Source organism: Orbicella franksi, chromosome 9 (genome assembly GCF_964199315.1).
Source record: "Orbicella franksi chromosome 9, jaOrbFran1.1, whole genome shotgun sequence".
In the NCBI taxonomy this organism is placed as follows: Eukaryota; Metazoa; Cnidaria; class Anthozoa; order Scleractinia; family Merulinidae; genus Orbicella; species Orbicella franksi.
The window spans coordinates 3,071,631-3,141,295 of record NC_138153.1 but is presented as its reverse complement, the minus strand read 5'-3'; the positions used below and the strand labels follow the sequence as shown (position 1 = coordinate 3,141,295).

At 39.4% G+C, this 69,665-nt stretch overlaps 9 protein-coding genes and 1 pseudogene across 11 annotated transcripts in view; 9 read left to right on the top strand and 1 right to left on the bottom strand.

The window, feature by feature from the left end:
* Positions 1 to 2,717, top strand: part of LOC145496603 (97 kDa heat shock protein-like) — a 13,132-nt gene extending 10,415 nt beyond the window's left edge. The window contains exons 17-19 of the mRNA XM_081476307.1: positions 459 to 578; positions 1,177 to 1,338; positions 2,092 to 2,717. Coding sequence (XP_081332433.1) covers positions 459 to 578; positions 1,177 to 1,338; positions 2,092 to 2,319 — 510 coding nt within the window. The 3' untranslated portion in view covers positions 2,320 to 2,717. The remainder of the gene's footprint in view (positions 1 to 458; positions 579 to 1,176; positions 1,339 to 2,091) is intronic.
* The window catches only part of LOC145496604 (uncharacterized), an 82,016-nt gene extending 74,842 nt beyond the window's left edge, over positions 1 to 7,174 (top strand). The window contains exon 4 of the mRNA XM_081476308.1: positions 7,160 to 7,174. The gene's annotated coding sequence lies outside the window, so the exon portion shown is untranslated. The remainder of the gene's footprint in view (positions 1 to 7,159) is intronic.
* On the top strand, positions 2,815 to 8,017 carry LOC145496605 (trace amine-associated receptor 6-like). Its single transcript, XM_081476309.1, has one exon. It carries the CDS (start codon positions 4,323 to 4,325, stop codon positions 5,427 to 5,429), a length of 1,107 nt encoding a protein of 368 aa, XP_081332435.1. The 5' UTR covers positions 2,815 to 4,322; the 3' UTR covers positions 5,430 to 8,017.
* Positions 8,018 to 8,265: 248 nt separating this feature from the next.
* LOC145497562 (trace amine-associated receptor 1-like) lies at positions 8,266 to 10,016 on the bottom strand. Its single transcript, XM_081477381.1, has one exon. It carries the CDS (start codon positions 9,866 to 9,868, stop codon positions 8,771 to 8,773), a length of 1,098 nt encoding a protein of 365 aa, XP_081333507.1. The 5' UTR covers positions 9,869 to 10,016; the 3' UTR covers positions 8,266 to 8,770.
* Positions 10,017 to 16,989: 6,973 nt separating this feature from the next.
* Positions 16,990 to 23,374, top strand: LOC145497397 (uncharacterized). The gene is made up of 4 exons (XM_081477209.1): positions 16,990 to 17,494; positions 18,942 to 19,235; positions 20,667 to 20,892; positions 21,775 to 23,374. Coding segments are annotated over exons 1-4 (624 nt in total). The 5' UTR covers positions 16,990 to 17,391; the 3' UTR covers positions 21,776 to 23,374.
* Positions 23,375 to 24,705: 1,331 nt separating this feature from the next.
* Positions 24,706 to 27,606, top strand: LOC145497472 (uncharacterized). The gene is made up of 5 exons (XM_081477273.1): positions 24,706 to 24,760; positions 25,094 to 25,135; positions 26,174 to 26,480; positions 26,571 to 26,644; positions 27,127 to 27,606. Exons 1-5 carry the CDS (start codon positions 24,706 to 24,708, stop codon positions 27,183 to 27,185), a joined length of 537 nt encoding a protein of 178 aa, XP_081333399.1. The 3' UTR covers positions 27,186 to 27,606.
* Positions 27,607 to 30,438: 2,832 nt separating this feature from the next.
* LOC145496925 (uncharacterized) lies at positions 30,439 to 38,545 on the top strand. Of its 2 annotated transcripts, XM_081476692.1 has the most exons (13): positions 30,440 to 30,566; positions 31,781 to 31,851; positions 33,027 to 33,083; positions 33,183 to 33,206; positions 33,437 to 33,484; positions 34,217 to 34,261; positions 34,342 to 34,365; positions 34,730 to 34,783; positions 35,545 to 35,607; positions 36,842 to 36,874; positions 37,677 to 37,709; positions 37,904 to 37,978; positions 38,387 to 38,541. In XM_081476692.1, exons 2-12 carry the CDS (start codon positions 31,794 to 31,796, stop codon positions 37,960 to 37,962), a joined length of 498 nt encoding a protein of 165 aa, XP_081332818.1. In that variant the 5' UTR covers positions 30,440 to 30,566; positions 31,781 to 31,793; the 3' UTR covers positions 37,963 to 37,978; positions 38,387 to 38,541. The 2 variants fall into 2 exon arrangements, with proteins under 2 accessions (XP_081332819.1, XP_081332818.1); XM_081476693.1 differs by lacking the exon at positions 35,545 to 35,607 and having other exon boundaries at positions 30,439 to 30,566; positions 38,387 to 38,545.
* Positions 38,546 to 38,666: 121 nt separating this feature from the next.
* Positions 38,667 to 49,238, top strand: LOC145496924 (adenosine receptor A2a-like). The gene is made up of 2 exons (XM_081476691.1): positions 38,667 to 40,408; positions 45,809 to 49,238. The coding sequence occupies exon 2, from the start codon at positions 45,861 to 45,863 to the stop codon at positions 46,770 to 46,772; it is 912 nt and encodes a 303-aa protein (XP_081332817.1). The 5' UTR covers positions 38,667 to 40,408; positions 45,809 to 45,860; the 3' UTR covers positions 46,773 to 49,238.
* Positions 49,239 to 55,687: 6,449 nt separating this feature from the next.
* Positions 55,688 to 56,642, top strand: LOC145497454 (uncharacterized). The gene is made up of 2 exons (XM_081477257.1): positions 55,688 to 56,024; positions 56,119 to 56,642. The coding sequence occupies exons 1-2, from the start codon at positions 55,688 to 55,690 to the stop codon at positions 56,616 to 56,618; spliced, it is 837 nt and encodes a 278-aa protein (XP_081333383.1). The 3' UTR covers positions 56,619 to 56,642.
* A 4,049-nt stretch (positions 56,643 to 60,691) lies between these two features.
* On the top strand, positions 60,692 to 66,783 carry LOC145496727 (uncharacterized; annotated as a pseudogene). The gene is made up of 2 exons (XR_014050590.1): positions 60,692 to 65,508; positions 66,660 to 66,783. The product of XR_014050590.1 is annotated as an uncharacterized LOC145496727 (transcript).
* The last annotated feature ends 2,882 nt before the right edge of the window (positions 66,784 to 69,665 follow it).

The following is a 69,665-nucleotide window of genomic DNA, read 5'->3' as shown; positions in this document are numbered from 1 at the left end:
GCGGGAGGCAGACCAGTTGGCTGTTTAAAAGCGTGACTTAACGAGTTAAACTAGGGTCTACCGAGAAACAACTCCAGCTTAGTGGTCAGAGCGGGACTTGAACCCGCCACCTTCGGATTTTAATTCCGGCTCCCTAACCATTCGGCCACGCTGCCTCCATACAGCAGAATGAAGGTCAGTTGATGATCGTGCTATAGCCCTGTTTTCACTAACCTCCCCTGCGATGATCAACTGCAGTGTGACTGGAGAACCCTCTTGAAACAGTTAGCCTGCATCACAAGAGAAATGTTCTGGGAAACTTGCTTTTGGTATATGAAGGAGAGTTATCCCAAAATCATACTACCGCCATTTTCTTATTCTACTGTTTACATTGGACACATTTAGTACAATAAAATATTTCAAATTTTCAAGCCACTGATTTATGCTTTAACTTTCTCAAAATTGTTTTTCTCATGTAGAAAGTAGGAGATCCAGTGGAGACAAGATGCACAGAATCTGTGAAAAGACCAGCAGCATTCGAAGAGCTTGGAAAGAGTCTACAGCAGATCAGAAAAATTCTTGAGCTCTGCGAACAGAAGGTAAGTTCTGTTAACGTAGAATGAATTGTAGGCTTTGTGGTTCGCTAGAACTTAAGTTTGGTCTGCAATTCATCCATGCCTTTACTGCACAGCGCAGCACTGGATTGCGCTGCGCTGTACTGCGCTGTACTGCACTTCACTGCACTGTATCAAACTGTAATAGGCCACTCAACTCGATTAAACAAACCGCGGCAAAAGTGGCGCAAACCAAACGCTTGTTGATTTTGGTCTCACACGTGACTTGAAAACGACTTCTTGATTGGTCAGAGTATATATTTATGTAAAGATCGTTTGTTTGAAGCAGTGAAATGGCGTAGCAAACACAGTAGTTCTGTCTAGCGCGGGAAACCATGGTCAAGGGCGGGAAAACAGGCAACCTTTGCCAAGCGCGGAAAAACATGTAACCTGTGCCAAGCGCAGGAAAACGTGCAACCTGTGCCAAGCGCGGGAAAACATGCAACTGTTGTCAAGCACGGGACAACGCGCTTAAACCAAGTAGTTTTGCTCCTTGGATGGAGGCTGGCAAGAAAACCTAGCATATTTCTCAGAAGAGAAACTCAAAATTTCGTTTTACTTAAATTTTCATTTTACCTAACAGGATGAAAAATACGATCATATTGAAGCAGAGGAAATCAAAAAGGTCGTGGAAGCTGTGAAAGCTAAGGACGAGTGGCTTAATAGTAAATGGAGCGCACAGAACAAGCTTGCTGATCATCAAGATCCTGCTGTCTACGCGTCTGTTATCCTCTCAGAGAAAAAGGTAAATGCTTGCCGACATATTCGTGCTTTGGTTCTTCCAGAGCGATTTTCAATATGCAATATTCGTGTTCTCGGTATTGGCCTGGAACTAGCTTGCAGTTGAGGCTAATGCGGGGAGTCTTTTCAAATGCAAATGACATTAATCTCTTTTTAATGATATTCACCCGCACGAGCCTCCATTGCAAGCTAGTTCCAGTCCAATACCGAGAACACGAATATGGTCAATTGCGTGTCGAAAGTAATCAGGCAGTTCCTTTGGGTTTGGTTTTACTACGGCTCGAGATTGACTGTGTAGTCTAATTGGTAAGTAATTGGGACATGGTTAGTTTTGGTTTTACGACAATCAATTGAAAGCCGCTCTATTTGGTTTCACCCTCTGTCGTTAAACAAAATCGAAACAGTTCAGTTAGGTCAGATGGTGGCCATCACAACAAGGCCTTGGTGTGGATGGGTGAGAGGTGGGGGAGGGTGGGGGAGGTGAGGGCGCAGTCAATTGATTACGTCACACGCCCAAAATTTACCTCCAAGCGTCGTTTGCAAGAAATTTTCTAAAACCTCCACCACCTTCGTGTTGTTTTCACGAGGGTGTTATTTTCATCTTTGCTGCCTCGGAAATTTTTGCACGGTTAAATTGGCAAGTTGTATTTTCAGAGCGAAGCTTGCTGGTGGCATCATGTATAAGAACTGAAAACATAAGCATTCGAGAGTTTGCAGAGTCACCATTAATTCTGATGTCGATTCTTTGTTTTTACAGCTATTGGAAGACACTTGTTATACGATTTTAAACACACCGAAACCAAAACCAAAAGTCGAACCACCACCACCCCCAAAGGAGGAAGAGAAGAAGCAAGATGGCGCCGAAGAGTCGACCAACGAAGAAAAAATGGAACAAGATGGAGGCAATGCAGAGAAAACTACTGAACAACAAGGAGAGCAAGACGACGAGGGAAAGAAATTTGATCCCGATATGGATATTGATTGACGCTAGAGAACCGCTATAGAGATTATAACAAAGAAAAGAGAAAGGGATTTCACAGTCCACGTTATTGCCCGGGTTCTTCAGCAATTTTGTTCCCTTCACGTTTAGAAGGCTTAAGGAGAATTGATAGTCAAGAATGGGACTTTAGTTCTGAGCACTTTGCCTCGGATATGCGCATTTTACGGTTTTCGTTACCGCAAGCAGCTCAAAGTATGAATTCTCCTTGACGGTTACCTTGTGATTCTTTCGGTCATTGTTGGGAGAATTTGATGATAATGCGCAAAGTTGATGTGCAATGTCCGAGGCAATTTAGGTCACATGTTCACAATATCGAAAACGGTTTATTAGTCTGAATTGTCACTACACTTTGTAGTTTTGAAGTAATAAATTATTGTTTAATTGTTTGCCACTTGTCAGTGCAAGGTTAGTTACCGTAATGATTCGATTTAGCGCCCTCCTTCCAATAAGCGCCCCCTTTCGAATAAGCGCCGCCCCTCAAATGTGTTTTTATTAATAAGCGCCCCTATTCTAATATTGAAATAATACAGCGTCCTCTCAGTACTTATCAACGGAGGTTCATTTTACTCAATTGTTCGCATACTTAATGGTGCATTACAAACACAGTGGCCTTCGTCTGAGTTTCTCAACTATTATGCCCATGTGAGTGCATAATTCCTTCAAACGAACGATCTCGTCTTCAAGTTTAGTTTTGAACATTTGGTTGTTTCTCAGAAAAGAAGTAACCTGAGCGCCCTGTCTCGAATAAGCGCCCTCCCTTGAGGTACCAAAAGTAAATAAGCGCCCCGGGCGCTAAATCGAATCATTACGGTACATGCATTTGCAGCTGAAACTTTCCTTTCTCGGCATATTTTTCTTTCAAGGTGAACACTTATTTTATCTCCCCATTAAAAAAGAAGAGTTAGATGGAAATGAGCTAGATTACAAAAGCAGGAAAAAGCAAAAGTGAAAGCGTGACTGAGTTTTAGTGCATTTTTGACCTTGACGCGCAAACATTTTGTGTTTTGAACGCTTAGAAGGCTTGAAATAAATAAAGTTAGTGGCTGAGCTACGCCTAAACACCAGAGTGTCCCTCTCTTGTTGTCTTGTTTAGTTACTGTTATCGGAGAGAATCTTGAAGGTTGTTAATGGCACATTTCGTTAGTAAAGTTATTAGAAAACGAAATATTTAAGACCTACTAAAGTCCATTCAAATGGGAGGGAACTTCAAAATAATCTCGGCCAATGTGTAAAAACACCAATAAAGTAATTAACAACAATGAATTTACAATCGATGATTATGGCCTATCAAGATTAAGGCGGATTACAAACTTGTAAAAATTGGTCGGTTTTCGAAGACGTGTCTTCGCGACGAGCTCAGATTGTGAAGATAGAGACCCTGTTCTTTCTCTTAGTAGGTCACGGGATAAATTCGCAACTTGTCCAAGATATCTTGATAACTTGGAACATAGGAGCTGACAAAACCGTGACGGAAATTCTACCGCGTTTGACCTCAGTAAGCCAACATTGAGCCATTCCTCGTAAGATCTGAATCTCAATTAAAAAGAGCAACTCCCATAAACATCACTGACATAGGACATAAAATTGGTGTTTGTACTTTTCATGCTACTTCCCGTTCTCTCTCAGTGATTCTCCCACGGAAGAATTTCGTGAAATGGCGCCAGGATAACGAAAAAATTTCACCCGGTCATTTCAAGGGCGAGTGGATTGGATTTCGTCAGATTAGAAGCAATATCGAATGTCGCACGGTTCAAAATTTAGATTTGCTCAACAAACGTTGAATCACGCACGGTTAAACGATTTGTTATTACGTTCCAGTTGTTCGTCTGTTTTTATTCCTCTCGGCCCATCGTAATTCATTAGAATTCTCTGAATCGAAAGCACAGCAGGATACCGTATAAGGTGCAAGATCTTAAGAGTTTTAAAACTGAAGGGGCAACATGGAAAGGAAACTCGAATAAGATAAACACAAACCAAAGGCACATCGCATGGATTTGAACACGACGGACTCGATTTCAATAAACGCTACAAAAGCTTCTTCGCTTTTGAAAGGCGGCGGGCAACGTGAGCTCATTTACAAAATATACTTGACAAGAGGTATACTCGCTATTCCAATGGCGTTGATCACAGCTTTCTCCAACGGTCTCGTGATTTTTCTGTTTCTGAAAGATCCAAAAAAATGTCTTCGCTCATCCCCAACAAGCCTTCTTGTCGCTAGCCTGGCTCTGGTGGATTTCCTGGTGGGAAGTGCCCTGGAGCCCATAGATGCTTACTTCCATCTTTCCGTGGCTTTTGGAAGGAAGCAACAATCTATCCAAAAAAAAGACTTGCAGAGTGCCGCAGCATATCTCCTTCTCTGCTCCATGCTTCTCTTCATGCTGATAACGTTCGACCGACATACAGCAGTGTCGCGACCTATCCAGTACTCTCTAAGAATCACCAAGAAAAGAGTTTACATATGTGTGACCTGTGTGTGGATTTACTGTGCCTTGCTCATCTTTGCAATACGACAATGGGGAGAAGATTTCAGAAATGAGATTTTCTGCGTTCATGTTGACGTAGTCGTGATCGTCGCCACTGTCCTTTTCTGTAACATCGTCTACAAACTTAGAAAACATACTCGCACCTTAAGGAGAATGAGTATACACTCGGGCACGATCGAAGATGATGTGTTTGTTACTCGAGCGTCGATGCGCGAACGCAAAATAACATGGACCCTCTCACTTACGCTTGTGGTTTTCCTCGCGTGTACCATGCCCTGGTTTCTGATGATGCAGATTTTTGGCTACTGTAAAATTTGCCAAAAAAATTGGTGGGTCATGAAACTGTTGTTTATTTTGTTCCAGGCCAATTGCGCTTTCAATCCGTTCTTGTGTACTCTCCGCATGCCGCCGTACCAGTTGGCGCTCAAATGTATTTTATCACGGTGGACATTTTCCCGCCGTTTCTACACTTCAGTATGGCCAACAAGGGGAACGTATCACCTACAAAGACGGCAGACAGAATCTAACATCCCCACAAGCAGAAAAGAAGGATCTAGCTCAAGTAACTCGCAGTTACCAGCCGTCTTGCAACTGACTAATTTCAAAAACTAAAGAACGCCATTTCATGGTTTTTTGTTGAGTTGTAAACTCTTGCTACTTGCAATAATCGCTTTTCCTGAATAAAAGCATTTTTTTACCGGAAATCTTAAGACGTTGCGGGGATTCAAGAGATATATCATTTCCACGACCCAGTTGAAATGATAATATCACAAAACTGCAAAGCAAGATCGGGAAAACTGCTTAGGAAGTTGAAAAATCAAGTGAAGGCTCATAATTTTCGGGAAGAACTTCTTACTCAAACATATTCCTGCATATTGCTGAAACGTGCAGCTTATCTGTGGCAAGGGACCTCAGTGCCAAACAATGCCAGTTATGTGACAAGTGCTTTTGGATGTGTATGATAGTTTTCTGTCATTACGAAAGAAAGAATTCTCAAGCGAAACTTTTTAGATAATTTTTTAAGTGGATAGGGATAGTGGACAGGAATCAAGTGCTGTTTTCCCGGAAATTCTTACTGAGAGGAAAAGCAGCTGAGAAGTTGAACGTGATAAAGCTCGCACGTTCGCTGCGGTTAATTTAGTAACGGTGTTTTGACAGATTTTCACTGTTAAAATAATACCGTTGTCCTTTTAACTTAACATTTAGACCTGGTTTTAGACAATCGGGGGGATTATTAACGGTGTCGTTTTTCAGATGACATCAGTAGCGGTGGTCTCACGTACGAAAGAGATCCACTTGTTTTAAGTTTGAAAGATATTTTCTCTATTCATGTTAAATTTTGTACAGTTTATAAATTATGGTACGTACAAACCGAGTTTTTTATTTTTCATTTTAAATCTTTAATCTAACCTTAAAGTCGAGAGAAATCTTTTCGGATCTCTTTAGTTCAATTATGTATCAAGTTGTTCTGTGGGATTTAGACAATGATTACACTGACATCAGGCAACGCATGTCAAGTCAAGATAAATAAGGACTTTTTTAGTAAAAGACAATGCAAGTTATCTCAAGCAATTATTTTTTTTGGCAGTAAGTTAATTAAGGTTTGTGTTTGTGTTGAATTTGAGTTACAAACGAGATTAACAATGGGTTTACCATGTTCACATCCGGCTGTTAAGAGAATGGCGACTGACTAGAAAACTGTCGGGTTACTTCAGTCTCCAGACTCAAATTGTACATTTTTTCTGTTCTTCTATATATATAAATATTTTATTTTGAAGACTGTAAATGTATGAGTGAATAAAGTCGTTGTTGTTTAAACCCGGGGTCAAGTTCAATGACGAAACAATTAAGGGAAACAAAAGAATTCCGAATTTGTTTATTTCCAAGTTCTGTTGGAACAAGTTCAATTGAGTTTGAATGGAGTAGAGTTGTGTGGGGCATTGCATAAAACTATCACGATTCGTATTTCGAAAAGTATACAAGAGTTTCAAGTATTATTTATGTTACATCCGTGCATAACTAATTATTAGAGAAGCCTGATTCATTTAATCAGTGTGTAATACTTTATTGATATTTTGGCTCTGTATAACTAATATTTTTAGTTTGACTCAGAACGAAGGTTAACAGGAACGGCAAACTTTGTGAAACTAATATCTGCCTGGACCCGGATGTCAATAATGATGTGTGCATATTTGTAATCATTTCAAAATCAAAGGTTGTTAATTGTTTTCAAAAATGCGCATCGAGGTTTGATCCTTGGCCCCCAGAATACGTCATCAGTTACTCAGCAACGGCTACGAGACGACGATGTTACCTCAGGTAGTTGTTGATGAAAAGAACAGTACAATTGTGCTGGCCTCTGTGGAGAGGTGGTTATTATTGGGAGATTAAGATAAGGGAAACTCTCTTGACTGGGACGAAAATATGTGGCCGCAATAGGCCGTTGTGCGGAGGTCGCTGTTAGTAAAGGTTCGACTGTATTAATATTATTTTGAAAGTGTTGATGTGTAAACAAGAGATTATGATCCTGCGTATAAATTATTCTCTGGCTGGAAAAGGGGGCAGGGTCGAGGATATCTCGCGCTGTTTCCACCCTAGCCTGGCCCTCAATCTCTTCTCGGTTTGTTTGCAGGCCCGCCGATGGCCTGTTTTGGCCTTAGCTTTTCCTAATTTGATAGTTCGTTCTGATAGGCTGGGGTTTTTTATGAATTCCGTTTTTGGCTGATACTTTCCTCTAAAAAGATACAATTCAAAGGGACTGTTTTAAATAAACCGGCAAACCAGAGTCCTTTAAAGTTAAAATGGTTCCTCCTCATGTAAATGAACTTGAATTCTGTTAGTCTGTTCACAGACTTTTCCATTTCCAACTTAAAATCGTCAAGGACATAAACCTCCTTACGAGCAAAATAAAAACCGAGGGAGGCTGAAGAAAGTCGCTTTCATGCTCCTCGCCGCTCTCAAACGCTCGGCGCTTACATTAAAGAACAAAAAAGTGGGCCGTCAGACAGAGTGGAATTCTGTCAATAGTAATCAGAATTTCATGTGAACTAAGCAGGTTGCTATTATTGAAACAGTAAAAAAAACATCCTCGGGCAAAGTCATTTCTGTCACTAGAGACGAAATTCAATTAGTAACCTAAAATTAAAAGAAATTGTAAAAATATTATACCCCGATCATGAACGTGGACAAAAAACGGTAGAAGGAGATTGGTTTCATAACGTTTGTGGTTTCCTTTAAATTAAGCTTTCTTTACATTACATTTTCCTGTAAAAGCAAAATTTTGGTTTATGTAGAAGTAACAATATATTTTTGGTAAAATCCGGAAACAGGAATCCATACATATGTGCAATTAAAGATTCTGTCTATTTTTAACAATAGTCTCCGTTTCATTAGAATAAATAAGTCGAAAACATCACCGTTGGGTCGAGCTTTATTATTCATGCAAGCCACAACGGTCTTTTGGCCTTGCAATTAAACTTTTGTCCGCTGAATTTAATTATTTTCCCCAAAACTAACGTTATACATATCGTTGGGTTAAAAGCTCTACAGTAAAATCTTGAAATCAAATCACTTTCCCTTGGAAATATATTTTCAGTCACATACTATCGGGTTATAAATATAAATCTCAACATCTCTGAATCCTACGATTTCAAGATAGCTGGCTTCATTTGTACGTCATCAAAACTATCCACAATAATTAATTAAAGATGAGATCTCCACCTTTCGATTTGTATTCAAATTAACACTACAGCAGTATTTTTAAGTTGAGATTGCTTGATAAGTGTGCCAGCTTGACTAATTGATCTGGTTAGGAACCCCTGGCTACTGTCAGATCGCATGAAACGGCAACTCCCACGAAACAAATTCTAATTTCTAAACACTATAAAACCATTACAGAAACTAACGCCTGGGGTTTAATTTTTTATATATATACAATTTTATAATGGTTTTCTTTAGCTTCTTAGTTGATACTGTGTCAAAACGGGCGCTAAAGCAACACTCGAACTGGAAGATTCCTTTTTTCCACTTCCTTGCAGGTTCGCAGTGTTGGAAAAGCGTTTTTTAAGCTGATAAGCTCGCCTGTATCGCCATGAAGGACTAAAACGGCGGGAAAATGCGCATCGCGCCAAGATACATTTTAGCGCCACTTTGTAACGCGGAAGGCGGAGAGTGCACAAAAATGGATTGAAAGCGCAATTGGCCTGAAACAAAATAAACAACAGTTTCAAGACCCACCAATTTTTCTGACAAAGTTTGCAGTAGTCAAAAATCTGCATCATCAGAAACCAGGGCATGGTACACGCGAGGAATACCACGAGCATGAAAGCGAGCGTCAGTGTTACTTTCCTTTCACGCTCCGACGCTTGGACAACAAAAACGTCGTCTGAATTTACACTCAGTCGTTTCAACTTGCTTGTTTGTCGTCGAAGCGAATAGACGATATGGCCGAAGAGGGCGGTTGTGATGACCAAAACTAAATCGACGTGACCACAGAAGACCTCATTTCTGAACGCTTCTCCCCAGTTCCGTATTACAAAGATGAGCAAGGCACAGTAACTGCACACAAAGACAACGCTGAAATAAACTTTTTTCTTGGTGATTCTTTGAGAGTACTGGATTGGTCGCGACACTGCCGTATGTCGGTCGAACGTTAGCAGCATTAAGAGAAGCATGGAGCAGAGAAGTAGATATGCTGTGGCACTCTGCATGTCTTTTCTGTTTATAGAGGATTTCTTTCCAAAGGCTATCGACAGATTATAATAAGCATCTGTCGGCTCCAGGGCGCTCCCGACCAGGAAATCTACCAAAGCCAGGCTAGCGACAAGAAGGCTTGTTGGGGATGGGCGAAGACATTTCTTTGGATCTTTCAGAAACAGGAAAATCACGAGACCGTTGGAAAAAGCTGTGATCAACGCCATTGAAATGTCGAGTATACCTCTCGTCAAGTAAACTTTGTAAATGAACTCACGATGCATATGCCAGCTGCCTTTCAAAAGCGAAGACGATTTTGTAGCATTAGACAGCGTTGAGTTTGTGGCGTTGAAATCCATGTCTTCTGCTCGACCCACAGGAGACTTCTGTCTGGGTTCCGTCGTTTTATCAGTCTTCTGTTTTGTTGTTTCGTCAGTTTTATACCTTTCTTGATCAATCAATCACACTCTGTTTCCTGCTACATATTCGTTTCAATGTTTTAAAGTAACCGCGACCGACTTTTGTCTTGCTTTGTCAACTTGTCATTCAAAAATTTATCAATCTCGATAAAGTATACGAAATTATCGGAAATTAGGCCGCAACAACACACTTAAAAGCAGGTGAACGTTTGATGGAAAATGACTCCTCTGAGACAACTCGTGGAAAAATAGGTTTTCTGCGATAACAAAATATAGATATAAGTATTAGAGGCCGAAACAAAACAGTCCGAGGCCTTATTAAATAGTACGACAAGTTACCGATCTAACCCTGCAAAGTTTGATAGATTTGAGCTGGCGATATCGAAATCTTGATTTATAAAGACGGCGTGAAGATCCCCTCCTATCAAAATATCCTGAGGGTACAGACGATGCCGCCTTAATACTGATTTTTCAAAAATTGTTTTCAAAGTTCAAAAGATTCAATTTGCTTCATTTCAGTTTAATTTGTTCCCTATATATTTTGTAGTAATAACATATATGCTTGGGGCAACTGAATTAAAGCGCGCTTCCCCGCGGCCGTTTCGTTTTCGTGGTCCAAATATTAATTGACCAAAACTTATGTGGTTTTAGGATATTCTTTAGCAGGAGCAGGAAGTTAGATCCGAGTAATAACCGTTATAAAAAAGTTATTTTTTTGTTTTAAAGCTGGCTACTAGCGAATAACAAAATATCTTTCAAGAGTTGGCGGTATTTTCATGAGATGCATGAGGTCGCTATTTTTTTAGGTCAGAAGTTAGCTCGGAAGTTAATAATTGTTTTTATAAGTAAAATTAAAAAGTGGTCTTCCTGCCAACTTGCTTTTCTCTTTTCTTGCTTTCGTATATATACACTTTGTTTCGTTGCGTGTCAGCTTAAGATGAAATGTCTGGATTTTACTAAAATAACAGCGATAAGGATATTTTGACGAAGAAACATAATTCAGTCATGTGGGAGGGCATCGATTGGAGTCTTAACACTAATGACTTGGGAAAATTGCCTGGGTCTATTTCGCACTAAATATTGAACAGTGTGCTCCAACAAACTGGAATGATTCAAGTAACTTACTTTGTCGCGCTCGTGTCTGTAGCTCTGAAATGGTCTTTCTTGGGTTTTAAGTACAAGATACAATCAAGTTATCTATCTTGAAGGGTTTTTTTTGCTAGTGTACAGAAAGCATACAAATTGTCGTGCGTGTGTCAAAAATGAACAATAAAAATCCTTTCCTTTACTTCAACTACTGATGTAAATTGTAATTGCTGTCTGCAAATTGGAAGTAAACACAAACTTGATAGCCTTCGGCTCTTCCTGAAGACGTCTTTCTCTCCAAACTGTGGACTACTTCAGATGGCCGCTGGCGTAATTAGCGGCGACAACAGATCAAGCACTGACGTAGCTTCGCAATTTTGTTTTTTTTTTTGGTTTACTAATATTCTCAAAATATCAAAGAAAACTGAGAGTTTCAAGTAATAGTCTAGTAAGATTTTTTCCTTTTTCCTGTGTGTGGTGCTCCCACGCACTATATCTCGTAACGGGATGCGAAAGCGTGATAACATCTGACAAAAGCAATAATTAAAAATACATATTTCAAAGAAAAAAAAATGAGCACTTTTATACTGGTATCGCAACATTTTTTAAAAACAGACAATGGTAACTCTAGGTTTGAAAGTCGCTAAAGTCAAGCAATTTTCACCATCAACGATTTTCGATGGTAATTTGAAAATTTTATTCTCGAGGTCTCATTTAATTGTTGGAAGATTTAAGCTAAAGCTTTCAAACGGCTGCCTTCCGTAGTCGAAACAAATTACGATTAGGCACTCAAAAACCTTCATCTGTCCGAGAAACTCTACGCAATCATGTATTCAATTTCATTTCTATGTTTTTCAATCTTCTTTTTAGAAGGCAACTTGCTGTTGTTTTCTCTGTATTCAACTTGTATTTGAAGAGGATAAGACTTTTGTTATCTTTTGAACTGACTGTACCGACATAGCTAGTCTGATACAGTCCAATCGCTTACTTATTTATTCAGGTGGGTGTGAGTGGCTGTAGGTACTGCACACCTGTCCTGCTGACACTGCGTGAGAAGCAGAACTCATGGAGACATAGGTTTTGTTTATATGCAGTATCGTAGCAAGGAATAAGTCAATCTGCCTTGCTTCTACATGCACTTGACGTAGAAAGTCAATAACCAAATCCATTTCCCAGCCCAGTTCCCCTCTTCTCCAAACTCGGTTCTCTAGTCTTCGTTCCTTACTGCGCAAGTTTGAAGAGAGTTCCGTTGCAGACTTGACTTTGATTGGTTTTAAAAACAATTCAAACACCAGTGACTCAATTTAGTCACGTGTTTGTCAGTTAGGCATGCGCAATTCAACTGTAAGTTCTTCGCTCGTTTCCCGACCGCTGGTCAAGGGGAACGAAGACTCTGGGTACGAAGTTATCACTTCTACTGCATCCGGTAGGGCCGCTGGGGCTCGGAACACGAGATCGGAGCCTGTGTGGTGAAATAAAGGAGATATTTTCGCATGATCTGGTTCGTCGTGTCAACCAATCAAATCTTGTAAATTGCAGATTAATATCAGAGGTGAAAGAGAAATTACCAAACACAGCTGAGGAAGGGGAATTTCTACTCGCTGGTGCCCTCTTCACTACTCACTTGATCTTCCGGCCTCAACAAAAAAATTTTCAGATTAGACCACAATGCAGTTCACCAAACTACGCAACCGCGAATTCTTTCTCAATCACCAAACTGCAATTTTATTCAATTTCCATGCTAATCAAATGGCTATTAATTATCTCTTGAAATAAATGTTTCGTCCCTTTTGTATTTGTAGTGCAAAAAAGTGGAGGCTATGATTCAGTCAAAACATTTAACATAACAAAGGACAGGAAAGCAGACGAATTAAAAGCACAAAAACAGACATCACTGAAGGGAGTTTTCTATTCAGGCTAGATTTGAAATATCTGTCAACATAATTTCATCGTAGTTCACCTCAGCGGAACCTAGCTAAGGTAATGTTTGATTTCACCTTTAAAGAAAAAAAATTCAACGAGTTTTCAAATGACACATTTACTGTCTACTGGATCTAGCTGGAACACAGAACTCTCTCAAGTGATGTAATTCAAAGTATAATGATTGACTTCTTCCTTTTTAAAATTCAATTTGTTTTCAAATCAGTCATTACTAGCCACTGATGTTTGAGGGAGAAGTCTTCCCGGCCGAAACGCAGTCTGTTCAAACCTACATGTCATTCTCCCTAGCTCGACGTCCCATTTAAATTCGATTCGTGAATTTTCAGCCTCTTCTTGAATCTTTGTCGACGTCGGTGAGGTAATAAGAAAAAAACAGTCACCCACAGGGATGTGCTTCCAGTAAGTTAGTTAAGCAAGATAATGTATTTTAAAATGAGATTTACCAGTAATTATACCCTTACTTGTAACGTTTACATTTTCTTCACTGTTATCCAGGTGGTTAGAGTTGTTGTTCTTATGCACTGACACTTGGAATCTCTTTTTTCACTTTTATCTCTCTTCATCTTTTGTACTGTAGATGTATTCTGATCTGTTCTTTAAATGTAATGATGTAAATTTCAATTATCTTTTTGCGTTCCTTATCCGGCATCTTGTGTTGAATCTTTAATGATTTTTGTTTGACCAGTTGTACTTGGAAATTACACCTTCTTTGAGTTTTACCGATAATTAATTTTCTCATGCAAACAGACCAAATTTAAACTTTCTGCCTGAAATGCGATCTGATTTTTTTCCTTTCCTCTTGCTTCTCGTTCTGTCGACAAGAGACGATTACATTATAGTCTCTTGCTGTCCAGGAATCAAACGAAACAAAATCATTGGGTTGCACTTGTGAAAGCTAAAAATGGTCCTTTTTTTGGCTTTTTCTCGTAAAAAAAATCGTATCAAAATTATATTACGAAATTTACATTTTGATTAATCTGTTAATTATTTGACCATAATTTCATGGAATTTCGAGGAACATATACATTGTCAATTATTTCTGTAATCAGCATTTCAGCTTTGAATGAGACTGCAGTGATAAATTTTTAACCAGATTTCCGCATGAAATAAGAGATTCGTTAGTGGTTATATTTTCTTTCGAGTTAATGAACAAAAGTATTAGTTTCTAAACTGAAATCATTGAGCTGCGTATGCAGGCAAATAAAAGACAGTACTTACCTATATTTATCGAAGGTAAATTAACCGCTGTACTAAGTTAGTGAAGCAGACGTTTTGTGTGTTAGCCCCTGGCCAGAGCAAAGTGCAGATACCGGACTTTTTAAGGGGGTGGTGGTTGGTACATTGGGGTTGTAGAATCAATGGGGCACGCCCCCCAAATGTTGCAATTTGAGAATTTTAATATTGAAAACTGCTACACCAGAAATACTAGTAATGCGGCAAAGTAGAAATTACAATGAGGTACCTGTCCAGAGGGTTTGTCTTTTTTTCTGCAATCATTGTTATAATCTTTGTTGATTTTTATTTTATTTTTGCTTCTCCATATGAGGGATGGCTAGCCACCCAATCCACCCCTTCCCCGCCCCCCTAAAATAATTTTTTCTTCTTGAGCCAGTTTTTGTAACCTGTCATTTCCAATCACGTGACTGGAGCCAATCGATCGGATCCGATAGAAGCCGAAGCCAGAGTAGTCAGAGTAAGACTTGATACTGATCGCCTCGGGGTCGGAAAACGGGAAAACTACAAACTATGACCACGATTAAACAACAATATGTATTTTTTTTTATTCAGAAATATTTCCGGAAACCTGCGTCTTTAGGGTATTGGATTTGTAGCCGTCTACACCAAAAGGTTTTCAAATTCCCAGTCATTTAAATCCAGGAACATTCAAACTAAAAGGTTACCCTGGAGACGGAAAAATATCCGGATTCATTTGACAAATTTGTTTGCAGTGAAAAACATTGCCGGATTAACATTTTGCAGATTGAAATTATCACTTAAGATTTTGGTTCCTCAAATTCTCCAGAAATTGACGCGTCCAAACCAGGCCGTTTTCATTTCGGATTCGCCTACCAGTGTCAGAAACGGCGAAACGAATTCGGTATCCAAACATTTGCCACGAATCAGGAATTATTTTTTAGTGTGAACGGGAATCGAACCCGCAAACAGAGCACTGTTTTTAGGGTGATTTTCAAGATTTTTTACGGCTAATATGACGCAGGAAAACAACGTTAAATTAGCTAGTGCTATTTCTGTAGTAAGTCTTGTTCAGCGCCTAGCGGGATCATTGTCCTGCTGTGAAAGAGGCATAATTTTATTTCCTATCCGAATTATTATCGTTGCGTTGTGACTGTTGTGAGCACGATATATTTCTGAAGCCACTGCTCTTAGAAAATAAGAAAATAAGAAACAGCTGTTTCAGTTGTAGAGCACAATTTAACAAAAGGTATAAAAAACAGTTTGCACATTTCATTTTAGAGTAATTTGAAAGTACTTTTGCGCGCAGTGCAACCCCCTAGTGTATTCTCCAAGACTAAGAAAAATAACCAAAAATTAGGGATAAAAAAAGCACCAGTTTCGTGACTTGTGGGGGTTTTGTCATCTAGAGGCAACGTGTTGTTTATATTAGGTCCAATTCAATTAAATGAGGAATTTAACGAGGATCATTTTCAGTTATCTAAAGCACGGTGGTGTTTGTATACCCCATGTGGACGTTCGCCTGATGATACAGCTTGCTTTTTCTTGAATTTAGTTTCCTGCGAAATCTCAGTTCCGCAACAGAAACTCTTATTAACCAATAAAGGCAAAATCACCTCTTAGGAAAGTTTTGTGTTTGGTAAAGGGGATTAGCATGCAGTAAGCATGTAAAGACCTTAACAACATATCAGTCAGATTGTTTTCCAGCTTATTCCAAGCATTTATGTCTCTTTTCTGTATTTTAAAAAGATAGATAAGCTTGTCCAAAAACTTGCACTGTATCAGTTTCTGATTTGCCCCTTAGGGCCGAGATAAACGGAGATAATTATAACATAATGCTCTCACTGGTATGTGTATCGGTCAGTTTGAAATGTCTAACACTACGAAGCCAGAAGTGGGTACATATTATTCATCTGTTTTTTTGTATTTTTTTTTTATCTCAAATCCTTTGTGGATAGGTGATTCAGTTACAAGGTCACCGACGAAAAAATTGGCTGCCAAAATGAAAACATCAACAAATTGTTCCTGAAGATTCATAGGCGTCGCTGAATCTTTTCAGTCTTTTCAGTATTAAATGTCTTAAACGATTAGACCTCTAAAATTGGGATTAGTGATTAAATGATAAAAATAGGACAAGCGTGTGTTTAATGTTCACGTTGAGAGCAGATGATCGCACACACAATACACATTTGTGGAAGGTCAGTAATTCGTGGTCACAATCAATTTTAAAGATCTAAACGTGATGAGACCGCAAATCACCTCAAGAGCGTCGTTTACCACATGTCGCGTTTTACTAATAAAATATTTGCATTCGACTACCCCTTCAGACCGGAGACATTCTACTGCTGACAAAGAACCTTAAATATCGTGCCTTTTTCCGTTCTTTTCAATTCTCGAACCTGCCTGGCAGACAGACATTTCTGGGTGGGTAAATCTGTGACACATGATTGTGATTCCGTAGTACACCGCACCCTTAAAATAGGGCTTTCCGTGTTTATCAAAGCCATCTATCCTGTCAAATAATTAACACTTTTTCATCGTGAACCAGTAAAATCCACAGAAATCCACTAGACACTTTGCGGCCCACGGCGATTTTAAAATTTAAAGGGGCGAAACAGGAAATTCCATTTTCCATTCGCGCACACAACGTGAAAGTCGTCAAACGTTGTTCGCTGTTTTCCTAACCGTAGCGCATTTACCTGCTGCTAACGTGTTTTCTCTCTGGATATCACTTGGTTCTTGTTGAATCATCAAGCCAAGGTAGACAGTTGTTATTTGGATTTTCTTATTTACCCCAGGGTGTTTATTTTGTTTGCAAATATATCATATCAGAGAAGACGCGCTTAACTTGGAGAGAAACAACACTTAAACCAAAACTGTTACGCATCTTTGCGGAAAAATGATTGTTTATATCATCATGATTGGGCTTATCGACGGCTTTTATCGCAAAGACAAGACGTTGACCTGACATTCATTTACAGATACTATAACTATGATAAATCAGGTCCAGCCAAGCAATTTCACTTCCCTTGCATTGACGCGCAGTGCATGCGAACTATCTTTCTGTAGTCTCGCTCATAAACTAAAGCAATCGATGTTCCATCATCACTGGCGTCTCAACAACATAAACTGATCCCACTAACAACGCGTCTTTTGTTTTCCAGGGTTATAAAGTTCACGGTGAAACCGCGTCACTATACAAACTGCAGTGAAGAAGCGTCGCACAATTTTGACTTGACAATATGGCTGCAGCGTTCATCTCGATTGTGGTTTTCGTTCTTTTTCAGTCATGCACATGTGCCAACTTCAAAATACCTCCTAACCCTCTCCTGGAAAGCGCTGAGGGTGAGTGAAATTCTTATTTCTTTTCGTTATTTATGGTTATGGAAAATTGTACCAAATATCATGTTTCGCCCTTATGGTGCAGTAAGGTTTGAATGCAATGCAAGATATTACCTAATTGTCTTGTACCATTCCTTAACTTTCCTCTCTCTCAGAAAGGAACTTTTTTGTCATCTGTTTCAGCAATCTCAATATTTCCCCTTGACTATTTAATTTCTGAGTAAATTGGAACATTAAATAACGATCAAATACATTACAGTCTTTATGGTGATTTATATAGCGCGCAAACACTCCAGTAAGACTCCAGTGGTTCTGTAGGAAAATTCGCTTTCGGTTTGGCCATAAAATGAACTGTTTTAAACTAAAACTGTTCGCTATTTGCACTTCCCCAACATTGTGTTTAAACAGCATTTTTTTCAAGTTCTACGCATCACTACTTGCTCATGTTTCATCGCTCCAAAGTTGACCGTTCATTGCACCTCTTGTTGTCGGCTAGGTCATGTTATTCAAGATGACTGTGTTGCATGCAGAACAAAATTATCGTGATACTACGAAGCCGGAAAGGATGACAGATCGTGACGGATATATAGACAGTCAGTGAAAATGTTAACCAAGCGACACAGATCGCACTCCTTCAAAGTTAAATTTCCATCTATGATTGTCATAACGTGGCTGTAATACCAAAACTCGTTGTTAGTCATATAGCCTCTGAAAAATTTCATCTGTAAAGAAATATTTTTAGGTGTACACATGTGAAAACCGTAATCAAAGAATACTGCCTAAAATGATGCAAATAGCGTGATCTTATCTCATGTTACCTCTAGCTCTGAGGGCTGACAAACATCTTCGTCACGGAAGCCGCGTGCCACGATCACGAAAACTTTAGCCAAATCTTAATCATTTATGTATCTTAAAATGTTGTTGTAGCGCTATTTTTTAAAAGAGTGATACAGTAAAAAAGCTGCGTGTAAGAAAAGAACCTGGCGGTTTAAGAAAATGCTGACGGAAATTTGCCATTTTAAACCCAAAAATACCAGACCTTGTTTAGTCAAGCAAGATCACTCAGGTTCTTATATGTGGGTTACAGTTAAATTATGATAAACATTTAACCTAGGAGTGTGACATTGGGATTGCAAATTTATATCACCAGAAAATACATAATACAGTGGTAAATAAATACTGTATATATATTGAAGGCAAAAACCCAAGTTTATTTATTTCTCTGTTAATCAACTATATTTCCTTCATAGAAATTAAGAACCTAACTTAGTCTAAATTGCCAATAGCTACCCCACAATACAAGGACCTATTTTGCCAGACTTCCAAAAACGGAGTTTCTTACAAGCGCGTTTTTCCTGTAGGTAGTTTGAGTATGTGCATACATAGCAGAAATGGCCATTTGAAGAAAACTTGACAAGTTCGATGATCGTTGTTTTCTTTTTGTCGACAGGCATGAAGTGTCTGTACGAGGATTCAGTCTACAATCCGTGGCAGCGTTTTGTTAATGAGAAGTGTACTGGGTACTGCACTTGTAACGGGAGAAGTGGTGACGTGGGATGTGTTTCTTTGTGTCCTCCAAGCCCCGTACCTTGGTGCTCCCAGGGAGAGCTCCCTGAGACCCGCAATGAACCGGTTCCGGATATTCTTGACCCACTAGGCAGATGTAGTTGCAAGCGAAAGTCTTGTAACCCACGTCCTAACCTTCCGCCTCCGCCTCCCCTTGGGGGATCTATGGAACATCACGGTGAGTAAATTATATTAGCACCAGCTTTATTGTCCTCACGTTTCACGAGTGGTGGGGCGGCTCCAAAGCAAAATCAAGAACGCTTCCAGCAGGAAACAAGGAACTCAAGGAAATCATGAGAGTATAGCATTAAACGAATTCTATTTTTCATGTGCCATTTCATGATTTCTTTATTTTTTTTATTTTATTTTATTTTATTTTATTTTTTTCCATGTTCTATTTTATGATTCAGTTCATTTTGTACTCTTATTTGGTTATTCTTGCCCGTTATGTTTAATATTCTTGTTCCCCTTTACTTGAAGTCAGAATGTCTGTGCTACCTTAATCTCTGCATTTTCAACTTAAAAACAGCCTTTTCTAGCTTTTGTATTTTAGAGTTTTATCACTCACGTTTTGTAATGCTTTGTGCATATACAGTTACATATTTTTATCGCTTTTCTAATTCTCATACCTTAAAAGACATGAGAATAGACCATATTTGTATTCTCGGTATTAGACGGCTGGAACTAGCTTGCAACTGAGACTAATGCGGGGAGTCTTTTCAAAAGCAAATAGAATTGATTTCTTTTTAGTGATATTTCCCCTATGAGCCTCCACTGCAAGCTAGTTCCAGTCCAATTCCAGGAATACGAATATCATCTATTAGAAAAGCGATAAAATATGTAAATTTTATCCATAGATACATATATATTTTTAGTCACTGTTTTTGACTTAAAAATGACCTCAAAGAGGTCGCGATGTCGTTTTGAATATATCGCTGGTTTTGATCTTAAAATGTGTTTCGAAGAAACTGCTTATTAGTATATTCTCAGCTCCGACTATTGCATTTCTAGCTCTCTGATTGGCTCAAAAACTCCGACTATGAGCCATTAGTCGGAGTTTTACCTTATATGGAAAACAGTGCGCCAAGTTTAAAAATTTTCCGCTCTGTAAAATTGTTGAAATAAAAATCGGCGGCAAAAACCCGATTAAGAATATACTAAAACAATTATTCCATTCGACCTTGTTGGATATGAAGTGATCATAACCAACTCGCGCTACGCGCTCGTTGGTTATTTATCACTTCATATCCAACGCGGTTTCATGGAATAATTGTTAATTAGGAAGACACTTTCCTACAGGAAATTGGATGATCGATCGCGCAAAATGCCTGGATATCGTTAATTATTTATAGCCGGCGAAGCGGTAAATTTGAATGTGAACACATGTTGAATAGGTCAGAATAATAGAGAAGGACCCAAATTGGCCAAGTTGAGTCCTGTGAAGAAAATCGCTTTTCTGATTTCCTGAAGTTCTAGCACGGCTTTTGGAAGAGTAATGATTAAACTACAATTTGAGCAGTAAACCAAAGGAGATTTAGAAAGTATAAAGACTATCTCTTGGCAGTTGAAAAACAGCCGAATTGCGTCTCTCTCTTTTCATCATCCACAGTCATCCCAGAGTGCAGAGGCCGCGTTCCAAATGAATGGTTTATAAACGAGAAGTGCACTGGACGGTGTCGTTGCCGGTTGAGTGGCATCGTTTGTGTTTCTCTCTGTGCACAGATGAGAGTCAAATGCTCTTCAGATGCCGAGATGGAAACCTATGACCAGCCAATGGATGATGTGGGCCGATGCACGTGCAAGCGAGAGAGATGCGTGGAAAAAATCGGGGTCTGGTAAGAACGATATCGGGGAGCATCATCACGGGTACTCCCACAAACTGTAGAAAATGGTCCCTCCGTCAGCACAACTAAATCTGTAGATAATGGCCCCTCCGTTAACAGAACTAAAACTGCAAATAGCGGTTCCTTCGTTAACAGAATTTAAACTTTCCTAGGAACTAAGAAGATGGTAGACGGATAATTTTTGATTAATCCATAAATTGCGTTTCCAATCATGAAATTTGTTAACGTAACCCCTTTCCCGTCCTCACAGCTGTTAACCACCCTGGATTTGTTCTACAAAATCGAATTATTCTTGTCGGATTTGGGAAAATTCCTGGGGAGCCTCCCATATAAAAAGTAAGGGGGTGCTCGCCGTATCTTTTAGGGGTTAAAAAAAGCGGTGTGGTACTTCTTAGGGTGTTGAGCCTCATAATGTCCACAGCGGGAGTTTTCACGGAACCTTTTGCGGTACGGTATTAAACGGAAAACAATTGTTGTTTTATTGGTACCTCTGAGGGGTGAAAAAAATTTCAAGCCACGTGGTACCTCTTAGGGGTTCTTTTCAAAATTTTGGACGAGCATCCCTTCCTTTTTATATGGGAGTCCCCCACCCCCCCCCCCCCCCACCCCGGGGAAGATCCACCTCCTTGTGAAATATCATACATACGATGAGTTCCATTCCATCTCTTAGCTTAGCCATGTTGTTAACGAAAAATACATTCACTAAATGTTTTGCTGATCAATACCAGGGCAGCTGATAATATGCAATGAAAAATACAGTTGCTTTCTGTATACTTTGATAAGCAGGGACAAAAATTTTGTTATGATTTCTTTTTTTTCTGTTCACCATTAAAAAAAAGCGCTAACCTGCTTGCTTGGTTTATTTTTTTGTAGATTGCAACTTTGATGGCCAGAATCCGGCAACATGTCGTGATCAATAGTTTTTGTTAAGAATGAAGAAAGCAGTTACAATTAGAACAGCAGACATTGTAGTATGTAATAATAGTCATAGCTTAGTGCGTTCAGCCCTGCGTAGCTATGTTAAATATCAAATATTATCAAGTATGTTATCGTCATGATTTGATTAATCACTTAATTAGGTTATACTCTGAAGTTTATCAGGACACGCGGACATGATGACTTTACCTGTTTCTCTTGATTAGCTTTATAATTGATGACGGATGTATTCCTGTTAAATGAAAATAAAAAATGCAAGGTAGCCCGAAGTGTTTTCTCTATTGATGATGGACTTCTTCTCTTGGAGTGAAACGTCATGCGCTTAAAGCTGTACACTAAGTGTCCTGTGAACAACAGAACTAATGAACCACTTGAAACAACTATACAGAATAATTTCGTCATTCATTTAAAGCAAATGCGCTATGTATGCGCGCTCATGGAACGAGAAGGTCGCGCGGGAAGTGAGGCTTGTCGAGAGAGAAGTGAGGCTTGTCGCGTGAGAAATGAGGCCTGTCGCGCGGGAAGTGAGGCTTGTCGCGCGGGAAGTGAGGTCTGTTGCGCGGGAAGTGAGGCTTGTCGCGCGGGAAGGTTTCTTGCTTGCTCCGCGATCCATGCAAGCGCGGCGTGTCTTTTTATCAGATTTTCTTCTTTAGACTTTTGCAACAAGGCAGGAATCTTTTCGACAAATCTACATGGAGTATCAGCTGCTTGAAAGTAATGCTTTGTCTTCTCGAGAAAGGAGTCAGAAAAAGGAATGTAATTAGCTATTTTAAAACATTCAGAAAACTGATATGGTAGATCAACTTAGGCTGTGGGTGGACGAGGAACACAGCCCAAGGCAACGAATTTTCAATATAAAAGTGCAAGGATTCAAACAGTATTAGAGTCATAAAGACAACTTCTTCTGTAACAAACCTGTGGGCATTTTTACGTTAGAGCAAATCAAAGAGAATTGCATTTAGTCGTCAAAAGTAAGGGCCGCCACGAAGCTCTTCGGAACGTCTCACAGGAATGGCTGAGAAAATGATATACAAACAATGGTAACAAGGGAGCCTAGCCCAAAAACAACAGAGTTTCGTGCTGACAAGATCCAATGAAATTAGAGGTTCTAGGGAGCTTCATGATAACAGAAAGTAAATGCCAAGTAATTTCAAATATGATATATAAGATATATGATATATGAGAAAAGTTCTTTATCCTTGTAACATGTAAACTGTTCTCGATTTTCATTGTTACGGAGACGAAAAGAACGATATTGTGCTGTTTGAAAATTCCAAGGTATTATGTAAATTTAACCTTCTGCTAGAACTGAAATTGCAAAGACAAACCGACCTGTGGGGTTAAAGTATTATAAATTAAACTTGCATAGGTTTTTTCTGAAAAAAGAATCATTTACCTAGACTACACCATAACTGGCCCCACTCCCTTAATTGTCGGAGAAATTTAATTAATTTGATTAAATAGCCTTTTCATTGCACCCTGTGCGTTTGGAGCTAAAAAAAAAAAACAATAATCTGTAAAATATCAAACTGATCAATTATACCTCCGATATAACATGCTCTGCACGTGATATTATAATTTGAATGTAAACAGTGTCTATTGTGATACTTTCCCAGGGCAAAACTTTGTTTTACTGGAGGTGATTCACACAAAAGCTCGGCCCATAGCGACAACGATTAAATTACATTTGTTTTCTGGCCTGCGAAATCACGGATTTAAAATCAGATTTCAACTGGATTTTTTTCAAGAAGCCATTCTTACTAATGTTTCATGGCAATTTGGATATATCCTGAGTGGGCAATACTTGCCTACTTTGCAATTGTGGTGTAACTCATACAGTAAATATGAATACCGTTATTGAACAGTTTTCCCAATTAAAATGATATTTCTGGTCACGCTGTGAATAATGAAGGGACTTTTTAAAAGTCCCTAACCATGGGTACTTTGTCATATGGTTTTCTTTCTTACCTGTGTAATGATAATAAAATTTGTAAGGGTATTGAAATTGTAACGTGGGGTCTTGACGGGAATAAATATTTCATCTCCGTACCTGCACTGTTCTATTTGCTGCTATTACTTTCACTGTTTTCACCAGATACTAACTTGAACCGAAGGGCTTGTAACGGTAGGTGAAACATATTTCTTCCGCTATAATTTAAAAGTTCATCTTTTTGAGCTTCAAATTGAAAACGTATCCAAGAAGACAGGTCTAGAAATAAGTTTTATCAGTGGATGATTTAGTCAGCTACGGTTTTTGAAATCTTTGTAGACTTTGTAATCTTGTAAACTCACGAAAATAGATTTGGAGTGTTTCAGGAACTGATTATACGTTTAGAATCTCTTCACAAAGTTCTGGAGTTTTGAAAATAGGTTCGCCAAAACCACAGAAACATATCCAAGTCTTCTCTGATTGGAAGTGTAATTAAAACAACACGGTTAAAGAATGCTTTGATTTGAGGTTCAATCCTTGATCACGACTTAAATATCGACCGAGAAAAACCATACTATACTTAGATCTTGAGCACCTAGGGAAAGCTCAATGTCCTTAATTTCAAATCAAGTTTACTAATATGTACATTAAATTATTCAGCCTTTACGTAAGCATTAGAAAGAAAACGATAACATGTAAACTTTTTTTTCGCGGTACTTATGTGTGAAATTCTTGTTCAAGTCCACGAACTGCTATTGTTTATTTGATTAACAAAGTGACGATCTGAGAAAGTTGTCTCAAACTAGCCAACCTTTCTCAGTGTAATTGAACATGACTCATAATTACGGAGTGATTAAACAATAAGAAAAGGTTTATGCAATTAATACGCATGTTCTCATTCCTTTGTTTTATTTATTTTCACTCTATATAGATATACAATGCGCCTGACAGTCTTAACTACTTTGGCTGTGGTATTTCTTATTGCTCTGGCGGGTCAGTAAGTAACAAGGTCAAACTAACAACCTTATTACCGTAGGTACTCGTGATGTTTATAAACTGGCCCAATTTGAACGTAAAAACAATTGTTTCGGATGTTAATGCATACATGTCAATCTTGCATGCATTCGGTCCATTCGGGCCTTGACGCAGAAGATGAAAACTTGTTTAGACATTTGAACAGTTTATGCTTCCGCTGACGCTTGTGGAAGATAAGATGTTTGCAGCCTCCTTAGCTTTCTATCGTCTAATATCCAACCAGTGCTCGTGGAATAATGACTAGTCTTAATTAAACATGAATTAAAACAATACTCTTTTTCTTTTCAACAGCTGTAGAAGCATGGAGACTTGGATTCTCAAAAAAGTCCAGGGGTAAACTACATACTTTGATATCATCGAGGTCCCGTCCACTACGCCGAAAAATTTGAAAACGTAGCCTTGTTTCTACGGTTAGGTCTACCGTCCACACCAATCCGTCACGAAAACGGAGCTTTTCGAAAACGCTCTTCAAACTGGAGGAATTTGAAAACGTCGGCTTTGCGTTTCCGTGTGGACGGAAAACATTTTGAAAACGGAGCTTTTCGAGAAGAGTGACGACACGATAATCATGTGATTTCCCTGGGCGAGTTTCCTCAAACACAAATCCAAAATGACCGATGATTGTTGCGTTTTCAAATTTCCCCGCACGGGGCCCAAGTTTGTAGCTCGTTATTCATTTCTGGTCCTTTTTGCTTCGTTATTACCTCAGCAGTGTTCTTTCCATGTTTCTTTCCAGTTACAGGTGATTTTCACACCACAGAAAAGTACTTTGTGTTGACACAGACTCTATAAGAAATCAAGATTTATTTATTTCATATGGGAATCTTGTTCGCCCACTCTTGAAATAAACGGCAAAACGTTTTCTCGAAAACAGTGCCAAGAATTTTGATAACGCCGCTGAAAAGTCGCCGCAAAGATCTCGAAATGTTCGCTTCCAGACAAAAAAAAATATATCTTCGGACGTTCTACCAGTAAGAGGTTTGAAGGTAATTCAAATCCAGGTTTATTCGCAGAATAATGAATACGTAAACTTTTAAATAGGGTAGCCCGTTCAGCTCTAAGGCTGGCCTCTAAAGGGGCCCTGTATCTAAACGTTATACAGATTAAAAGCGTAAAATACAATAATAAAACTTAAGAACATTTACAACCTACTAGCAAAATTATAAGATAGTTATTTAGAAAACACCCTGTAAGATAGCCCGCATTAAGAGCCGTAAATACCGGCACATTAAGTAAACAAGACAAGCCGTGATTCAAACTTAGGTAATGTAATAAATATAGATTATTTGTATTACTCTCTTATGTAATGCAGAGTAACTCTTATCATTCTTTTACTTTATCTTGGTTCTTTGTCTTAATTTCCCCTCACAGGAAAAAAAAGACCTGCTAAACCTGCCAAAACGAGAGAATCAACCTCGGAAACAGCAGCCCTGAAATTGTCAGTACCGGAACCAGCAGTCCCAGAATCGGAATCGACCACGGCCCCGACTACGGCCCCGGTCCCGGAATCAGTAGTCCCGGAATTGGAAACCCAGGAACCGGTAGTCCCGGAATCAGCAGTCACGACTACGGCCCCGACTACGGCCCCGGCCCCGGAATCAGTAGTCCCGGAATTGGAAACCCCGGAACCGGTAGTCCCGGAAACAGAAGTCCCCACTCCGGCCCCTACTCCGGCCCCAGCCCCGGAATCAGTAGCCCCGGAATCAGTAGCCCCGGAATCAGTAGCCCCGGAATCAGTAGCCCCGGAATCAGTAGCCCCGGAATCAGTAGCCCCGGAATCAGTAGCCCCGGAATCAGCGGGCCCGGAATCGGGATTCCCGGAATCAGCAGCAAACAACATAAGTAAGTGGAAATCTATTCTTATCAGGTGGCCGCCGTGTTCACAATGCAGCGTTTAACTAGGAACCTTTTGGTCCCCTGTCATCCACTGCTGAGCCAGACGAGCCAGACGAGCCACTCAATATATTGACCTAGGACTTAACGCATATATAGATTATTCCTCGTTCTTTAATCAACTGCCGAGCCAAACGAGCCACTTAATGTATACACCTTAGACTTAACGCATAATAGATTATTCCTCGTTCTTTCATCCACTGCCGAGCCAAACGAGCCAAACGAGCAAAACGAGCCACTAAATATATACACCTTCAAGAGTGGCCCTGTATTGTGTAGTTGCTGAATAAAATACCTGTTTTAATAATCTACGTCGAAAATAATTTCCATGTAGACTCATGATTATTCTGATGGTAATCAGTGAAATACACTAGAAAAGTTTTGAATGTGGGTTTTTATATGATTGTGATTTCTCCTTTTTTCGCCCAAAGCACAATCAATATTTGAAAAAGTAGTGGATAACGTGGTTTACTCACTGCAGGGCAGGTAAGTGTGATCCCAGGAAAAGCTGGGGTACGTACCGATCTTCTATTACAGTTCCGCGTACTGGAGTCTCCTATATATATATGATTTTATTATATGGCTGTGTCTAACAAGGACTGGGAACTACAGAATTTACGAAATTGATAATGACTACGGGCAGAAGCCATAATGGCTCCTGCCGTGGGCTAGATTTTCTCATCTTGACCGGCATCTAGACCGGTTACATTTTTCGGTGAAAAAAGTTGCAAACTAAAAAAAGTTTTTGACTATTTTCTTCTAAAAAATATCAGTAGAAGTGCCAAAAAGACTGATGAGAAAAAAAGTAAACAAGAGGAGCAAACTTTTAAGATTTAAGTTCAGCTCATCGCCGTTCGCAAGCAATATGTCATCTAGTACAAACTAGTTACATTAAACGAATGAATTTTTTTTTGTTTGCCATATAATAAACATCTTATTAACCGAGCTTACTCGGTCTGTATGGGAGAATCTTGAACTTGGTTTTGTGTACAGACCTCACTGCGTTCAGTCTGTACTCACGACCTCGGCCAAGATTCTTCCATACAGACCTCCTGCTCGGTTAATAGGAGCTAAGAGTAAATCGAAAAAAAGTTTTAAGATATTTTCTCTAAGTAAACGCGCTGCCCTGGATCATTGAGTTGTGTTCTTGGGCAGACATTTTATTCTCACAGTGCAGCGTCTCCCCCCACCCAGGTTTATAAAGAGATTGCCCTTAAGTTGTTAGATCAACATGTAACAGCCCTGCAATGCAATGGACTAGCATCCCATCCCGGGAGACTAGTGATAAACAAAGTTTATCACCAAAATCTTATATATAAGACCAATGATTCCTCCGACTGAGAGACTGGAGCACAATTTCCCGGGAGATATTTCATATAAAAACGACGGGGGTGCTCATCGCACCCTTAAGGGGTTAAAAAAAAGGGGATTTGTACCTCTCAGGGTGCTCAGCCTCAAAAGGCCCAAAGCGGGAGCTTTTGCAGTACCTTTTAGGGTATTGGGACAAAAAAAAAGTATGACAGGAGATAATGTGTTGTTTTAGAATTGGTACCTCTTAGGGGTGAAAAATATACTTCAAAGGACACTCACAGAGCAGGATCTTTTCTTAGGGGTTCTTTCAAAATTTCCGACGAGTGCCCCCTCCCCCCCCCCCTCCGTCCTTTCTATATGGGAGTTCCCCCGGGGTACAATTTACCTTTCCTGTATAATAACATCTAATTAACTTACTTTAAATGCATTCAGAATTTGTCATACTCATGTCCCCGTTTGCTTACTTTGCAGGCGTTAGCCGCCTTGTTCTAGAATAACGTGGATCATGAAAAATAAAATAAAACGAAGAAACAGGAATGATTAGAGATGTGATTAGAGTATAGAAGATGTGGAATAAAGATCCACTAACGAAGGAATGTCTTTTTTTTGTCTTACTTATGTTCAAATCGATTAGTTATTTGTTTTACCAAAGCGTGGGTTAAAGTGACTGGCAACAGTTTCCAGCACTTTCCAAGACGTAGATTTCAGTGATGAGTCATCTTAACCACTCTTTATCAGTTGTCGACACAATCATGGTATCAAAAAAAACTGCCCAATCATTGGTGAACATGTTGTTCTCATTTTTCGTGCCACAATAGGTAGCTAAAAACACCCTTAATTTTAGCTTTAACTCAAAACCTAGCCTTGGTGACCCCTATTTTTATTATTATCAAATTTTGATCAGCCGGATAAAACTCGACTTTTGGCAAAGTTTTAAAAATTCTGTACGTGGGTTTCGAAATTTTAGAAACGTTTTTAAAAGAGGACGCGTATGTTTCCTGTAAGGCCTTCATATAACCAGGACATCGAAGGTTCTTTCCACTTTTAAGCTCAGGCATTCTTTGCTTTGCATCGAAGTTTGTTCTTTAAGATCCTTTCGAGTAAAAGAAAGCGCCGTCTGATATTAATACGCCCTCAGCTCCTTCCTCGCCACAGTAATGAAACACAACAGGGTTCGCCTCACAATATCATACAATCATACAAGTTCAAAGGACAAAAGAACTTGTCAACAAAATATGGTTCACAATCTCCTTGCCGCAACTTGACGAAACTGGTAGAACACGTCAGAGGCGCTTGTAAACCATTAACACGACTTGTTTTTTTCTCGATCCAGGTTCCCCTAAGTTTCATGCGCTAATTTAGAGGCTCAAAGCTCTCATAAATCACGCGAAACTGACAAAGATTATCACTTTTTATAGACGTTTTTCAATTTCAAAAGCTTATTGGATAAATTTAGAAAATATTTGGTGTTGGAAATCAAACAATGTATCAATGATTCTTTGTAACAATATGTTTTAGTTTGTTTTGTATCAGTTTGAACAAAATGAAAGGGGTAAAATTTGCTTTTTAACACTTCAATTTCAACGAGACAACAATATTGCATATTGCGTGCATTTTGTCAAGGACACAAATAAGACAGGCGATAAAAATGGAGAAAATCTCAAACTTGCGTGACCTTAACAAAAAAGGTACGGAAACGTAATAATATTACTAATTTGACACTGAATGAATGCATTAAAAGTTAGGGAAGATTTCTAGAAAGTTGCCTGTTGAAATAAAGGATGTAAAATTTGACACTGAATGAATGAAGTCAAAGTTCGTGTATTCGCTAAGACTTTTAGAACACTGCCTGTTGAAGTAAGAGAAGTAAAATGGCAACCTTACACTGATTATTAATGATATTCAAAAAAAATAAACTCATTCATTTCAACTAAGTAATGCTAATAACCAACATCAATCTAAATTGCTTATGAACAATTTGATATCTTTCATGGACTTATCAAACCATTTTAATGATGTTTGCATGATATTACTCAACACAGTTGAACCTTCTTTCACATTTCATGAGTATTAATATTTTTTTAAGCCCTTGTAAACCCTTGCAATGCAATAATTTTGCCCATTCTGAGAAAACATGGGACTAACTTCAAAGCTTCCGAAAATGCGCTTTTACTCAAGTATAATGCAACGTAGACTTAAAAGGATAATTGCCTTTGTTATATTTTTGAATTTGCTTTCTAGAGCAGACCGGCTTTTTTCATTTCCACATATTTTATTGAATTACACCCTCGTCAATTTGATCGGCTTTTCGGCAACATAATATCAGTTTCCATTAAGGAAGGATCTCAACACACCTCTGATTTCCTGCCGCTAATCTGCTTCTATTTAACTTTCATAAAAGACACAAGGCTTTTTCTTAGGCAACGGGGAAAGGCAATATTCTTAATTAAACTTGAACAGCCTCGAGGCGCATTAAGACAGTCTGAAAATTTGAATAAAAGGCTGCTTTTAATTTCACCACAGTACTCAGCACACACTGATCAAAGCAGAGCAAGGCAAGGTAAGAGGGCTAAGCCGGCCATCTTCTCATCTTCTTATGACCAACTTAAAGATCTGAGCAGGCTAGGCTGAAAAGGGGAAGAGTCAGTATAGAGAATATAACCCATGCACTTATCAAAGTTTGTTAACAAGGTTAAAAATATATTATCAAGGTCATAAGTTAGTTATCAAAGCTTCATTGGTATTCTTAGATCAGATGAAAACAAAGTTGGTAACAAGTAACTGTTAACGTCAGTCAGGTCGAAGTTAAAAAGGGTTGCTAAAATGAAGCTGCTTAGTAGAAAGATAATTAAGCAAAGCCAATTATTGCTGATCCTGATGGCAAGGTCAAAACGTGGTTGTCTTGTTCAAATTAACACCACTTCTTTTTCCCTGTGGCTGTAAACATTGAGTTCAGTGCAAGCGCAGTATCTCGGGTATTTTGGCATGTTGGCCTGGCTTAAGCTTTAGATTCGATGTGTTCGATTTAGTTGTAAGAAAAACATCCCCCATAAAAATCTTCGTTTGGCAGATGAATATACCGTAACAAACATTGAAAAGTTAATGAAGCAGCAAAAAGATTCCACAGTTTAGGGAAAAAATATTTTCCCTAAAAGTTGAGAAGAAAATCGTTAGTTAACTAATTACAGTAGGGACCTCATTAACACACTGACCAAAAATTGGCAAACGCGTTGAAAAAGGAGCTAGTTTGCCCTTGAAAAACATGAAATAAATTTTCAGATGTCGCTTGATACAAACTTGTACCTTGATGCTTGCTCATTTACAGCAATGATTCACTTTAGGAGCAAGAAAGAGCCTTGATGAAATAAACATCTAAAGCCGCTAAGCTTTGAATTACCTTTTTGTTTTTGCGCTTGGTCAACGGCAAGATTCATGCACGAACTTGTTTCCTCAACAAGCCTGAAGTATCCTTTACTGTAACAATGATGGGGAGAGGTCGAAAAAAGGCGGAGCAAATTAAAAAACACACACACGCACATTTGATAGGGAACATTTATTGGAAGTAGGGTTCTAAATTGAAAATTGCATAATTACGACTTATTTGTAAGAAGTTAGTCGAAATTTGATAGCGCGTGAGCGCAAAATACACGGAGGAGCACCTATAATGATATTGAATTTACTCAAGCCGTATGGAACATTTCTTTTATTCATCCGTTAAAATGTGGCTTCTATTTTCCAGCTGCATAAAATGAACATTGTTTCTTCATTTCGCAGATTAATCCTAAAAATGAAGACGTTAGTAATTGCCTTCTGTGTCACATTTGTGGTCGCTAATTCATTGGCGGGTAAGAACGTTTCATAGCAGTCGAATATTTTTCGGCATTGAATATTTATGGCACATAACAAACACATTGTCGATAGATGGGAAATAGACCAATTTCGATATGTTGAAATTCAGCCAAAAACAATAGACCTCAGTACGAGGCTCTGAGGAATAACTACAGAACTTGTGGAGTTTATTCTCCAGAGCCTCTTGCTGAGGTCTATTGTTTTAGACTGAATTTTAATATATCGAAATTGGTCTATTATTTGCGCTCGGTTTATATCAAGTCAAGAGGCATTTTTTCCTTCTCTTATTTAGGCCCCGCCCATACTACGCCGGAGAAATTTGAACCGCAGCTTTAATTCTACGGTCAGTAGTCGATCCGTTCGCACTTATTCCTCGCGAAAACGGAGCCTTTCGAAAATGCTCTTCAAACCGGAGAAATTTGAAAATGCTGGCCTTGAGTTTTATCGTGGACGGAAAATATTTTGAAAACAGAGCTTTCCGAAAACAATGAGCTGACGATGATCATGTAATTTCCCTACAGGAGTTTTCCTAAAACATAAATCCAAAGTTACCGGTAATTGTTGTGATAATAGTTGTTTTTTGGATGTTTATAAAAGGCTAAAAGTTAATATATATGCGTTTTTATATTCTTCCGGCGTAGTGTGGACGGAAAACATTTGATGCTTTTTCAGAGGGAAACGTCGTTTCAAATTTCTTGGGTGTAATTTGGACGGGGCCTTTAAGTGACGCAACATAAGTAGCCTGACTGCTGTCAGTCATCCCCGCCCTCGGCCTAGTCCCTGGCGAGAGAGGCCGTCTTTTGCCGGGGGACTGGGCTACAACAGCAGTTATTTTACACTTACACAGTTAGTCCTCTTCATCCCGGGAGGGACGTAAGACGTCAACGATCTGTTTCCAACGGGAGAGTCCTTTGCAACATGTTATGCCTCGCCCTATGTTAAGCCCATCTCTTTCAGCTCGGCTATCACAGTCCGTCTCCAAGTGGTTCTGGGCCGCCCTTGCTTCCTTCTTTTAGGTTGTGTTCTTTCTGAGGGCAGTCTTGAGCATGCCCAAGGGTAAGGACATACCCAAGTCATTACACTTATCGACTGATCCAGCAGCATGAAAAGCATTAAGTGAAAATAAGTGATATCATCAAAACACTTTGTGTCCTGCCTCTTTCGTCTGAAGTTCTAGGCAAGCAGGCATTTATGGACGACTCTCAGCTGTCAGACGGCGGAACAGAAAGTATGTAGTATTTTCATCGCTTCTTCTGAAATTAGTTCACATCTCAGGTACGATCAGACAATAATCTCACCTTTTTAAATTTTTGTCTTAACTTCAAAGCACGGCCACGAAAAGGAAAGAGAGGTAAGTGACGTGACTCTCATACATTCATTTAGATTTATATATTATTTATTTATTTATTTATTTACTTATATTGCTCATTTATTTTGCTATGTCATTATTTACCTACTCATTTATATAAAAATGCGTTTAATAGTTTGTTTTATATCTAATACTGAAGGTGTCAAAAATAAATGAAGGACCCTTGGAATCAGTTTATCGATACAAAATAACCAAAAACGTTCTTCTAACAGATCCTGGCCTCCCAATACCGCAAAGCGAGGAACGTGACGAGAACACAGGTAAATGGTGTGATTCGTTTCTTTGTAGCAATTCAGGTGGACTAAAAAAACAATCTTTAACACTTTCAACTTTGTTTTAAAAATCACTCTTTCCTTTCAATATGGCCACAGCGGCTTACATTCCAGCTAGTTAACGTAATGCGTGCAGCAGCTGTTAAGTTTCTGTTCGTTTTGTCCAGAATATCGCAGCACTTTTCCTGAAACGTTTCGAGACTAAGGGCTTGGAGATATACGTTGTGCCTGCCTGCAGGAGAATCATCCTCCATACCAATCCACTTCAGGCGACAGAACGTTTTCGTTGTAGATAGCTAGCAAAGAATTGTTTACATCAGTATTTGCAAAGATTGCTTAAAACTAGAATGACTTTGGATGCACTGTGCGATCACTAGCGTTAATGGTAAGACGACCCGTTAAGAGGCTCCATCTGGCAATGTTTGGTTCGTCTTACCACTATTAAGGGACCTAAGGGGCAACTCAGGATAAGCAAAACATTTGCTAAACTTTCGGCTCGGTGAGCAGATTAGACAACGCCGGGGGGTAAAATATAACTCAGGAAGGAGAGTAGCTCTGCTGACAGGTGACAGCTGTTCTTCGCCTGAACAGGCCCTAGCTTTGCCCACGTGACATAGTTTTCTTCATACACTGATCATGTCTCTTGTAATGTAAGACTTATGTGCGTTAACTATATGCTGAAATATTTTACAGTAATTTCCGGCTTACTTTTTATTTCAGAGCCAAACAAACAAACCTACTTTAGAGATAGTCCCGGTGGTAACAGTAAGTTTTTTGATTTTATGTCATTTTGTTACACTGTGAAATAAATATCTCACCGTTTTGCAATCTTATTTTTTTCACAGCACGGCCTCGTAAAGGAAAGAGAGGTAGGCATCGTTGCAAAATACCAAGTATAAATTAATTTTTTCATTCATTCGTTATTTAATAGCTAGAGGTCCTAAGGTCAAGCTGTGAAGTCTAAATAATCAAATCTGCCTATAGAGGCTATTCGTCTCTTCCAGGCCTTCATTTAGCCGACTATACCACTTGAAGGTTTCTCTTGATCAGTTTATTTTGTTATGTATTTTAAGTTTGTTTCTTTGTTTCTTTGCTTGCTTGCTTGTTTGTTTATCTATCCTAGCTTATCCTCTTGTGGAGTAAAGTCGTTAAATTAAAGGATGAGAAAAGGTGTAAATAAGTGATCGACTCTTGAAACCCGATCAGTTATCGACTTTAACGTTTCCCTAACAGAGCCTGGTCTTCCAATACCGCAAAGTGAGAAGCCATCACGTGACGAGGAAAAAGGTGACTGATGAAATTCGTTGTCTGTTGTTATAGCTAGGTACTAGTCAAGAACAATCCCTTAAGTTTCTAACCGTTTTTTTCCGACAAGCCTTTGCTTCTTGCGTTTTGCCTGAACTCCTTATACGGATATATTGCGAGGTATGCCGTTGTTCCATACTCGTTTTGGTCACAACATCTCAGCAATATTAACACATTTTGATTTTTTTAGTTGAAAATGAGATGATTTGTTAGTGTTACATGCAAGCTAGAACGTTTTGATGTTCCTACTCGCGATATTTGAAAAGTTTTTTTCAAATTGGATGCGACTTAGAGAATTTTCTTTTTTTTCCCTACATTTATTTACTCCTGCTTGGGGTCATGCTGTTAGAACAATCAACAAAAGAGACCATTACAGAATTGTTATGAAAAATAAACACCAACATGGTTACTTGGTCTGAGAATGCCTGAAATCCCATTTTCGACGACCTCAATTCTTAAAAATTTTCCGGGGAAGGATGCCACCCGCACCTCTCTAAAGGGTTCTGCCTTCGTCAGTCCGTATCTCGAAACCCCTTTTCTAAATCGTGTATCCCCCAGATACCTTCATAAACTGGCAGCTGCTTTAAGAATACTCCGCCCTTGACTTCAAGGACCCAGTAGGTTGCCTGAGTGAGAGTCCTTGACGAGAACAGTAGAAAATCCCAGACTCACAGTGCCAACGGGATGGACATTTTAAATCTTTTGGGGGTAATTGCACTTTATCGCGTATAATGTTTTTGCAGGACATATGTGGTCGGATTTTGATCGGCAGGCAAAGGAAATAGAGAAAGTGCTTAAAGACAGTCGTAAGTTTTCAGAATAATAAATAAAGAACAGAAACAGAATGCCTTATTTATTATCTAGGTCACTGTTTGTTTGTTAGTTAGTTAGTTTGTTAGTTTGTTTGTTTGTTTGTTTGTTTGTGGTTGATTTTTTTGTTTGTTTGTTTATTGTTTTGTCTGTTCGTTTGTCTCTTCGTATCTTTGTTCTTTCAGGTTTTTTCAAAGTTTTGAACAGACGATTTATTCTAAGGGGCTGAAACTTCCAGTAGCTGTTCATTCATTCTCTGCGGAAATTTTGATATGTCAATTGCGTGTCCATCATTTTTGACGTTGCCATGGCAACCATCAAATTTCATGTAGGTCTCACCAAAAATCAACTTTTCTGGGATAATTCTGTAGTTTTTTCCAGTTTTCTTCATCAAATGGCAGAAATTCATGAATTTGTACCTTTCATAAGCATTCTGGCTTGATTTTGTGCAGATTTCCGTTACTTCTTGACGTTTTTAAAAACATAGGGAAATCCAAGGTGGCGGATTCAAGATGGCGAGTCAAATGACGTCATTATCAACAAAAATGGCATCATGTTGTAGAGCAAGCTCAGGGCTATCTAATCAATGTAAATTTATTTCGCTCTATCTTAACAGAACGAAAACCAAGAGCGGGGGGGGGGGGGTGTTCCATCTAGGCCTGTCCCGATTGTGCTAGTAAAATGCTGGAAAGTTGCCCACTGCAATGCCAAAAAGTTGTTTAAAAAATTGCCAAAAATCCAAAAAGATGCTACCTGAATTTCAAAAGTGGCTACCTAAATTTCTTGTTATTTTTAGTAAACGTTAATTAAAAGCTTTATTTTCCGTTCTTCACAATAATTGCTAACACCGGTCAAGAAAAATAGCTTTAAAAAGTTGCTCGCAAATATAGCCGAAATTTAAGGATACTCTTAATAAGTATAACGGAACAAAACATGTGGTTCATTTGACGTCTTGCCAAAGTGACAGGTTATGTGTTCAAACTTCAAAAACGTTAAAAACATCCGGAAATTTGACTTTTTCGTGCTTGATATGTGCTCTAAACCTATATTTTGCTCAAAAGTTGCTCAGAAAGGCAAAACATGCTCGAGGTTGCTAGAACCGCAAAAAGTTGCTCCAAACGCCAAAAGTTGCTCAAAAGTTGTCGAGCACAACCAGGACCTTGTACCATGGTGGGGGTATGAGTTAGCTTGTGCGTCCGAGGGTTAACTAAACCTTGTCCATTTCAACAGAAATCTCGCGCAGAACGTTTCAGAAGAGACAAGGTAAGCCAAAGCTTTTAATTGGAACATGTGCATTTTCTACTAACTCAGATCAGTACCGCTCGGTCAAGATCGAGCACTGTTTGATTTTCGTCTGTTCGTTCGTCCCTTCCTTTCTCATATGCCATGTATTTGGTATATTAAAGTGTTGGTTCATGTTTAGCGTGTGTATATCGAGTTATGGATGCACGCGGGAAATTTGGAGACTACGAGAAAAGTATTAAAATTTATCGAGACGCAGCCTAGAGCAACTCTAGCTTCTTGAGTGCTCCACAAACATCCCAAGGGCATCCATAACTCGAGAGACGCATAGCTAAAAGCATGAACCAATTCCTTTAACATAGCGACTTCAACTTGGGAGTAAAACGTGTTTTATTTGCGATTGACTATATACAAAGTTGTCAAAATGCACGGTGAAGGAAAACAAAGCATGGAATTGGCTGGTTAAAAACACTCCACAATCAGTTGAATGACAGTTGAACGAGAGCGGTTCATCTGGTTTCTAAAATTATCAATAAAAAATTTGCTTCTTCGATTTAATGAAAATGTAGGCAAACAAAGTGACAATACCGGCTCAAGTTGTAGTAAACAGTACTCCTTAGTTTGGTAAAACTCAAAGGCCCTAGGAAGAGTTTAGTTTATTCAGAATGATGTGCACATGGCTGAAAACTTAACAAATGAAACTCGCAGCTAAACTCGACGGAAATTTTACAGCTAAAATGATAAATTTTATAAATTTTGTTGCTGTTTGCTTGCATTTCCTCTTTGCTCATGTTTATGAACTAAATCTTGTCTATTTCAACAGAGAACTCTCACAAAAGGTTTCAGAAGAGACAAGGTAAATTAGCATTTTATCGGAATGTGTGCAGCTTTTTAATACTAACTCAGTACCGCTCGGTATATATTTTATGAATTTGCTAAACTCCAGATGTTATCTATTATGCCTTGTCGCATTTCTGTGCGGTTTATACTCTCGCTTTTCACAACCACTTCGATAAATAACTGTGAGCTACTGTTTTTCTTTTTGTTTAGCTGTCACTGGTAAAGCCAAGAGTGTATGGGAGGACTTTGTCGACGCCTTGCAGATGTAAAACAAAACGGAAAAAGGTCAAACTGGTTTCCAGATTTATAACTATCAAAACTTACTGTTTATGACTGCATAAATCACATGCGCCTGGTCAACCTCGTTTCCAGGGCTCTTTCTGTCAGTTGGCGCAGGGGCGGGAATCAAAATGAAGGTTTCCGGGACGTTTCTCGAATCCCAAGTGGCCGCGATCGCCTACTGAGGTCCGATTATATGATTATATTTGTTAGGATAACCAAAATAACGAGTGTGAAATCAAGCAAGGCCGCAAATGTTTGACGAACTGATTTAAGAAAGCGAGTTAGAGACTGAGAGTTGACAACAGGTCAAGAAAAGTATAGTAAACTGCTGGTTTTCTTGACCCTATATAAACCATTCTTAGCATAAATTAATGCACAGTGGTTTAATCTTTTTTTTTTTTTTTTCCTCAGGAATACAAGCACGATAGTTTAAGAAGCTTGATCTATTTTCAGTAGCTTTACTTTATTTATATTAGAGTTGTTATAGCAGTAAAGACTTATGACAATCAGAGATATACTGTACGTACGAAAATATAATTGTGCCGGTTCTCAACCTCAGTTGTATTCTCTTTTTTTCTGAGCATTTTATGGATCCGAATGTGGATTTCATTCTAAGCATTCGCAGATGGATGCGAGTGAAACAACATAGGGACTCTTTATACGGCACTGATGGCGATGAAATCCTGTTAGAGGGTTCAATCAGAGTTTAGGCATCATCTGGGTGTTCTACTTTAAATATTAACTGTTACGTCCTAGGGTACGTTTTCAAATTAAAGCAAGGCATAAATAAGCAATGCTACTTGCCACATAATAATCTGCGTGAGGGATGTTTGAGGGATTGAGCTATAGGATAAGAATCTGCTTTGGTGCATGCAACTTTTAGGGGTACAATAAATTAAATCCTACACCCCACAAAGAATTAATTTGATACATTTTAGGGTAAATTAAAAAAAAAAAGCTTCAATGAGCATCTTAGTCAGTCCTATGCATAGGAGGTTTAATCCTGGAGCGGGGGTGGGAATAGTCATTAACGTGTTTTACAGTTATTGTACCTTTTGGACGATTTCAGGCCTCAGTAAATCAAACCACATGAATAGGAAGTGCAACGAAAATAATGATTATGCAACCACACCCCTTAATTTTTAAACTAGATAAGTCTATTTTCCATCGTAAACCCTAATTCCACACTAAAGCAACTTACTATTTTATAGAAAAAACTCACGAACCCTTACCCTGAACTGGGGAGTCTCTCTTTTGGTTGACTTCTGTCCATGAACCACGGGGGTATTGGGCTTGGCTCTTTTGGTTGGGTACAAGCGTATTTTGTTAGTTGACCATACCACAGTTGGATCAATACGTTCCCAAGCCCAATCCGAAAAATTAATTTAAAGTTTGTCTGTCTCTGGCTCAGTTTCAAAGCGGCTGGTGTGGGAACCATTCAACGAAACAGTGAGGATCGAAATGCACCAATCACACGGTTGAAAACCGACAAATCACAGTGGAGCATCGTGCTTTAAATTCTCCTGTTGAATTATATGAACAGATGAAGTGAGAAATATATGAGCTTCCCACCCTTCTTCCCTCCCTCCTATGGAGTCTCTCTTTTGCCTGTCTATTCCATGGCGTCAAAAAGCCACCGAAGCATCACGGAACCACGAGATCTAGGTCCCAGGGCCTTGTGGGTATACCCAGGCCCCTTTCATTGTTTCTTTAGGGGGGTACGCCCTTCTGATGGCGTTAAAAAGTAGTTTGAAGCACTAACTGGGAATTTCCTACCATTTGTTGTCTCATATATTTCTTACTTCATCTGTTCATATAATTTGAATTATAACTTCAGGCCGCTTCGCGGTCCTAGTATGATTCTCATTTTAGTGACGCCATGTGAAAACCAGCTATATGTTTGAATAACTTCCGGTTTGGGAAGTCTTACGAACTGAATTTGCAGCACACTAAAGGTCTTTTGTCGATTTACACCACAAATGAAGTGTTGATTCAACCCGTTATAAAAACCAGTTTTCTTTTCTAAACACATTGCCGCATTCAAGCAAATTAATGCGTTTACTTGCCGGTCCGCAGAAACTTTTTGGGCTCATCACGCGATCATGACAAACATAAGTCACGCAATCCTTTTGAACTCGAGTGGTGTCATCGCTCGAAAATCGAGCGAGTAGCACGCAGTTGACAAACATTACGCTAACTACTAAGTGTACGAAGCTTATAATGTGGGAATGTGGCCTGCACTGCTTGGAGTTTTTTTGTTCCTAGCTTTGTAGCTCTTCGCAGATCTTTGATGAGTACCGAGCGTAAAACGGGGGAGACGGGGTAGGGGGAGGTGTGGTCGAGCATGGATAAACGGACGGGGACTGGGAGAGAGGAAGAACGCATTGCGTTTTCGCGTCCCTTACTCCTTCCCCGTTTACGTCTGCAACACAGGTTAGTTACTTTGGAAGATTCAAGCATGGTTATGCCTTATTGTACAGGCAAGTTTGTTTTAGTATGTTATCTTCCTGGTATTCATCTTTACCATAATTTTAAGCGAGTTTATATAGTTTTACAGCGATGTTTGCTTATTAAAATAAGCAAACGTCGCCGTAAAGAAAACGTCGGGTCGCTGTAAACTTAACGTAATGTCAATTTAGCTGTCTGAAAGAATAACTGAGACATCGCCGGTCTTATAATTGGTTTGTACTCCTTGCATTTTAACATCATTGAACGGAGAAAGCGTGTACAAGCCAAGATGGACGTATGAGACAGACATGCATTGCAACTGAGATTTAAATGGCCTGGCAATCTCTCCATCAATCCAACGTTACATCGCTTAAAAGTAAACTTCGGCAAGAATTCCATGGCGTGAGTTTCATTGCCAGACTACTTGCTAGCCGCTTGTTTTCTCCCACGAAATATTGTCACAGTGTCTTTCCAGGAAACGTGGCGTGACGGGTCAGAAGCATGACGAGCAACAAGGGCTAGTCTGAGGCAAATGTAGGGTTCTTCGTGGCTCGATTTTAATACCAGCCGCTGTTCGGGAAAGGAGCCCGGTGGAAATCGAGTCTAGGTTCGGCGGGAAGCTATATAAATATGTCCTGAACTGTAATACGAAATCTGACGGTGGCGTTTTGAAAATTTATTTGCGAGCCGTCACGCAACGCTGCTCCATTTTAGCGAAACGTGTGGCGAACGATATATCGATAAGTACATAAAATCGAACCTCCACTAACGGCCACCTCTCTGCAATGGCCGTTTTTTCATCCCGGCAGACCGGCTCCATACATTCATTCTTATTTTAATCTCTCTATAACGGCCACCTCTCCACAAAGGCAACTTCCACTGCCAAACTAAGGCTAGTTAATCCCCGACTGCTGAACGGTGTATACAAAACCACATTTTTAATGCGAAGTCCGTAGGACGGAGGACTATTAAGGTTAGAATATCGCGAAAGGTACTCCAAATAAGCGAAATGCTAATGCCTGATCGAAAAGGTTTCTACGAGGCGATAGTTGATTCGGCCTCCGGCATCATCAACTATCACCTCATAGAAATGTCGAGCTCATAATCTAATTGTTAATTAGAAAGTTATTTTGTGATCGTGGTATCCAAACAAACATGGCGTCGTGTGTCGTAGTTTTCTACTAGACTGCAAAATTCTGTACTTAGAACCAAAACACAACTTAAGAGAGTCCGAAATGGTAAGGAATAAGCATCAAGTGGACTCGATCGATAGTTAAGAGGGCGATAATGAATTAGGAGCAATGATATCGTCCTTCGGGTTCCAAGAAGGTCTGATTGGCCGAATTTATACTAGAGACGAATTATCCGTCAGACGGATAGGTCGTCTAAGTATAAATCCGAAGACGAATTTTGACGAATATTTTGTCGACATATACGTCACGCGTTACGCGTGTTACACGACGGATGTTTTGGTGTTGAGCCGAGTGGAAGCTTAGCGAGAGATCAAAGACAACATGACGGCACTCGTAGCGTTGCTGACAAACAAATAGCGAAGAAGAGCATTAGACATGGCGGCATATCAGAGACGAACATCCTCTGTGAAGCGCATGTCCGAGCCTTCTTCAGTGCCAAACGTTCCAGTACTGTAGCCCACCCAACGGTGTAATCACTTCCTCTGTATTGTGGATCAAAGATAACCTCCGCGAAGACGTCCGTGTCTTGATCTGTGCAAGTCAACTTTGTTGCCTTACTGTACGCCATCTTGAAATAGACATCCCAGGAAACCCTGCGAAAATATAGAAACCAGTCCCTCTCATGTGGAGACTTCGTCAAAAATCCGTTTACGTTTCCGTCTAGATATAAATTTAGAGACGGATCATCCATCTAAGACGATTTATCCGTCTGTTAGCACGTCTTGAAGACGTGCTAACAGACGAATCAGGCTCAGACGAAATTTGCTCCATAATTCGTCTTCGTATCGAATTTATACTTAGACGAATTAATTCGTCTCTGACGGATAATTCGTCTCTAGTATAAATTCGGCCAATCAAAGGTCTTCCTGGATACATGTAAAACAAATCGCGCTACAGAACCCTGCGGACAAGTTTAAAATGGACTTTCTCGTCTATGGTATGGAAATATTACTAGGTCAACCGAATGTATCGCTTATTAAATTAGCCTTATCTTCTAGAGGAATTGTTTATTATTAGTTATAAACTTTTGCATTCTCAACGATGGGCAACAACACGCATTTGGATAGCAATATAAGTTTGCTCATGAATATCTTGCTTGAGAATATCCAAGTCATTATTTTTCATGAACACGATTTTTATGTCGTTCACCTATTTATTATTATGCAGCGTCATAGTTATTAGCCTTATTGCTGCCGGTAAGTGAAGCTTGCTGACTTCGCACTTTCCGTCCGGAACCGCTCATTTATTATGAAAGGTCACGAGACTTGATCCGTACCGCACGTCGTTAAAATAAGCTTATATATATATATATATATATATATATATATATATATATATATATATATATATATATATATATATATATATATAATTTATGAAAACCGTGTTAAAGACTTTGCACCAAAATAGCGGGTATGTTTTTGAAAAAACGGTTAGAAAATGTACATAAATATGGCCATGTCGCACCGAGAGTGCTATCTACCTCGTGTACTCTTAATAGAGTCCATACCATGCCTATACAAGCCTTTAAAGTCGCTGCAAATGAGTCGAACGAGCCAAACAAAACTAAATTAGAGCTTAAATTGATCATTTGGTTCGCCGCGACACTAATTTAGACAGGCTTAACCTCTGCGATTTCACCTAAATGACCTCACTATGTCTTTACTGTGGGTTAAATTAGCCAGTCACGCTAACAAGAGCATGGTAAGCAGTGGAATCGGTTATTTACCTCTATATTTCAGCCAAAAAGTAGCCGTTACGTGACATTTCATTTCAATATCTGACCGGATTCGCAAAAACATAGCCATAGAATTTGACTTGTCACTGATAATCTAACTTGCCACAATTCTGTCCTAGAGCTAGCTTTCCACGAGGCTTATCGTAGCTCAAATAGCAGCAAATAACTCTCCTGTATGCCTTTTGAGGCCAGGAAGACTAAATTCACCGTCTTTTCGTTGAATCATGAATTGTACAATTTAATTAAGAGTGCTTTTAACATGAAATTGGAGTCTAAATCAACACGAACGTACAGATATCAAAACCGCGGCGGAGAGCTAATCTATCGCTTTCTAAAGGCCTGCATCGTCCTAAATGGACTGAACAAGAGCTTCCTACATCGAGAATCGATTGAACTTCAGACAAACTAGGCCATAGTTAGCAGTAAGCGAACACTCAACATGTTGTCGTTACGTCAATTATCGCCCGGAAGCCACGCAAATAAATTTCTTCCGCGCTACCGAATCACAGACAGTTCTGATACTTAGCTAAGCCGAGAACGGCTAAAATTGATAAAACAAGGAAATTCTACTCACGATCAGCGCTTGAACTCGTGTTCTTCTCCCTCCTCGTGGCCATGTTTTGCTCGCAAATAGCAATGTCCCGGATGTACTTCAATTTTTCAACAGATTGTTTTTCGAAGTCTTTAGCTACATCAAAGTTCAAAGCAAATGACGCCAACAGCAGCTAGAAATGTCTAGTCCATTGCACGTCTAAGCCCTAAATTGATGTGGCGAAAGATTTTTGCTGTCTAAAGCAAGCATAACATTATCGCCACAGGGCAAACCGCCTTCTGTTACGGGACTAAATGTAACCCGTACAGTTTACACATGTCCTCAGGCCCGCCTCAGGTACGATAATGGACTACGACTTAATGATGTCCTCGGGCAGACTTCCTTTAGACAGCAAATACAGAACGCTAATCGGTCGCTCCTTGTCAGAGTCACCGCGCGAACTGAATTCAGACGAGTGTAGCCTGGGCTAAACTTAACGCAAATTGAAAAAGGGGGGGGGGTCGATAAATAATGTAAAAAAAACCTAAATAAACGCTAATCGGCACTGATGAAGCAAACATCTTTCGCCACATCAATTTAGGGCTTAGACGTGCAATGGACTAGACATTTCTAGCTGCTGTTGGCGTCATTTGCTTTGAACTTTGATGTAGCTAAAGACTTCGAAAAACAATCTGTTGAAATCTGGATGTGCCATTCCGCGCTCGATGCAACTGATGAAGGTCTTTGACCGAAACGTTTATTTTTATTAAATTTTTAAAACCTTTTTTTAGATTTCTTAGATTTTTTACTGTATATATATATTTTTTTCGCTCGAAGTTGTCCGTCCTCGTTTTCCACAATTGCCTATATATATATATATATATATATATATATATATATATATATATATATATATATATATATATATATATATATATATATATATATATATATATATATATATAACTGCAGACAGTACTGTTTCGGCCTTCTGGGCCTCATCAGTGCAGTGCTGAAGACTAGGATAGAGGTTAAGCTTAAAAAGCCGCCCCAAATGCTACACATGTGGTAGTATCTAAGCCGTTACCAGAGTGCTCAAACTAGCGAGCTAGTGAGCATGCGCAATTGCAACAGTAACGACTCATCCCAGTAGAGTGCTCAAACTGAACATGAAAGCAGAGCTTTGTATGCCAGCGAGCTATATCTAACTGCAGACAGTACTGTTTCGGCCTTCTGGGCCTCATCAGTGCAGTGCTGAAGACTAGGATGGAGGTTAAGCTTAAAAAGCCGCCCCAAATGCTACACATGTGGTAGTATCTAAGCCGTTACCAGAGTGCTCAAACTAGCGAGCTAGTGAGCATGCGCAATATATATATATATATATATATATATATATATATATATAGGCAATTGTGGAAAACGAGGACGGACAACTTCGAGCGAAAAAAAATATATATACAGTAAAAAATCTAAGAAATCTAAAAAAAGGTTTAAAAATTTAATAACCTAAACCTTTTTTTAGATTTCTTAGATTTTTTACTGTATATATATTTTTTTTCGCTCGAAGTTGTCCGTCCTCGTTTTCCACAATTGCCTACAAATTTCATTACTCGAGGTCTGGACTACGAATCCTTTTGGATCCTTCTGGCGCGTGGCATCCCTGTTGGCTCGAAGCATCTTAACTTTTTATATATATATATATATATATCAACAATAATAAATAAATGGTGGTCTCTTTCACTGTTTGGTTTGGTATTTATACGCTACTAAAAAAAAAAAGCACTTAACATATAAAATAAAATAAAATGAAACTGTTGCTTCCCTCAAAAACAGCAGTATCATATTACACGCCTTCCTCCCCATAACCAAAGTGATGGCTCCACCCAGAATCCACCTAATATATTTCTGGCATTTTGTTGCAGTACTGCAGCTGACGTTCTAGCATAACTGCTTGCACTGATTATTGTTAGCAAGATGACAGCACATCCTGAAAGCCATCCGTTTTTGCCCGAGAAAGTCATGACTCATGAAATGGTCATTGCTATCGCGCTTGCCGTAATAACTACAGCAGGGAATCTTCTGGTGATTGTAACTTTGTACAAGGACCCATTTGGAGAACTACGGACGACTGCCAATTACCTTCTGGTGAACCTTGCAGTAGCTGACCTGATAATGGGCCTTGTAGTTGAGCCTGTTTGGGTCCTTCAGTACTGGGTGAAAGAAAATGGTTCAAACAAATCGAACTATTCCATCGCAGTTAATGTGATTCTCGTCTTGGCAGTTGGAGCCTCCAATCTCACAGTGTTGTCTCTCACAATCGAGAGATACATTGTCTTAGAGAGACCTTTGCAGAGAGAAGCGCTTTGTAGCGGTACAGCCGTGAAGATCTCCATTTTTCTGATATGGTTGACGGCATTAGTGATAAGCTCGTTGAAAATTCCCTTTTGGGATCGGCGGGAGTATACTTTGTTTCTGTTTGCCGGTATTGGAGTTTTCTTGCTGTTTATCATGCTCGGCTTGTATATCCGCATGTTTATAATCATCCGAAAGTTCAACAAGTCACTTCTCGCACAAGGAGCTCAAGCAGCACTGATTGAGCCTGGGCAGGCATACATAACAGCTCGCAAACGAGAGCAACAAGTTGCCAAGGCCATCTTTCTATTTTATGGCACGTTTGCATTATGCTGGCTTCCCTCTGTTGTCGTTGTAACTATAAAGTATCATGAACCTAAAATCGACGGGCACATCTGCCGAGGCCTTATGTTTCTTGCCCTTTTTAATTCTGCCCTCAATCCAGTATTATACACTTTCAGAATGCCAAGCTTCTGGAGGGCAATTAAGAGAATGTTTAATGACTTTAAGGTGGCATGCAGACAGATTTTATAAGGCCAGTATAGACTTGCTAAAAGACTGGCATACTCCAGGCCAAACGTGTAGGGGCACTTTATCGTTTGGTAAGAAATTGCCTTTACCTCACCTTCACCTCCCTCATGCACGCAACACAATGTTTCGACGCGGGTCCGAGAGACCGAGACTCCGGGAAAGAAGGGGGTGGAGGGGGATTGAAAAATTAGAAAACGACCTCGTACTTTTAATATTGTACGTCATTAATTGGCATTTTGCCGGTCATGCGGCCCAAGGACCTTTTAGCCAGGATTGTAGTTAAATAGTAAAAAAAAAAATAGTGTAAGAGGCACTCTTTGGTCAAGTAGTTTCCTTCAAAGTTGATTCCCAAGAAAAGTTTAAAAGTTTAATGCACAGGATTTTAAATTTACTTTGTTATTTTTTCTTTGTGCTGTGACTCCAAGATAATACCTTTCTTTAATTTGTGCATAAAACCATATGTCATGCATTCCTAATTGCAGTATTCCAGTTGCCTTTTATTCGTCAGATGAACCGCAATTAGTCGATAAAACAATTATTTGCTTTGGAGAGGGGAGAAAAACGCTCCAAAATCTTGGCTAAGTAGATGTCTAAACTGGGTAAATTGTGCTTTTACAGCTGGGAACATCTGGATGATTAACTGGGTTGCAACCCAGGGGGAGGTACGCGGCCCCTAAGGGTATGGTTTTTTAGCCCTTTTGGTCATAAATAGGGTACAGTTTTTGCACTCTAGTCTTGATACGGGTTTTCTTTTTTGAGAGGAAGCTAGTTTTTCATCATTATCATCATTATAGGACCATCAACAAAAGACCTTCATAAATTATGTTTAGGGCAATTTAACTTTGGTCTAAACTAGGGAACTAATTATTAGGCAGGTCTGATACAGGTTATTGATTTGAGGGTTAGGTCACAAATAGGGAATCAAATTTTTGGTCAGGTCATAAATAGGGTAGGGAAAATCGCAGATTTTGGTCATAAATAGGGTAGGAGTTTTGGGAAACGGGCCGCACCCCCCCCCCAATTTTTCTGGAAGTACCCCTAGGTAGGGCTTTCCACAAGTTGCTCCAGAAAGTCCGCAATTTCGCAAAACGTTGCTCAAAAGAAACAAAAACTTGTAACGAAGGTTGCTCAAAAGTAGCTCCAAAACAAACAAACAAACCAACAAACAAAATTTGTACGTTGATTAGCTAATAAGTTGAATCCCTGAATACCGCGGTTGCGCCCGCAGTACTATCGGCAGTCAAAACTGACCTACTGAAACGACACGACAATAGCCATTTTCTTCGCAGCTAACAAGAATGAAGACAATGCTAAAGTTGCTTTGGCCTCTTCTAATAGTTAACTTGGGAATTCCGGGTTTAATTTGACGAAGAATAGCATATTTTGTTCAAAATAACACAACTATTATCCTAACTGGCGACACTCGACGAGCTACGAGCGAGTTGCCACGCCGGACGCCGGCGACCCATTTTTGGCGCCAAATTAGAAGCTTGGAGACAAAAAAATGTTTCATATTTTCCACTTTTTACGATCTGATATGGTTTTTGTAATTGTAGATCCCTTTTCGTGAAAAGCCAATGCCATGTCCAGCGAGAAAAGTTGCCTGATTTCAGTGCCTTTCCTGTTAACTTACATTGGCGTCAGGACAGTAAAGTTTTTCCCGCCTGCTGAATTCTGATTGGTAAATTCAAATTTCCCGTGCGCCAGCCGTATGCAAGGATGTGATTATAGTTTTTGTCGAGAATAGCTATCCTAACTTCGACACAAGCTAGGTGGTGACATTACCTGGCTGCTTAAGGCATGTCATTATAAAAGGACAAAAAGAAAATAAAAAATAATAAACCAAAAGAGGTATTTTACAAAGAGAACAAAAGATGTAGAGACAGTATGCGCCCAGCAAAAAATAGCAGGCTAATCCAAATTTAGCTAAATGTTAATTCTCGCGGCGTTCTACCCCGGTAAGTATTAACGTCAAGTTGATTTATAAGTAAACCGTTTTAGGTTTTCCCAGCATTCTAAATACTAGAACAAAGAAGGCTTACGCTGGAAACCTCACTTCCTTACACCTCCTTACTGTTCAGTCTCCTGACACCGTTAACAGAGTTAACAGAGTTAATTCGTCCGCCCACTCAGGACAAGAGCTTAATCTTGTCAAGTTAATTCCTTGATCTCTGATACATGGGCTGCTGCTTGGCAGAGAGAGTGAGAGAGTGTGTAACATAGTTTACCAAATTTTAAATCAAAGTAAAGAATGAGTTTGAGCACCGCCGTTTATATCTGATTTTAGCTGTCACAACGTTTAAGATAGATGGCAGCATTAATAATGCCGAGTACCAACTGGAGCTCTGTCAGGTATCACTGCTTATCTATATGCAAAAAAAAGACTGGTTTTCAGTCCCCAAGGACCCTTCCCAAAATTATTGTTAATCGAGCAATTTAGTATCCCGCATCACGTGGCATTTTGTGTCGACGCTTTCTCTTTTAGCTTTTGCCCAAGATGATGACTTGTCACTTGTTCAAGCTAGTGTTTACTGCGGTACAAATTAAAATTTAAGAACGAAATTAAAATTGGCCTGCTCTCAGCCAATCACAATGAAGTGATTTTCTCCGTCATATAATAATTCATTTAAACTCTATTTCATAAGAATATTGTTTTCCGCCTGAGGCTGAATATTCTTAAGGCTGAAAATATTCTTGAAAACATTTTGAAGAAACGATAATCTGTTATTGACAAAGTTTAAACAGCATCGCTTTTTTTTGTTAACGACCAAAAAAAATCCCAAAACTGTTTTGAACTACCAGTCAGGAAGAATACTGATGAGCTCTGAACTTGAACCCACGATATGGTCACGTGATACTGGGCAGCGGATACCTTGTTTTGACAGGTGTCAAATGAGCATAGCATTGATGTCCAAAATGAAATATATTGATTTAGAAAACAGCCCTAAGAAAATACGCTCGCTGATTGGTTAAAAATCGTGTTTCTATTAAACAACTAGATTATTCGCTCTCGATTTCTATCGCGTGATAGTTATCACGCATAGAAATCGAGAGTGAATAATCTAATTGTTTTAGTATGAATCTACTAGTCGTTCAAACTTTATCTAAATCCTCTTCACAGGCACTTCGAAAACGCCAAGAAGCGGCCCTTATTTTGTTAACAAGGGCACACTGCTACGCTACTCACTAGAGTAGCGTAACCAGAGGACGACATTCGTGATAGAATGCTAGTAGATTTGTACTGATTAACAATTAGATTATGAGCTCGAGGCCGAATAAACTATCGCCTCATAGAAGTCGATCGAGGGCGAATAATCTAATTGTTTTAGTAGAATTCTAACTGAAATTAACGGAAATAACGGTTTCCAATTATTTTTCAACGCTTTATTGAGCTTTACGCTTTAACAAAATCGCAGGTATTGAATTGTCCTTGGTAAATTTGTAGTTGTTTACGCGCGCGCAGCAGTTTTTTTTTTTTTTTTCAATAATTTCAAGTTTTTAAAGTCAAGAACCCTTTTATGTCCTTGTTTCAGTCTTCTCAGGAATTTAATTATCCATTTACATCTAAACTTTCTTCCAAAACTTCAGAAAAACGATAAAAACGTCGCATTTCGTGGACAACCGACAGCCACTGCACTCTAATGGCTGATAGTATGCGAGTAGCTCAGCCAATCAGATTGCAGCATTTGCATTAGTATACTAGTAGAATTCTACTAATACTCGATAGATACACAGAACTAGGAAGAGCTGTTGACGTAAGGATGGCGCATGCAAAGATAATTTACATTTTGATGATCAGAGGAAACAAGTTGTTTTCCTTTTTTTCGTCGCGGTGTTTTCTAAAAGAAATAGAAAACATGTTCTCCGTCTTTCTATCGAGTTAAAGGAACACTCGTGAGAGTTTGGGAGAACTCGAAAAAGCTGTGGAAACACTCGCCTGTGGCTCGTGTTCCCACAGCATTTCTCGTTTTCCCAAACTTCCACCCGGGTTTCTATAACTCGATAGAAACACGGTACGTATTTTCTATTAATTTCTTAAATAAACGAAGATTGCATGTCTCTGCCAACCTATTACCTGGAGTATGGCCGTCATGTTGCGCGACTCCGTCGTCGTCGCCGTGCGTACGATTTCTACCGCTCAAGCGGATCAAATGCTATTCTTGGGCCTGGTCTTATGCCCTTCATATTCCGGTCTCTGTGACTCTCCTTCATAAGTTTGAAACGGTTAAACTGAATCTTATGATTTGTAGAAAACTTCTAATTTCTGTCCTGTTTCGTTTTCTAGCAGCGACGTTTCTGAACATGGCTTGGTGCGCTACTTAAGCAGAAATGACTAAATGCAGAGAGATGACACAAACATTTGAAAAACTTGTTGCAAAGTTTCCAGTTAACTTTAAATCCTATCAAATTAACAGTCTTAACACAGAATGCAAATTTGGTGTGAACATCAATAAGATCGAGAAAGGAGAAGCCGACCTAGTTACAATGGATGGTGGACGTACGTTCACTGCTGGTATGGCTTCCATGGAGAAAATAACAGTAAACTGTCCCACGTACTGTCCCGAGAGGGAACACCAGTAAATTTTGGATTGGTATGTACCCTAACTTAAACCCTGAACTTATTTAAGGATGAAGCAACGCAGGTTGATACCCTATTTAAGGCACAAATCCGAAAGATGAATCCCTGTTCAAGGGAAAAAAACAAAAAATAAGAATGGTGTGAACGGGTCAGTCAGAAGTTAAGCATCGAGCATAGGATTGCTTTTCGTTAAGCTGGGCATTTACACACTGGAATTTTAGCTGATATAATTTAGGTACCCTATCTAAGTATCACAGCTCCAGGAACAAAATTCCAACAGGGGCAAAAGAGGTACCCTATTTAAGGATCGGGAACCTCAAACACCTATCTATCCCGTGGCAAATACCTATTTAGCCAATATATAGGGGAACTCCGACCCGTCTCCCCAAGGGGAGAGGTGGTACTGTCTAAACGTCTAAGGCATGCACTTAAGTGACATTACGCAAAATGATCCCAATCCGCCCGTCCCTGGCTAAGCCCGGTTAAGATGAATAAAATACAAAGATCATCGACTCTGTGGCACTCACGTTGTATGACATTTTGACGAAAGGCCCATGCGGTGCTTTACTCTGCTCGTTCAATTTATGCAAAACTTGCTTACCTGCTGTTTTTGTTGCCTGTAGTCGCTATCTTCAACTTCTGGGTAATGGTACACTTTGCCTTGAAACAGTGCACGGTGACGAAGCGAAGGTAGAGTGGATTTTGGCCCGTTAAAACAGAGCTCGAGTTCGATGCAAGTTCAAACGAACTGCCAAACGTGGCGGGAGAACCGAGAGAACGTGGTACCTAACGTGAAGACCGCTGATTCCTGCTTGTAGGAGATCGGGCACTCACAAGGCTGGTATGCTCTTACAAAGGGACTGGGGTAACAGTGATGGCAATGAAAGCACAAAACGGTAGAAATCACCAAAAAAAACAAAACAAAACAAAAAAAAAACAAAGAAACAGTGAACATGCAAGGGCAGACTTAGTTATATTAATCTTACTTGTAGAATGTTCATGTTTCGGAATATTTAACGCTCTAAATCGATGATATTTCGTTCATTCTCAGCGGTTCAGGGGCACAACTGTGACCTCGAACTTTCGCGATATGAGAAGTTTAATGTTTGTTGTTTTCGGATTATTAAAAATGTCATTTTGAGTACCGAAAAAAAGTCAGCTATCATTTTCGGAAAGGCGATAAGACCTAACGTTTTCGGGAAATGGACAAAAAAGCCCTAATAAGTTCGAGAATACTCAAGCTCCTCTAGAATAACCGAACAGATAAATTTTTTTTTTGCGCAACCTAAAATTAACCTACAGAGCTTTGAAAGTACTCCAGATAGCGTAAAACAGCGTTTAAAAGCATTCGAGAGGAAACGGTCGTTGGGTGTCCCTTATGGTTCCCTGCCTAACCTAACTCCGCGTCAGTTCAAACTCGGTCACCAGGGCTCTTTCCGTCTTGAACTCACACAACACGTGACGCTTTCGTGGTCCTTCATGAATAAATACGTACGTGTCCGAGAAATAATTTTTCTCTTTTCTAGAGACGTAAGCTTGGGACGCCTGCATGTGCAGTAACAATTCTAAGAAGACAGCTTAATTAGTGCGGTGTCGCACCCGTGCAACTTCTGGGTTTTCCATTTACATGGTTTTTACATGTTTCTCACAGGCTCCCTTTCTTTCATTTACATTGTTTTTACCTGTTTCTTACAGGCCCCCTTTTTTCATTTACATGCTTTTTACATGTTTCTTACAGGCCTCCTTTTTTCATTTACATGCTTTTTACATGTTTCTTACAGGCCCCCTTTTTTCATTTACATGCTTTTTACATGTTTCTTACAGGCCCCCTTTTTTCATTTACATGGTTTTTACATGTTTCTTACAGCCCCCCTTTTTTCATTTACATGGTTTTTACATGTTTCTTACAGGCCCCCTTTTTTCATTTACATGGTTTTTTACAGGGCTACAAACATAACATTTCCAGACTTTTTACAGCATTCGCTTGAATTAGTTACACGTTCCTCACATGGTTTAGCAAAGCAATTGACATGTTTTTTACAAAGGCAGATACTGTAAAAGTGCGTAAAATATTTTACAGGTTTTTACATGTTCTTCAAATGATCATTGTCAACAAAGACAATGTAAATCACTATTTACAGAACATTTACATGCTGTAATAAAAGCTGTAAATTTCCTGTAATTTTATTTTACAAAACCCTAACATGTAAATTGTAATTTACAAAGAATGTAAATCAAGATTTACATACTGTAAATTAAAATTGACATGTCCATGTAAATTTTCAACTTTTCCAGTGTTTATATAGGTGAAGCTTAATCAGTGGATCTACATTGTGAGACAAACGATTTTGTTATACCTTCCAACTCAAATACGTTTTCCGATTGGAAGAGTACGTGTCACGTGTCGTGGGTCAAAACTGACTAACTTCCTAGGGCGAACAAAACTCACTAACTCCCTAGGGAAACAGCAACTCGAACTTTCGACTCGCATGTGATCAGGTCGTGCTCCTTGAAACCGCGGCAAATTTGCGAGCAAGCCGGCGTCAAGCAAACGATTTCTTCGCTTTTTTTTCCATTTTTGAGTTAGGAGGTATAACAGAACGCTTAATGACTGGTCCCGCGGAAAACAGGGAAACAAAACTCACTGTTTCGCTTGGGGCCAGTCGGCTAGTCATTAAGGTGGCTCAAAACACTTTTCGGTTTTTTGGAGACTTATAGAAGAAGGTGCGATTTTTCGGGATAGGAACTATACTGTTCTGAATGGCTGAGCTTTCTTTTAAGGTAACTCTCCACTGTACCTTTCATTGTGTCTAAGTCATAAATTAAGGTTGCACTGTCCTGTAACCCAGCAACAAACTTGACCCACTTTTTACCATCAATTGCATCTATCTTAAAAACTAAGCCGGTGACCCCATATTTTTTTTATGGGAAACTATCATCAACTCTTCTCTCACGAATCCTCTCAGAGGACCATCCTTCATACAATATAAAACCGGTTCATTTTTCTTTACCAAAGATCTTTCAATCTTATAAACTTTTAATGACAGGCTCACTAATACATAATACTCTCAAGCTCGCGATTCACGATGTTGAACTATGCGTCTGACAAAATGAAGATATGACATTTTACTTCACCTGATCCTGAAGTCTTCCTATTCATGGTCAAATGAACACAATCTTTAGTATTCACTAATCTCAATCCTGAACCATGAAGATCGTTTTCTTTCATGCTCCTTAAATCAACGAACAAAGCGAAGCTGTCTCCGGCATAGAATTCACTCGGTGTCATCGAACTGTTCTCTTTTCCGAGCTTTCTATATACCTCTTCCTACATGTCTCTCGTTTTCATTCCCTGGCTGAAAACTTTATTCGGGATTCCATTCACGGTTACTTTCACTTGAGTGATGTCAGGATTGAATGTCTTCTCACTGTCTCTCGCTCCTTCCGCGTATGGCTCGTAAAACAATAACAGCAATCCTTTCATCGATCTTCTTGGACAGTTGATGCTTTTATTGATGATTGAATCCGTTCCCTTCGTTATTGAGATCGTCTTGTGATGAGTTAAATGCTCATACATAAATCTTGTCCCATTTTTATAATTTGACAAAGCCCTTTCAGCGAGATCTTTACTGTGAATGACTTCATACTCAAGCTGGATATTTGTCAATTCATATCCTAACTTGGTTGGATCATGATCAGATCCCCTGATGACACTCCCAGTGGGAGCGAAACTCATTTCGAAGGCTAACTCATCACTCAATACCCCTGGGAAGAATACTCCGTGATCATCCAGAATATCATGATCAATCGGAATCCTATACTTATACCCATATACAATCATTGAGTTTGTTCTCCTTGGCTACTCCCGAAGTCTTCTTGTCTCCGGCATTGCATCTGATCTTTGAGAGATCTTCAGACTGAATTCCTTCCGTTATCCGACTCGCTCTCTCTTTTTCAGTCAACAAGAGGTCTTCATAGAGTTTGATTAGGTCATAACCATCTGTGTCCTGTAGAATCTCTCCCGCGAATTTAACGGTCATTCGATTCACCAAATTAAAGCTCTCGACATATTGTTCACGAGAAAGTTATTCGCCTGACCACTCACTGTCAAGTTGAAGACTAACGCGAGGGATCCCGGAACCAACACTGTTCCATCATCAAGCTTTGGAACGGGGGTGTGAAGTATTTCACCCGGTGATGCCTTGTTTGGATTGAATGTGACTCGATGAACAGTTCTATGCGCTTTTAACGCGTTCGATGTCTTCTTTTCGTGAGAAAGGTTGTTCATTTCACTAACTTCCATTTTTAATTGTCGTAATATTATATTTCAATATTCAAAATGACTGAGTTTGGAGACACGGATCCTCTAATAGAACATAATGATGATGATGACGATGATGATGGAGACAATATCAATCCTTTCCAACCTTCATCATCACCTCCTGGTCCTTCAGGAGAAGATATTCCTTTGACGACGATGAACAGAGAGAGAGAAAAAGGACCATCAACTACAGAAACTTCTTTCATCGAGGAAAATCCCGCCGTTTCACGCGTACTCGCTTCAAATGAAGAGGCTTGGGACTCTCTTACTGGGATTTTTCCCGAGGCAGAAGCTACAGAACTGGAAGCTTCTTATAGTAACACAGGAAGATTGCAGGTGAAGATGTCTGGTCAAGGCAAGAAGACATATAACTTATATACTGAAGACAGAAAAACTGGAGAACAAAGGTTAAACCCTAATCTAACGAAAGAAATAAAAAATGCTCGTAGTACAGAGAGTGCATGAACAAGTGTTGATTGCTCAAAAAGATAAAGAAATATTAAGAGATGAAAATGTAACGAGTGTAGAATTGAGAGAAAGAGTAAGGGATAGAATTAATGAAAATATACAAAGGCGGGATGAAATAAGAAATGAGAGAAATGATCTCGAGGAGAGACTCCCACTCAGAGAGAGAGTGAAGAACATCTTCAAAAAGTATGGATTCACAGTGACGGCCGTTGTCTTAGCTGTTGGAGTGATAGGAGTGATTGTCAGCTCATTAACGAAAGGTCTCAAGTCCGTCGCCAAAGGAGTGGGAGACGGTCTCAAGACACTCGGGAAGAAGATAGCACAAATTCTAACAGGCCTCATAGGCTCCATAGTGGGATTCATACTCAAGACCGCTGGATCGGTGATTCAATTCCTCGGAAAGAATGCATGGCTTCTTATCCTCGGAGTCGCAGTTTTCATGGTTGAGCGGATGCAGCGGCGATTTAGAAAGAATAAGTGACTTAATCAATGATTAAGTTATTTCATTCGATAAATGAGGAATGCTGAAACGGCCGCCGCGATGAAAACACCAGCTTTTAATATTTCATGACTCGATTCGCTCTCTTGAATCGCTTTTCTACTTTCACTATTTCTCAAGTTTTGCGTCTCAATATTCCCTGAGCTTTGCTTCTCACTGTCGTTCACACTCCGTTGAATTGGATTGGAATTATGAGAAGTCGGTCTTTTGATCTTTGATTCACCGCCGCTCACACTATCATTCACTCCGAGTTTCATGTCAGCGGTTGCCTTCTTCAAATTATTATTATATCCAGTCACGCTCTGAGTATTAATCTCAAGATCCGAAGGCATCAACCATGTATCCGGTGACACCGCAAGATCGAGTCTGACTTTTGCCTCATCAATTGCGAGTTGAAATCTCTGAAGACTCTTGCTGATTTCAGGCTTGCGTATCGCATCTTCCATCAACGTTAAAAATTCACTCTGAGTCTCCTTTGCAGACCCTTCGTCCCCGAGACTCGCTGATCTCGCGCGTATCCCGGGTCTCGTATTGACTTGAGCCCCTAATACACAGTAAACAAACGCTTCAATTCTTTGATTTGATCTGAACAATCCCGCGGTTGTCAATCCATTTGAATGATTCCTCATGAAATAATCATATTGATTATATATAGCTCATATCATTCTTGATTAAATTAGCGAGATTGCTATCTTTAGCCATACCACCTTCATCGGAAAATTTGTAAAATCCACCTGGATATTTCACGTGAGTTTCTCTCAAATCGTGATTACTTATGTAAATATAAACATTTCCTAATCCACGATTATTTCCCTTTTTAAAACGAAAATCTGATGACGGACTAATTCCAAATTCCTTACAAATTCTTTTATAGCTGGCGACGTCATATTCATTATTTATTTGATTAAACGTAGGATCTCCAGGCAAAGCTGAGAAACTCTGAATTCCACCCATCTGATATAAAATCCTTCTCGTCGTGAAATAAATGTGAAACATAAGAAATGATTTGATCTGCACACCCAACGTCTCTCTACTGATTCCACATCCGGTTGTGGCACACCAAAAAGCGAAATTTGACTGTTGCGGCCAGTATCTCATGTCTGGAGAGGATAATTATTTGTTCGATTCTTTGGCGGTTCTATGAGTAATCATGGTTGATTGAAATATTTCTCTGAATTTAATGGTAAAAAAGTTAACGGGAGTCACGTAAATTTTCATTCTATCTTTGAATAAATGAACAAATGGCTCTGCAACGTCGAAAATGAAACCGCTGGAATGGCTAATCTCTGAAGTAAGTTTAAATTAATTCCTTTGGAAATCCACCTATACCCAATGCCTTCTTTTTCTTCTCAGTAAAATATTTAACATCAGGTCCGATGACGTCACTCCAGTAACCGGGTCGTTCTTTGATTTGTACAATCCCAGTCACGTCATTCACACCATTCATTTCGATTTCAACGTGGAACTGACTGAGATCAGCGTTCGGATATCTCAGTTTAAAATCATTCCATGCCTTCTTCCTCACTTCGTCCTCTTTCCGTTTCGCTGCATCTGATTTCATCCATGCTTCCATTTTATTATTTAAAATGGTTATACTAACAATTATCACGGATAAAAATGATCATACAATCTACTTTAAAGAACCTCTTTTTGAAAAACAATATATCAGACTCCTAAGTCGCTCTCTTTATTTATCGTGGTATAATTTAAAACGTGTAGGAGAAATCATGATTTTTGATGCACAAGACAACGCAAAAGTGAAAAGAATTCCCGCGGGAAATTGCACACTCTAAATTCTGGGAAAAGCGCTCGAGAGTACATTCGATGAAGAGAAAGTAAAACTAATATTCGATGATTCAGAGGGTGCGAAAATTGAAAATCCGCTGAGGAGGAAGATTCAAATAGATCGTGATCTGACATCATTGAATTTGGACTCATTGATAGAGGTAGAAAATTAAAAGTAAGGACTGTCATCAATCAGTTGACTTCGTTCACCGGAGTCACAGCTGCCGTTCTCAGTTCCTCTGGATTAGGATATCATTAAGCGGAATCGGTGTTATCGTCGGGGCTCCTCCCGCGGGTATCGCTGGTGTTCAACCGCAATGACCATAGGGAGTAAAAAAACTGATTGGGAAAATCACAAAACATGATAAGACTATCTCTCTCGCTGAATCTTCGAATCTTTCCATCAGCGGGTTAATTTCAAAGGCATTGAATGACAGACAAATAAGTGACACTAAATTCAACTTTATTCTCAATGAAGTTCAACAATATTATCATTGAAAAAGCTAACAGCAGTAAACCATTCGCTGAAGAAGTCGCCAGCAGTTTTAACACCCAAGAGCTAAAAGAACAGATAAAAAACGAATACCGAAAAAAGCTCGGATCACTCGTAGACATTAAGAATTAAATATTCAATTTGAGAAGCGAGGAAATGGGTTTTCTTTGTTTATTTCGAGAGATAAATATTAATTGAGTCGTTTCGGCCGATAGCAAGCCTCATCAGAACGCCTGGCTTCGAAAAGCGGACGTTTACGACTCCCGAAGGAGAAGGGGATGGATGCAAGCCATCACCAAGGTTTGTTATGTAACTAAGATTTACAAAACAAAGTTCTCAATAGTTTACACATCTTTCATAGAGTTAGCAATCATCTTCTCACGCATCTCTTCCAGTTCTTGCAAATGTTTGTTAAGTTCTTCCTCAAACATCTTTATTTTCGTCAACAACAATTTCACTTGGTCTTTCGCTTTATTCCGCTTTTTCACAAGCTGATCTCGCTTAGAATTGTTCTTCATCCATCGATTTCTCAACTCTTCTTTAGAAATAGAATCTTCATTCAAGACATTTTCAATGAAATCTTTCAAACTTTCTTCTCTCTGATCTGGCAGCTCCAAGCCTTCTTCCAATAAATCCATTTCTTCCATTTTGCTTTTGGTTAATCGAAACAGCGTGCTGGTCACCTCAGTTGGCACTCTTTTATAGCAATCTCTCGAAAGACTTCCTCTTACATCGTAACTAAGGAAGTCTTCCTTGGTTAGTTATTTCTGTCAAAGACTTCCTGTCAACATTCCAGGGTTCCCTGACAACTTGAAGGGTTAAAACCTGACTTTAAACTAAACAAAATTTTTTTTCACTTTGCTCGTTGTCAGGGAACTCTGGAATTTACTCGTTATTTTTCACGTGATCGCTCAAATAAAATTCCTCTTTCGCAATTCTTGCCTTATGTAACTCTCGAGATCAACCACGTCGTGATGTTATCCTTATCAGAGTGACTTCGTTAAATTTACATTTGAAATTCTTCATCTGATCCCTCATTCGCTGCTGAAGAAATTCTCTTTTACTCCTATGAAAAAGATTCGGATATTCATGATGTTGAATCCCGTCGTATTCAAATGCCAATTTCAGTTGTTTACAATACCCGTCGAGTTCGAGACAGAAACCCGTCTCATTATTCAAAAGGAAATATGGTCTGACTTTCTTGAATTTTTCATCGAGTAACTTTTCCAAAATAGACCAGCACCTTTCCTCGTTAAAATATCTGTCTCCCATTCTTAAATGGTAGACAGAATTACTTAATTTCTCTCACATAAAATATTTTTCCGTCAGATCTCCTTTTCACGGAAGACCTCCCATTATCAATCGCATATTTAATGATGGATTGATTCGAAAGTCCACTTTCAGTCGCCGCTCGTCGCATGTTGTCAAAGGACTGCCAATCTCCATCTTCGTCTCTGATCTCAACTTTCGTCCTTTTATCCAGAGGACGATATTACAGCATCGCTTTTAATTCTTTGCTTGGAATCTTGTTTCTGTACTTTATTCCGCAGCCTTTGGCTACTTTCCGGAATTCTTTTTCAGAGATGGGTTTCAGTAGGCACGGATCCTAATGAACTTTATTACTATATTCTTTTTGAGAGATGTTCGTATTTGAATCCATTTTAAATTTTTTTTTATAAAAATTTCATTTTTTGTATTTTATATTAAACTGAATAACATGAGAGTATCAGAATTAAGAACGGAAGCTAAACGTCTCGGATTGAGACGTTACAGCCGGTTGAGAAGAACCGAATTGATCGATCTTTTAAATAGAAATAGAAATAATATTCTCGACGAAGAAGTTCCGGATATCGGTGCTCCGGTGCTCAAAACTACGAGATATGTCGAACCTCGTTCAACTGACGGAGTGTGCGAGCGAAAGAATGAAATCAGAGAACTCGAGGAGATGCTCGGCTTGCGTAAAAGCTCGAGCAAAACGAGAAATAACCCAATAATCAAAATAACCGGTCCGGATGAAGTCGAGAAACAGCTAAAAATCAACAGAATCAAAGAGATCAACAGACAGAGCGAGTCCTCGACTCAGAATCACACAAACGGAAAGCGCATTGAGAGGCTTGGCGAGACAAATCAGAATTCAAGGAATTGAAGGATATATATATATATATATGGAGCCAGGGAGTTTATGCAACTGGCCAGAACGGAAATCCTAAAGTTGATGAGAGAGAATCGGCAAACGAGGGTCATGTTGGTCCTCAATTGTGAGATGGTGAGACAAGAATTATTTGATGAAAATGAAATTGAAATTCTTGAGGCGCATTTTCAAACCGACATAATAGAAAATCTTGAGGTGACTGATGAATCCGAGGCCTATCGACTTTTCATGGATACCATAGAAGAAAGGATTCAGAATTTTAATCGTCGCGGATGCAACTGGAGGTTTCAAAGAGTCCTATCACTCGATCACTCGCTGATTACATCCCTTTAAACGGTTCATCCTATATCGAACTTCCAAAAGAACTCAAGAGAAAGAAAGAAGTGATTAATATCAAGAATGAAGATCAAAAATGTTTCATGTGGTGTGTTCAGAGACATTTACATCCCACCGCTAATTATCCAGAGAGAGTGAGTTCGATGAGGCAATATGATAATGATCTTGATGTCGGAGGCACTGATTTTCAAGATAAAAGATATAAGTCAATTTGAAAAAAAGAATGAGGGTATTTTCGTGAATGTATTTGGATATGAAAAACGTGAAATTTATCCGATTCGATACTCCAAACACGAAAACGCTATTGATCTTTTATACATCACAAACGAAGAAGGAAACTCTCATTATTGTCTAATAAATGACTTTAGTCGATTAGTCGGTTCTCAGATATCAAAACATAAAGGATAAGTGTATTTCTGCAAGAACTGCATGAATCATTTCAACGACAAACCAACGCCGCAGAGGCATCAAGAGAGATGTTTTAAAAACGAAGAAAACATTAACATGCCAAAACAAAACACGATACTTTAAATTCAATCACTTCAACCGAAAGATGAGGGTTCCCTTCGTCATCATCGCGGATTTTGAGGCGTTGACTGAGCCCAATCAAAGATGTGAGCCGAGCGGTGAGAAATATCAAAAACACACACCGTGTGGAGTCGGTCTTCAAATCGTCTGCAGCTTTGATGATCGATACAAAAAAATGGTGACTTACAGAGCTCAAAGCGAAGAAGAAGATGTAGCCCAAATCTTTGTTGATAAGATTGAAAAAGAAGTCAGAGAGATTCAAAATAAATTTAAATTTCCAAAGCCGATGAAATTTACGAAGAAAGATGCGAAGAAGTTTCAAAACGCGACTCAATGTTGGATTTGTGAAGTCAGCGGGTGGACGCGATGCCGTACGCGATCACTGTCATTTAACGGGGAAGTATCGAGGAACCGCGCAGAACGCGTGTAACTTGAAATTCAAGATCCCAAAGCTCACTCCAGTCATCTTTCATAATCTCATAATCTCGCAAATTATGACTCGCATTTGTTCATCAAGAATCTCGGAAAGACGCAGGGAGAGATTAAATGCATTCCGAATACTGAGGAAAAATACATCAGCTTCAGCAAAATCATTCCTGTTGATTCTTTTGTCAAGAAAGAAGGAAAAGAAGTCATGAGGAAACATGAGATTCGTTTTATCGATAGCTTCAAATTCATGGCCTCTTCCCTGAATAGACTCGTTTCAAATTTCACTGATTGTGGTGAATGCGATTCGTGCAGACCAGGAGATTGCTTGAAACGATTTGTGAAAGAGCGTAAGATTATTCAATGGAAAGGCATTGGACCGTGCGGAAAATGTCGAAACTGTAAGAAGTTTGATTATGTGATATTGATCTGTCCAACTTATGAATTCAATAAAACCTATGAAGGTTTCGCTGTGGATGACAGATATTTCTTTGTCATCTCTCGACAACAAGATCAGATTGATGATTAGTTGAAGATTGTCAGTTTTGTGTTTGAAGGAACGAATTCATTGGTGATTTTGGATGATTGCGCCGCTTCAAAGGATGTGAAGAGAAGGACGAATGAATTGGTGAACTTAGCATTCAGCGCGAGACATAGGGGTCTGAGTGTTTGGGTTTTGACGCAACAACTGACGAGCATTGCCAAGCCATTCAGAGAGAACGTTGGGGTGTTGGTTCTATTCTGTACACCGAGTCAGAAAGACATGTAAGAAATATTTGATGATTATGGTGGTTCACTGAGTCGTCATGAAAAGTTGAAATTAATGATGAAATTGAAAAAAAAGATATATTCAACATCTCATCTTCTCGCTGAGACATCCTTTTCAAATTAATCTTGAGTATTAAAATAGAAATGTCAACTGACGAAGAAAAAGCTTTAACTGAAGTCATGACTATTCTTGAAGCGACTCCAGAAGATGCCACAGACGTCAGAGAACAGCTCGCGGTGTTGGTAGCCAGTGGGAAGGCGAAGGAGATGATTGGAGTTGATTTGAGTCGAGAACAAGTCAAAAGATTAAGTGAGAAAGATGTTGCAAAGTATTTCAAAAGATATGAGACTTCTTTGTCGTCAAAAACATGCGATGCGACGGTTGGTACATTTTTGGATGTGAGTTGCAGATGGATATCCTATCTTCTCCCCGTTGATCGTGAGAGACTCCTTGAGAATTTGAATGATAATTTCACGGTAAAGAGAGAATTGTCCATGATCGCACTGGAAAATTTGACCCATTTATAGACTTTAGGAAATGTCTGTAGATCCTGAATTTACAGACTTGGTACTTATTCTACTTAAAAACAGAATGTCTGTAAATTTATTTTACAAACATTTTGTTTAGTTTTTAGTTCTGTTTATTTCAAAATGTTTGTAAAAAATTTTTTTTGCCATTAACCGTTCTCAATTTCGTTTGTTGGCCCTTTCCTTTCTGTTTTTCTCGGCCCTTTTACACTGGCTACCTTTTGCATTGTATGTTCTTTCTGGCTGCAGTGAAAAGTTGGATGTTAATTACGGGCGAAGCCTAGAAATGGACCTTGATCAATCATAGGCGTTGTGGACCATTTTACCACCGTTTTTGCACCAAAACTGATAACGTTGTTTTTCGATTTGCGACGTCGGAATGTCGTCGATATCTTAACCTGACCATTGTGCGGAAAGGGCTAGCCTAGCACTACTATTTGCTTATCAAGAATATCTGATGACATTTAAATTGATGACGTCACAAGTGGTACAAAGAGCACGACCATTAATTACGCATATATGCGTAGTTGGTATTCAAATGGTTAATTACGCCCACTTAGCCGTGAAAAGAAGCAGCATATTGTACTTGTATATAGTTCTAATCAAACAGCCGAGCCCTAATAACACAACACAAAAGAGCACTTCATAAACACGTTTGAAAGAAAGAAAGGTCGAGAGACCGAGAAGAGAACGGTAAGTGTACAAATGCTACGGACCGTATAAGTCGTGTAGGCGCGTCAGTCCCATTTTACACTGACCGCCATATCGCATTTTTCATTTGCGTAAGTAACGCTCCAATGTTGACATATCCTGTCAAAATTAACCAATCAGAGGGTATACCAGATCCTGGTATACCAGAACGACTTTTTTGTTAAGTTTGCCCACAGGCGTTCTTTGGGAACAGGTCGTTTCGCTCCACGTCCATTTTGCCCCGAACCGCTTCGCCCCGACTCAAAGTCGTGTTGCTCCCAAAAAAGTCGATTCGCCTCGACCAAAAGTTAGTTCGCCCGAAGTTTTTTCATACGATTTCGGAAAGCAATAAATGGTCGCAGTCATAAAGAATCAATTATTCTGTTGCTATGGGAGTGAACAACACTTCTACGCGCATAATCCAACAAATATATTTAGACTCAATAGCTCTTTGACTACGCAAATGCTTAATAAAAAGGTTTAAAAGGCGTTTCGTATACTCTACAGGTAAAAGCCGTGGAAGGTTGACTAAGTTTTTAAATACAATCGGCCATCGATTGATCAACGGACTTTGTTTCTACGCGCGTAATCAAACAAATATACTATTTCTGGTTAGTATGATTTGCATCAATTGAAAGCTTATCTCAATTTGTTCAGTAATTTCCCAAAATGTGCGAGCACCCGTGGCACACATGGCCTCGGTCTGATGTGATGCGTCACTTTGAATAATAGTGAGGTTTTACATGAAGCGCTACCCGTGCATTTCCAGCCGCTTTTCTTCGTTTGTTGTCCTACGTAGGAATCGTGGCAGTTTTCCCCAAGGTTAGTGAATTTGTGTTGATTTATTCGAACTATTACAAGCTAAAATGCCTAAAGGTACCTATCTAAGCACCAGAAAGCTGTGTTGTGCGGCATTTTCTCCGAAACTGCGTGGGTAACATATCGATTTGTGATCTGTGTCGTCCTTCAGGAGTCAGCTGCTTTTCTCGGCGATTCAACTTCTCTGTGAGAATAAAGTTGCAAGGCTCGAACGTAACAGCTCGAATAAATCAACACAACTTCATTGACCTTGGGAAAGACAGCAAATATTCCAACGTAGTGCAACAAACGTCGAAAAGGAAATGAAAATGCACACCGCTCATGGAATTTCACTGATTTCACTGCAGGTCAGCTTTATAGGCTCTTAATTTATGTAAGCCGGGTGTAAACTTGCATGTAAACTTAAGTTAAAAACGCTCATATTTGGAAATAAAGTTTAATGTACTGTTATTCTTTTCTATAGTTATACACAGTACTTAACCTTACTAAACGATGCGCCTGCTAGAGCAATGTGACATTTGATGCCAATAAAGGACACAAAAGTTAAACAATACCCCGCAAAATACACAACTTGGAAAACCCTGGAAGGGGAATGACATAAATGGGCTTTGGTATGCGCTGCTGTCAAGGGTATGCTTTTCCAGGAGTCTATTTTGGGTATAGGAAGCAGGATCTGGCAAATCAGTCTGGGATCTTGATATAAAAAGAACTGAGTTACTGATTTTTTATTAAATATAGTATGGAATATTGTTTAGTATGAAATATTAATAGAGAAGGTATTGGTACCCAGCCTACAATCAGATGTCCAAATACTAACTGGATCATAGATGTGTTCCTAGCAACACACCTATTGACAAATCCCTAGAGTACCCCCTTCCTTCCCCCGGGTTTCCAACGCACTTCACTAATCTCTGATTGCTACTAGTAAATACGCGGTTTACTAGTGTGAGGTCTGGAAACGAAATTTTAGTAGCCTGGGACGGACGGGAAAATTCGCAAATTCTCGGAGGATCCGATCGCTCACCGAGGATAACAAGTTCCGAGCAGGCTCCGAGCAATTTCCATAATTTCGGTTCCAGTCTTCGCACCAGCAGACCGCGTATTAAAAATTCAAAATGGCCGCCACAGAACACAAAACACGCGCGATAATGTAGGTTGATCTCTTATTAATATTCTAAACGGATGCGAGGGCTCCCTGTGCGCCTGAGAGTCTTTTTTGTAAAAAAATATTCACTTACAGAAAAAGGTTTCGTCACTTTACGAGAGACGTAAGTTTACCACTTTGAACCGCGCAAGGCAGACCTCCGGATATTTCTTGGTATATTTAGAATTTTCGGAAAATATCAAGATATTTAGAAAATTTAGGGATATTTGTCAGTCATCTCCTGCCCGCCCCCCGCCACCCCCCCCCCCCCCCTTAGCCTAATCCCGCGGGCTAACAAATTTATTGTGAGTTTTTTTCCACCCATTTACACATGACACGTTCTCCTCCAATCAGAAAACGTTGACGAGTTTAATTAAGGGCGTTGGGAGGCATAACAAGTTCCAGTTGATGTCGATAGTGCAGCGAAGGTGTGGCGGAACCGTATTCCCAAAGGAAGGCACAGAAGGCACTTCATTGTTAGGTACTTAGTACTTTATGTTTGTTTGTATGAGTCTTTTAATCTATGTTGCTTTTTTCAAGGGTGTATATTGGTTAGCAAAGCCAGAAACGCGACCAGACTGATCAATCAAGTCTGCAATTTCTGGTTCCATCCCCGTTTAAGAACTTTTCCAGCTCCGTCTTCTAGCAAGGAATTTATAATACACAGTTTACGAAATGTGTTGTCTTTCATCAGTTCATAAGATGTAGTATTTTGTTATAAAATTAGGACAAAGGAAAGCGACGTAGCATATTGAATTCGCTCCATGATTAGTCTACTAGACCTTTGCAGACTGTTTTCTGTATTCTGAGTTTTAATAATGGCCATGTAGCGAAAATCTGTCGATACTGCTGAAAAGAACATCAGTAACTTAGCCAAGTTTGTGAGTCTTTCCTAGTAAAATTTCAAGTAAGTGCAAATTCGCAAAGTTATGAAATTTCAGGCGCTTTATGCCCCCGGCATAGACACGTTGTAAATTTTCCCGACTTTGTAGAACTATTTATATGCTATTTTGCAAGACATATCTCTTGAACTAGGCTACATGTATTTTACTAACGATGATAAGCGCGTTCTCTCCAGCTGTGTTGATAGGCTTTCGTTTTTTAGCCATTTTCGAGTTTAAAACTTGCTAGAAGATTATGCATACAAAACGCAAACAGACCATCAGTCGTACAGAAATTCTCTGCATAAGAAGTGTTTGGAAATATCTTGCCTATGGAAATTTGTTTTTATATTTAAACTTATTTGGCCTTCTGGCCACCGATTCTACACGTTAGGAGATGCATATTGGGGGAACGTTGAAAATCTGCGGCTTTTCCACGAAATTACTACTATAACCCACAAGAAATGTAAAGACCAAACTTTTATGATGCAAGAACGATTTAAAAATTATGCAAATTACTGAGAAGAGTGAGAAGATTTTTGGGCGATGATGTCATTCGTTATCGCGTAATGCTCGGTTGTCGCCCTAGTAGTCGCCGAAAGATATGAGACTTCCTTGTCGTCAAAAAACATGCGATGCGATGGTTGATACATTTTTGGATGTGAGTTGCAGATGGATATCCTATCTTCTCCCCGTTGATCGTGAGAGACTCCTTGAGGATTTGAATGATAATTTCACGGTAAAGAGAGAATTGTCCATGATCGCTGGGGATTGAATTTGAGATATGGCAAATACATGGCCATAGCGAGTGTCGCTCTGATCACCGCGAGGAATGTAGAACCTGAGAGGAAATCATCTGAGCAGGCTACGAGTGGTAATAAAGAAGAAGTTTTGATTTCTTAATAAAATGGATATAGAAGAAGTTGCGGCAGAGCCTCAACCGCCAAAAGAAGAAACCATTGAAGAAGGAGATGTCAAAGTTAAAGAAGAAGCGTCAGTGAAACCAGGCAACGGTGAAAAGAACAATGCCCCAAAAACATCCTGGTAGAATTGCGGCTGGAAAGAGACTCACAGAATTCAACAGAAAGGCACGGCAGCAAGCTCAACAAAAAGATATGAAAGGCGTTGACGCGCGTGAGGCAGAGTCTCCGTCAGCTGTCACCCAGTTCTCACTCAAACAAGTTCTTTCAGCGGTGAGTATCGTTGTTTCTCTCGTAGGATTATATTACAAGAGAAAAGAGATTATGGCGACGGCTACCACGTTGGTCGCATCCAGCAGTAAACCGAAGCAGCAGCATGGGCAACAGCATGACAGTGGTGTTAGTAAAGAGGGCATGGTCGATGGCATGACAGCGGCCCCTCAACAGTGTCAAGTAAAAGTGCAGCGTAACAACATAAAACCCATGGATTAGTGATTGAAGAATGTAATATAATGAAATATTTCATTCTAAAATGTCTGATAATAAGCTCGTGAAAACACTGACTGATGCCGCGACGATAACCGGTTTGGCGGCTGGACATGGATGGATCGCGAAAAAAGTTGTGAAAGAACCAACGACGTCTGATCCTTCAGTGAATTTAATGAATTACGTGAAATTCACGGTCGTTGTGGCTGGGGCATTGGCGACTAAAACGTATCTCGAGGATCAAAAGATTTCACCGACTTAAATAAAATGCTTAGTGAAATAACAGTTTCCTCTTTGAGATTTAGCACTTTTTGTCTGCTTGTTGAAGCGTTTATGATGATGTTAAGAAAAAAAAATTCGAGAGGAGATCGAGCGTGAAAAATGTGAAGTTGATGCATGAAAAAAATAATTTTAATATTGTTAAACATTAATAATATTAAACAAAAATGGCGAGTATAGCAATCATGATTGCTGGAGCGATTATAAATGCCACGGCATTCGTTGGCGGAAATTATCTGGCGAAGTATCTGAGTGGTGATTCAGCTGGTGAAGAAAAAAACGACACGATCTCGCTGTGGAGAAGTATGAAAAAGAATATCAAAAGTATCAACAGAATAGAACAAAACTTCTCGATTGGATAGCTACTAATCATGAGATAAAGGATGAAGCGAAGGAGAACTTCGGAAACACTGACTACGCGTTAAAGTTATATAACAAGACTCATCAAGATCAAATGGATTTAAAAGAACCCCAGTTTTCAGACTTTTACAAACCGAGTGTTCAACAAAAACAGGGAGAAATCATCTACGTTGGAGCTTCAGCCTTGGCAATCGGATTGGCGGCGAGTCATTTCTTGTGATTAACTTCGTAGAAAAAATGCATAAGTTGTCAAATATTTATTACAGCCCGAAGGGCTTCTGGAAAGGATTAGACGCGGTGAAGAAGTCAGCAGGCAGGAGTTTCTGAAGATGTCGCAAAACTTTGGTTGATGAAGCAGGCCATCTGGCCGATTTATCTGCCAGCCCCTAAGCATATCCCAAGACCGAAATTTGATATTATATCCCCGAATTCAG

What these genes read in the sequence shown, in the direction of transcription:
- LOC145497472 (XM_081477273.1), top strand. Translation starts at nt 24,706, where the DNA reads ATGCGCCTGACAGTCTTAACTACTTTGGCTGTGGTATTTCTTATTGCT. An exon ending in ATTTCTTATTGCTCTGGCGG is followed by an intron (nt 24,761 to 25,093) that starts GTCAGTAAGTAA and finishes TCTTTTCAACAG; the next exon opens with CTGTAGAAGCATGGAGACTT. An exon ending in ATTCTCAAAAAAGTCCAGGG is followed by an intron (nt 25,136 to 26,173) that starts GTAAACTACATA and finishes TTCCCCTCACAG; the next exon opens with GAAAAAAAAGACCTGCTAAA.
- LOC145497562 (XM_081477381.1), bottom strand. Translation starts at nt 9,868, where the DNA reads ATGGATTTCAACGCCACAAACTCAACGCTGTCTAATGCTACAAAATCG.
- LOC145496925 (XM_081476692.1), top strand. Translation starts at nt 31,794, where the DNA reads ATGAAGACGTTAGTAATTGCCTTCTGTGTCACATTTGTGGTCGCTAAT. An exon ending in GCCTCGTAAAGGAAAGAGAG is followed by an intron (nt 34,366 to 34,729) that starts GTAGGCATCGTT and finishes TTTCCCTAACAG; the next exon opens with AGCCTGGTCTTCCAATACCG. An exon ending in AAGGTTTCAGAAGAGACAAG is followed by an intron (nt 37,710 to 37,903) that starts GTAAATTAGCAT and finishes CTTTTTGTTTAG; the next exon opens with CTGTCACTGGTAAAGCCAAG.
- LOC145497397 (XM_081477209.1), top strand. Translation starts at nt 17,392, where the DNA reads ATGGCTGCAGCGTTCATCTCGATTGTGGTTTTCGTTCTTTTTCAGTCA. An exon ending in TCTCCTGGAAAGCGCTGAGG is followed by an intron (nt 17,495 to 18,941) that starts GTGAGTGAAATT and finishes TTTTGTCGACAG; the next exon opens with GCATGAAGTGTCTGTACGAG. An exon ending in GGGATCTATGGAACATCACG is followed by an intron (nt 19,236 to 20,666) that starts GTGAGTAAATTA and finishes CATCATCCACAG; the next exon opens with TCATCCCAGAGTGCAGAGGC.
- LOC145496924 (XM_081476691.1), top strand. Translation starts at nt 45,861, where the DNA reads ATGACAGCACATCCTGAAAGCCATCCGTTTTTGCCCGAGAAAGTCATG.
- LOC145497454 (XM_081477257.1), top strand. Translation starts at nt 55,688, where the DNA reads ATGACTGAGTTTGGAGACACGGATCCTCTAATAGAACATAATGATGAT. An exon ending in GGTGAAGATGTCTGGTCAAG is followed by an intron (nt 56,025 to 56,118) that starts GCAAGAAGACAT and finishes AAATGCTCGTAG; the next exon opens with TACAGAGAGTGCATGAACAA.
- LOC145496605 (XM_081476309.1), top strand. Translation starts at nt 4,323, where the DNA reads ATGGATTTGAACACGACGGACTCGATTTCAATAAACGCTACAAAAGCT.